Source organism: Juglans regia, chromosome 2 (assembly GCF_001411555.2).
Source record: "Juglans regia cultivar Chandler chromosome 2, Walnut 2.0, whole genome shotgun sequence".
NCBI classification, from domain to species: domain Eukaryota; kingdom Viridiplantae; phylum Streptophyta; class Magnoliopsida; order Fagales; family Juglandaceae; genus Juglans; species Juglans regia.
Genome location: NC_049902.1, coordinates 25,631,352 through 25,703,440, shown reverse-complemented (window position 1 = coordinate 25,703,440; position 72,089 = coordinate 25,631,352). Strand labels below are relative to the sequence as shown.

The window sequence follows — 72,089 nt, the reverse complement described above, 5'->3', positions numbered from 1 at the left end:
TTCATGGAAGGAAAAAACAAAAGAGAGAGAAGAAAAAACACCAACAGGGGATGACCGAAATAGATGTTTCACCATTCAGTGAACCCAACAAAATTTTTCTGTGTCTGAGTTGACGTTTTGAAAAAAATAGAAGGACCCGTAGGCTCTTTGGTTCCTTGGCCACTCATGCATGTACATTTATTTCTAAGATTTGGCATCTTGAATACGTAAACACTGATTGGTCATCTCATTCTCTAGCATGTATATACAATGGATTAGTGTCAACTAGTTCTAATTTTTGTGTATATTAAAATCCGCAGCCTGACTGCCTATATATAAATAAACTAAAATTTACTTTCGAATAACCCAAGAATTTTTCTAAAATTTTGATTTCATGATTCCTTGCACAAAGAAGTGAAAGATGAGAAGAAAGTAAATTTAAATATCATTAAATATATTTAAGATTATGAAACATTTTTTTTTTACTTCTTCAATTCTACTACATAATTCCATCTAATTCCTATCTTATTAGAATATCTTATATCATGAAGACAGATTAATTCCTATAATTTTAAATTTTTTATTCTGTGTAGGTTCAACTTTAATCGAATCAATCCTTATGTTAACCTTTCGTTGGTGAATAGCGAAATATGCTGACATGGTGCGCCACTTGTCATTTCATATGAAGAAAATATAAAAATTGAAAAGATAAAGAGTCGGGCTACTCTGCCGCCTAGTGTAGACTGCTCGGTTTGACTGCACAACACTTTTTCGGTTTTTTTTATTTTATTTTTATTTTTACATTTTTTAATATTTTTTAATATTTTTAAAAAATAAAAAAATACATCAATACAATTAAAATCAATTCCTTAATCATTAAATAAAAAAATATAAAAAAAAATTCCCGAGTGGTGCACTTGAGCAATAACATGAAGGCGGTAGAGTAGGCTTTTCTAACGATAGAATTGAAAATGGTACAACAAAAGTTATTTAAAACCAATAAAATCTAAAAATACAAATATTAAATCCGGACAATATCTCAAACATATGAAAAAGAATAAAACATCTAAATATAAGAAAAATAACTCCAAATTGCAATGTGTGTGTGAATAGAATAGGATGGTTTTAAACCATATAGCCTCCCAATGTAGGGCTAAGTGAAAATCTGAAAATCCGACTCTGCTCCAACTTCGCTCCAACTCTAATAAGTCGGAGTCGGAATTCTTTTCACCAAAAAAGTCGAGTTGGAGTCGGAGTCGGAGGTAGATATACTGAATCTGACTCCGCTCTGATTCTGACTCCAATATTGTACATATTTTATAAAAACATATGTATTTTTTATATACTGATCATATATATTTTATATAACTATAACTAACTTATATAGTTAGTTAAATTCAATAATATATTAGTATGAATAAATTATTATAAATTATATATACTTATACTATAATATAAATTGACTAATAATAATTTAGTATATGTAAACACTATACTATTAACTATTACTATCAAGTAACACTAATGTATAATAACATTTAATACTAATGTATTATGTATAAACACAAATATATAATTTTATAATAATATGTAATACTAATTTATAATAACTAAAGTATAATAACATGTACTAGTAATGTATAATAATCAATGTATAATAACATATAATAATAATGTATAATAATATTAATTTGTACAATGATTTATTTTTTCAATTTTAGTTATGTTTTAATAAAATTGAAATTTGAAAAAATATTTTTTTAAAAAAAAAAACTAAAATCTGGAAGCTCAATTCCATTAGTCAGAGTCCAAAATTGTCAAATTGAAATTTCAAATGGGTTAGGAAAAAAAAGTCCAAATCTGACTCCGCTCTGACAAGTTGGAGTTGAAGTCCGAATCGGAGGCCATACGACCCCTGATCCGACCTCTAACCTCAAACATGGCACAACCACTCCCTAGTGGAGGTGGGAACCAAGCACCTCGCAAATTTATTTATTTAATTTTAATTTCTAATATTTAATTTTTACAATCTCGAAAGGTTCATTTTATTTTCTTATATGTTCTTTATTCTTAATTTATGTTTTTATTATTTCTAAAGGCATTTTTCATTTTTTAACTAGTTATATTTATCTTTAGTTCTCATACTTTAAATAGAATTTTTCAATTTGTGCACTTTCTAGATTTTTTGGTTTTAAAGAGAGATTTTTTATTATTTATTATATGCCACATAGTATGCCACGTCAAGATATTTTGAAATTAACAGAATGACTAGTTTATTCAAGGTTAAAATTATGAGAAGCAAAAAATGTAAAATAAGATGAAGATAGGAAGTTTGTTAGACTTTAGATGAGTCTGGAAAGCCTTGCACTTCCGAGTACAAACTTGGTTAAAACTATGATAACTTGAGACAATGAAGCTCGATCAGACAATAAAGACTGAGAAAGGTGAAGGGAACCCCCGCTTAAATGTGTTCCAAAAGGTGCCATCAATGGAGAGATATGCCCCTGCTATTCTATCCCAGTGGTTATCTTGAATTACTGAATCACTTATCTTTCACGTGGAAATGATGGGTGTTGCTTTGGGAAATGCCGGAGTGCAGACCTTGGGAAGGTGACGGCCATGTCACGTGTGTCTCCCGCAGCCCTTCAAACTTGGTGATGCAACACATTTTTTATAGGTCTAACAGAGCATCCATCTAATTCTAATGCAACACACACAGGTGAGTGAGGTGAGAGACTTGAGAAGGTCAGTAGGTAGCCTCGAGACCACTGTTTTAAATACCATAGCGTACCGGCTACTGTTTTCATTTTTTTATATTACAAACTCATTTTTTCACCCTCAATTCAGACTAAACTATTTATAATTTAAATATATATATGTATTTATATATAATTTATTCATATATAGACTATTATTTTATAATATAATTTATATATATATATATTTATATATAATGTATTCATATATCGACTATTCTGAAACAGTACCGGTATCTAAATATTTCGTTTCAGTGCCTTGACCGGTACGACGTCCGGTATGGTATTCAAAACATTACTCAAGACCACATAACCGAAAATCACCTTTCCAAACCAGAATCTGCCTATCCAACCCAAAATCTTGATTTGATATTTTTACCTAAGAGACATTTGATTCAGATTATTATTTCATTCAAACTTCAGCCATGCAAATTAGTACCCTATACACATTGTTCCAAGACCCCCTGATTTAAAAAATAAATAAATAATAAATAAATAAATAAATAATTTGCAAAGAAGATCTTAGAATTGAGATGAAAATGATACGTACCTGTTCAATGTGGCCAAATAATTTGAAAAGCTGGGGTATGAAATTGCATATCTGGGAAAGTAAGAAATAAGGAATGCAGTGAGGAGATGTACCTGATGACTGTTGCCTGACAAGTTCATTGTTTAGGATGGCAAATTACGCGATTAGTGTTTCCTGAAAGGTATATGATTATTGTTGCCTGACCTGAAGATCAAATGGTTAAGGAAGCTCTCCTATGCTTCCTTTTCGTGAAACCAAAGTATGAGATTATTGTTTTCTGACATCACGTTCTTCTAAGGAAGCTCCCTGAAACCAAATTATCTGAATTCTGGAGCAAGCTTGATTGGTGCAAGAAAACTTCCCACTAATTAGGAAAGAAAATATTTCAACCGGATAGTGGCTTACCTCAAGTTGCCTCGTCATCTCCAAGCCAATGGTAAAATGATATCTTCTTGTTTTGGTACTTCTCATTGGCACTCTCATCCTCAAAATACGTATGGTATGGAAAGAAAGCAAAAAATTACAATAAGATAAAAAGGAAATTATAAATGGTTAATATTTGAAAGGAAAAATAAGATTTGAATCAACATATGGGACTCAGTCCAAAAGAGAAGACAAATTAGGCAACTAACCGCTCTTGTCAACCTCTCAGTTGACAAGATTGGCTTTCATCAACTCCCTTTCAATGCAATGACCTTCACCAAATCATTCTGACAGACATGAACAGCTGACCATGAAGTCCAGATCTGATGCTGCCTACTGCAAATTTGCTCTATGCCCTTCAATTGTAGATACTGTGAAAGACGATATATCTACCTCTCATTTCAAAGAACCCTCGGCAACCTTCTAGCTTTCTTGGGTCTCGTTTGATTATATAAATAAGATGAGATAAGATGAAAGTTGAATAAAATATTATTAGAATATAATTTTTTAATATAATTTTTATTTTAGAATTTAAAAAAGTTGAATTGTTTATTGTATTTTGTGTGGGAGTTTGAGAAAATTATAATGATTAGATAAGATGAGATGAGAAGAGATGATTTGTATAATCAAAGAGGCCCTACAGCCAATGTAGTTAAGCTTTAACTCTTAACTCACATGTGAACTATGCACATTCTATGTACCACCAAACCAAGATCTTCTGAAATTTCCTTCTAAAAATAATATGAAAATGGAAGAAACAGAATTATACCTTGCAAAAGTAACACCTCTCACTAAAATCAAGCAAATGTATTTTTTCCAAAAAGTAGAATCCATATTTCCTTGAGAGAGCAGAATGGACTTGAGAACATATTTGTTTTTCCAAATTCGTAGCACATGAATTCAACATGCACTCTAATATGCTAATTCTGTGCATCCAACATGCATGATGGTGCTACCAATTCTTTCCACAACATGCCATCAAATCACTACGATTAACGTCGAGTCAAGTCCATCAACCATCGTGTGAGTTCCTTAATACCACAGAATCTACTACCCATTTTTTTTTTTTTATATCAGAAAGAAATCTACTACTTACAGACACCTCTGGAATGTTTTGTTCCTCACCTATAGTTTCCCAAAGAAACATCCCACAGAAATACAGTATCTCCATTAAAAGTTATGGTACTTAGGGCTGACCAAAAATCCGAAAATCCGATTCTGCACTAACTCCGCTCCGGCTCCACTCTGACTCCAATAAGTTAGAGTCGGAGTCGTAGTTTTTTTATCCAAAAAAGTCGGAGTCGGAGGTGGTGATGTACCGACTCCGACTCCAATTCCGATATTGTACATATTTTATAAAATATGTATTTTTTATCTATTAATCATATATATTTTATATAACTATAACTTATATAGTTAATTAAATTCAATAATATAATAGTATAAGTAAATTATTATAAAATAATATGCTTATACTAAAATATAAATAGACTAAATTTACTAATAATAGTTTAGTATATGTAAACAACATACTATTAACTATTACTACCATGTAACACTAATGTATAATAACACGTAATACTAATGTATAAACATTAACATATAATAACATATAATACTAATATATAATAACAATAATTTGTACAATGATTTATTTTTTCAATTTTGGTTATGTTTTAATAAAATCGAAATTGAAAAAATATTTAAAAAAAAAAAACTGAAATCTGGAAGCCCAAAGCTGATTAGTGAGAGCCTAAGATTGTCAAATTGAAATTTCAAAATGGGCTAAAAAAAACCCAATAAAAAAGCTAAAATCCGACTCCGCTCTGGCAAGTCAAAGTCGGAGTCGGATAGGAGGTTATGCGAATCGGAGTTGGAGATAGGGAACTCCGACTCCGACATTGTCAGTGCTCAGCCCTAATGGTACTTATACCATCCACTTTTTCCTACACAAGGCCATAGTATTTAGTTCCTTGGCTATTAACGAGCACCTAATCTGAATCTATAAAGTTTTAAGTAATTCCCCAGGAAAATCCCATTCCTTCCTAACATTCCCAATAGAGGCAGCACAAAGGCCTAAGAAGACTTTGAGAACACCTACAGCATTCACTCTCATTATATTTCCAACACCACTTCAAGGAAACACATATATAGCTAACATAGTTTAAAAATCTCTTGGTTATATTCATTTTTAAAGTTTAACTAGGGAGACTGACTGATGCACCAATGAAAAGAAGTGACTAATTCAAGTTGAGGGAATGAAAAGTGATGATCGGACACCTAAAATAACATGGCTAGAAATAGTGAAGAAGGATATGTTAAATAGGAATGTGACAGAGTATGATTCTTAATTGAGTTGTATATTCATCTTCAAACATTAACCAAGCAAAAAAAATATTCAACTTGGATAACGAGCAAGAGCAAGGAAACCCAAAACCCCATTTTTGAACCATTTTCCTCCTTCTTAGTATAGAAGTGTTCGGCTTGATTTCTCCTACTTTCTTCATGGTATATGTCATACTTGTCAGGGTACCTAAGGAAGTCTGAGGACAAAAAAAAATAACTTCACTTCATTTTAAACCAGACCTCAATCCCCTTTCCAAAACCACATCTTGCGGACATTAACATTTGATTTAAAGGATCACATATTTTTGTGTATACTGGAAGCCAACAACAATAGGAATTTTCATCTTTGATCTCTACAGAATAAATATTGCTCATCCAACAACGATGCTGGGATCATTGAATCAGATAACATGCTGAAAATTAATTTTAGCCTATATCTCATATAGAAGATATACCTTACAGTAAGAATGATCCACAAAAGCTAGCAGAGATGATTGGATCAGATACCAAAGAGCATGGCGAATCTGATTCCAGTGCAGGGTGTTAGATGTTTGACACCATTATAGTGACATTGGATCCAACACCAGTACAAGGAGTAGAAATCACAGAGTTGAACATAGGTTGTAGCCTGTAGGACACAACAAAGCTCATTGTATACAAATACGACTCATACATAGGTTAGCGACAACATCCACAAATATAATGCTGCAAGTCAACTCTCTCCATTTGTGTTGATAGTAAGAACTCAAATCCTTTTCCATGTTGATAAACACAGTTTGGGTCATGTACATATTGGCACTTTTCTAACCCCTAGTCCACATTGGTCACCAGTACCAAGAGCAATGCTACTCATCATCCCAACTTCTATCATCCTCTCATCATCATATGATGTGTCATTAGATGACTGGAGATTATTTATTATATTTCACTTATAAACCTATCATCTAATGCCACATCATGGGATGATGGGAGAATAATGGAAGTTAAGATGATGAATAGATTTTTTCCCAGTACCAATTGGTCATATGCATTACTTCAAAACCCAATTAACGAGAAATTGACCCCAACAAATTTCTTGTAAAAGAAAGAAGTCAACTCTTGTATATTTTTTTATTAAAAGAACTCGAAACATCAGATTGCATGTGCTATCCATGAGGTAACTCTCAAAAGACCTCCTCAAATACACTGAAAACATACTTCTGTGCAGAACAGTCGGTACATGTGGAATGGAAATCATATCATTAACCGATAAAAAAATCATATCATTAGATTTTCATCATAACATAACACATACATATACCAGAAACCAACAACTAAGCCCAAACTAGTCTGAGCACACCAAAAATAAGTTCATGAAAGCTGCTAGCTATGTCATCTCAAGCAAAATAAGGTAAATTACATTTTGATAATGTGAACAACTCAGAGATAAAAGTTTCTTGTATCCAAACTTCCAACAAAAGTACAAAACCCTCATGACCAGTAAAAGGACTATAGACCAGAACAATCTATCAGATAGCCTATATTAATTCAAGAAAAGCATTAAAAGACGACAAGATACCATCAATCAAATATATGTAATTTGAATATTGAGTTTTTTCACTTTCCATCTTCATATATGTTTTCTCTTCCATACTTATCAAAAAAAAAATGTTTATACAAATTTCCTGGGGACAAATTTCCAACCAAAAAGGAAAAAAAAAAAAAAAAAAAACAGCTCCTGCGTTTTCCTTTCACGTCTTTTCTGGCAGTATTTTATTGACAATGTATGAAGTTAGCAGCCTTAATTGTCCAAGCTAGTAAACCCACAAAAATTGACAAATTAACAAATTCAATAATACAGAGTGTGCAAAAGAATTAAAACGGGAACTCTTAATTCACAAAATGGCGAATCTCATTCAATAAATGTGCCAAAGTCACAAACTAAGATTAGTTTTTCACGCAAGAAAGACTCAAAAGCCTAAAAGTACAACTTTCGACATCCCTAAGGCCTTGAAGAGTATATGAGAAAGTACCTATCTCCAGAGTAAAACTGCGGGTGGAATATACATCATCAACATTGACACAACACGTAATTGCTGTCAAGAGGCTAAAACTCTAATACCCGTCATCGAAACCTACTCAATTCCAAACTGTACCAAAACCATCTCCTACCTAAACCCCAATACACCCAAATCACACCCTTCACCCGATTTACCGGGTAATTTGCTGACATTGATGACAGGATTGAATCGATTTCTCCATCTCGTCCGGACCAATTTCATTCCCATCACTGCAAAAATTATCGCTCACAATCTTTCTTATATCTTTGTCAGAACTAACAAACTTCGCCACCTCCTTCTCTTCCTTATTCACTACATCCAAGAAGAAATCCGTCAATAAAGCCTCGTAACCCGGCACTTTGGCATACCCGGGAAAGTAATTGATGTCAATTATAAGGTAGCGACTCCCAGACCTCGCGTCCCGAATGACATCGAAGTTAAAGAGATTCAGTTTCAGGGCATGCCGCAGTCCGTTGGCGATATCAGCGAGGAAACTCTGCGGCGGCATCTCAGTATCGTCCAAATGCATCATCTTGTAGTATTTGTCGTCAACCTTTTCGTTGCTAGCGACATTCGATACCTGCGAAAACGACAATACGCTTTCAGAGACACCCAATTTCTCTTCCGAGACGTCCGGCAACGACTTGCGTTTCACGCACCTGACGTACTGGCCGACAACGTAGACCTTGAAGATGACCCCGCCGTGGTTCACGAATTCTTGGAGGACAATCGGGGGCCTGAGCTTGTTTAGTCCGTCGTGGTTGAACACCAAGTTCATTCTGTGCGATCTGGCACTGCCGTCGGCGACCAAGGGCTTTGCGATCACCGGGAACTTGAGGCTCTCCCATGCCTGCCCATCGAAGAGGGTTTCATTGTCGTAGATGACGATTTGCTTGGGGATCCCGAACGTTTCGTTCCGGGACTCTATCCTGAGATCCGAAACGGCCTGTAGCATGGAGATTCGGTTGTGGAGGCGCTCGATCGCATCGGGGGGGTCCACGATGGCCGCATTAGGGTTCCTGAGACGGAACTCTTCCAGTTGCTGCTTCCACTCCTCTCCGTACAATTTGTGTAGTACGCAGTCGAATAGGCCCTGATCCACCAGCGGCAGGGTCGGGTCAATCTTGACGAGATCCACGCCACGAGACCCTGCAAGATTCAGCAGAGAGTCTCGGATGAAGCTGTTCTGTTTCTTCGGCGCCAAGGCGTATCCTATTCTGAATCTGCACTCGTCAGCCATTGGGGGCAATTCACGTAGAGAGAACACAAGAAAATCAGCAAATGTGAAAACGCAAACATAAAAGAGAGCAATTCGAGGAGTCTTGCTAGGTTAGCAAATCGAAGCAGAGAACTTCAACGTCCTTTTCAAGGGTTCTTTAAAGAAAGAGAGCTTTGGAGAGAACGAGTCGAACGACAATGGCAGAAAGAAATAGAGATAGAGAGCGCGAGAGAAGGGTAACGGAGATAGGAGGTGATATATATAGTTTCGAGGCTTCGACTAGGGTTAGGAGGGAGGGGATTTGATAAAGTAACCAGGGTTACTAGGAGACGTGGCACATTCTTGGGTACAATATGCGGATTCGCGCCGCACGGGCAAAGTGACCGCGTGTGAAGGTAAGGAGGTGGGCTAAAGTAACAAGAGGGGAATGGAAGGGTCAACGTTTCCGCTCGGCTCCGGGTGGACCATTTTTGACCGTGGTCTCAGCCAGGGGCTGGGGTCGGGAAAGCCGGAAGGTCATGGCCTTGTAGACTTTATACAAGTCATTTGTCTGTGCGCGTGGTGTGTATTGTGGGAAAGTAAAGCTAGCGTGACGTCGGTGATATAATTTATAATTGCAGAACTCCAACCGTGCATACGGATACTTAGTGATGCGACTTGTCATCAACAGAATTTCTGACACGTGGATTATAATTGATAAATTGGCACATTTCCTTAGGAATAATACTCTTAATCATAAAATTATAATCAAACGTACGATTAACCAACATTTATCAAATGCAAAGTATTGTTTAGGTAAATTTAAATATACACCCCTCATACTATCCTGATTTCGAATTAGCTCCTTGTATTATTTTTAAAATAACACAATATGGTTTCAGTCATATAGATATAGGTCACTCCATCAACTTTCCCATCTATCAACATTAATGAGAAATACGTGGTCCAATTACCAATTGTCATTTGCTATTTATTAATGTTTCCTGTTAATATTGATAGATGAAAAAGTTGACAGAAGAACCTATTTCTAAATAATTAAAACCATAAGGTGTTATTTCTATAAAAAAAAACATGGAGAGCTAATCCAAAGTCGGATGTAGTACCAAGGATGTGTGATCAAATTTACCTATTTTACTAGCAACAACATAACGGAAGCGGTTAATAAATATAGGCAAATCCAAAATCTTATCCAGATCTAATACAATATTTGTGAGTACATAATAAATGTTGATCAATTATATTTAATGAATAGATTTCATCCTAACTTCGAATATGGAATCCAATTACGCTAAATAAGAAATGATATTCTTAATCATAAAATTATAATGAAACGTATGATCAACTAACATTTATCTAATTTGAATAAGGGCAAGAAGAAATGGGATGATTAAAGCTAAATAGGAAACATTTATCAAATTATAATGAAATTATATCCTAAATAGGAAATGATACTCTTAATCATAATTACACCACACATTATCCACGTGGCCCGTGACACTACTCTATTTTTTACTCAATTTCATATTCTTTGGAAACACTTAAAAAAATTGAGTATTGTTTTTGAAATTAAAACCGAAAATAACATTATTTTAATATGAACCGTAGACTTGCAAGTAGTGAAATACCAAACCAATTAATTTTCTTGGGCGTGGATTAGGACATTCCATCAATATAACCAACCACACCAAGATTATTGTATGCAAGTTTGATTTTCGAATCAAGATATTCCTCCAAACAAGCATATTCTTCACATTAATTTCGAGCCTGATGTTTATGCAACCAAAAAAAGTGTTTGCCTGTTGCAAAAGGGAATTTCCTTTTTGGCTTTTTCACTTTTTAATTCAACCATTTGAGACTGTCTCATCAGACTTTGGAATACTTTCCTCTTGTCCACGTCAATTAAAACAGAAATAAGCTTGTTTTTATCATTTTTCTCTTCTTTCTTTTCCTTTTCTATCAAAGGATTTTCTTTTTCTTTTTTTTTTAGTTAAATGGTCAAAACGCAAAAGATAATTGCCATGATTAAAGCTTCCTACAACCATTAATGATTAATACAAAGATTCATTCGATAAACACATTTTGAAAACACCATGTAATTACATGGCATATCGAAATAGGATAGTGCTACAAGGACTGATAATCAATCAATGAATTCAAACTGATGAGTGTAAATGTATTTTTATATTTTTATTCTTTTTTTAATGTTTTTTTTATATATCTTTTAATATTTTTAAAAATAAAAAAAATCAATCCATCAATTTTATCTATCACTCTTATAAGTTCAACTAGTATTTTAAGGTTTGACTAATATTTTTCATCGAAATATAATATCAAAGTGATAATTATGCTTGACCGAATCATAGTAAATATATTTATATATATATATATATATATTTTTTTTAATAAGAATCATGGTAAATATGATAAGACATACATAATATCTTTGTTTTCTTGGCTAATCAGACAAGTAAGCTCTTCTTTTTAACATAAAGTTAAAGTTGTTATCATTATTTTCACGCAGCCTTTCCCTTTATCAACATTCTCTTCGTACTTTATTATATTTTTCTTTCTCAGTGTTCTCTCCATTTTGCTTAACAAAACCACGTGGAGTGCTGTTTACTCTTTAAAAAAGTCTTATTAGAACAAGAATTTCTCTTCTTCAGATACAATAGTCGTGTAGTATAAGTATTGCATAGTTTTTTTTTTTATAAAGAATAGTGAGATTTATTATTAAAAATTAATTTTTTTTATATAGATTTATTGTGAAGGAGGAAAATTTCTTACACTGGACCAAGAGTAGGGCTCAGATTACAACCTAGATATAAAGTCTATGTAGAACTGGGTCGGATTAGGGCCCAGGTGCACAGTAGCACTTGGGTCAGGGCTTGGGTATGATGCCTGGGTCCGATTTTGTTCATAACAGGAAGTAAGACAGGATATGCAGGTGAAGTCTGAGAGGGAATGAACCTAGCACTCAGTATATGATTAAGTTAAATTATTGCATATTTTATACATTTAAAACCAATATATTTTATTTATTTCATTACATTATTATTGAATTTAGATGAAAAAATTATTAAGATGAATAAATCTGAGTTGTGATTTAAATTGGTTATAGCATGATTTATGCTTAATTTTATAACTTGTGATTTAATTGGACAATGTTCATTCACATGCACAACATATTTTTTATATTCTATTATTCTTATTTTATTTTATTTCTAATTTCTATTATTTTATTTCTAATTTCAAATTCAATAGACTTTCAAGTGGGCAAGACGTTGGAAGAACGTAAGAACTTTCAAGAAGTGTATGACTCTTCAAGTAAGAATAATGATGAGGTTTGAGAGTAATTCGGATCAAAGTCCAAAATGCGTTAGAAGACAGAATGGACACACTTTAGTATTTTAATCATAACTTTCCGCTCAAATATCGGATTGATACGATTCTTGATGCGTTGGGAAACTATCTTAAATGGATACAAAGTTGTCACTAATAAGAATTTTCAAATTCGAACTCCTAAAGCACATACATGGCTGCCAAGTTGAGTCCTAAAATTTAAGCGATTTTGTGTGCGAGAATATGAAAACATTAGGGTTTCTTTCCTACCCTATTTAAGCATATCATTAGCACGAAATTTGGGACTTTTACAAAGCAATGCCGCACATTTGAAGAACTCTTCCAGGGTCCAATTGCCGCTCCAGCCGTCTCCACCATTGCCTACCACCTCCATCTCCATTTATTTGGCTTGCTCTTTTCACTCTGTACTATTTATTTAATTTTAGTTTAAAGTTTGTGATGTATTTTTGATATATTTGGCTTAGATTTTTGGGCATTTTATTTGCTGTTTATTTATTTCGTGTTATTTATTTTTCTCGTTTCTTTAAACTTTCATTTAACAGTGATTACAATTGCTATAGATTGATTTTGAGAATTTTTTATTTGAGTACAAGGATGAAACCTAGAATCTTGATTTTGGGGCTTTTGAATTCTCAATTTGTATTTTGTCAATTACTTTCTAATCTAGTTTAATTCTTAGATTAGTTTTATTAATTTCTTAATTCCATTGCATATTAGATTGATTAAAGTTTAATTAGGACTTAAATAATTGTAGTTTTATTGTTAATTTTTAGATTAATTAAGATTGTTCAGTTTAGTTGATTCTTTGATTGTTAATTTCAATTTATTAGTCTTTTACATTTCATTTCGACACTAAAAAATATAAAAATATGAATCTAGTCCATGACTAGTGCTATTTTCATTCTTGTTGCACTCTTCCATCCATTGCATATACCATCATTTTTATTTTCTCTTTGTGAATATTTTCACCATTTTAAACAAGTTTAATTTTAAGTACTTTCTCTGAGGAGACGATCTAGGAATATTAGAAATATTAGACTTAGCTTCTGATCTTCTAACATGGTGAACTGACCAATATTGAAATCTTTGGATTTTATTTCTGATGTTACTAACAAGCATTCCATTACAAATCCACGACTCTTCAGCTTTTGTAATGGCCTGAATAACTTGAAGAGAGTCACTCTCGAGTTTGATGCTTGTTAAGCCCAACTCATACCCAAAAATGGTTGCTTGGAGAGCACCAAAAGTTTCTGCAAGTAATGGATAAGGAAAGAGACTTCTATTCATTCTCATTGTGCCTATGACTCTTCCTTCCCAATATTCTATAGCTATAACCCCAATACCAATCCTACATGTAGCTTTGTTGATTGCAACGTTTCAGTTGAATTTAATGATATTCTGTGGGGTAGGTTTCCAACACTCTGGTTTCCCAGTACATTAGATGTGTTCGTTCTCAAAAAATAGTCATGAAAAATATTAATTGGGATTTTAATGAATCTAGTGTTACTAAAAACTTGATTTTTTTTTTTTTTATAAAGAGCCGGTAGCCACACACATAGCAGCACCGTCCCAAATTTATTAATCAGCCCTTACTTATAGCGCATGAATACTGTGGTAACATCATTACACTTGGGGACTTACATGATAAACGCTATAAACTAACCCAAAACCAAGTGACAAAAAAAAAAAACCAAAACAAAAACTAACAAGCCTAAGCCAAACAACCAACAAAACTAAATAATAATAATAATTAAAAAAAAAAAAACCTAAACAATCCTGAAGAAAGCAAGAACAAAAGAAAGAAAAAGATTAGTGACAGTGTAAAGAGGGAATACCCAGCTTGTCCAAGCAGATTAGACCTCTTAGCAACCTTGGCACTTCCCCAATCACTTGCTGCTCCATGTGATGACCAAGCGAACCATACTTAGCAAGCTAATCAGCAGCTTTATTACCTTCTCTGACTACATGATAAACAGAGCAGACCATCGAATCCAAAAGACTAAGAATCTCCTCCCAAAAATCCTCAAGATACCAAACCCCATATCGTCGTTGTTTCCACCACGAAACCACCACTAGTGAGTCAAGCTCAATTTCCACGTAGCCAATTCTCAAAGCTTTGCAAGATTTAAGACCATACAGCAGAGCTAATAATTCTGCTTTATTATTCGAACCATCCCCAAGAGAAAAGGCAAAAGCATGAAGTAAATTACCATGATCATCTCTTATAATACCACTCGCCCCAGACGGCCCAGGATTCCCAAAGCTACTACCGTCAGTGTTTAACTCAAAACGACCCTGAGAGGGTTTGCGCTAGGCCACCAACCTCGAGCAACGCCTTGGCAGAACAAGAGGCTAGATAAGCAGGGATTGTAAAATCTGAGAATCATGCCTAGAGCATTTTGAAACTTTGTGAATGCCCTGGCAGATTACGTGAATCTCATGAACAATCGAGTGCCAAACCAAAGTAAAAGGCTCAAGTCGACCTTCCATGCGAGCAACACATCTACGACGCCAAAGATGCCAAGAAAAAAGAGAAGGAACTAGGCCCACAATAGTACCGACCTGAGAAGAGGAAGATGCTCGACGAAACCAAAGGGACACTGTCTCTTTCCAATTACCACGAAGCGGTAACCCAAAGATAGCTCCATAATAGCGCCAGATCCGCGCAGCAAAATCCACTCCAAACAACACATGATTTTGATCTTCATAATTACCAGCATCACAACAATCACACTTGGAAACAATCGGCATCCCTACACGACGGAGACGGTCATCCACACTGAAAGCATTATGCCAAGCCTTCCACATAAAAACCGAAATCTTCAAATGGAGCAGATTATGCCACATCCAAGGATGCCCGTTGATAGTAGAAACTCTAATACGGATACAATCCCACGCTGCTTTTGTAGAGAAATAACCATTATCTTGCTTTATCCATACCAAACATCCGATCCTCCCTTGCAAACTGCTAAAGATTCAAGAATATCATTCACGTCATCATGGCCCACCAAACTAACCAAGAAGTCCACATCCCATGAGTTAGACAATTGACAGTCCTTAACTTTAAGTAAAGAATTACCTATCATTGGAAGATAAGAAAATAAGGGACCCCGATCCTGCCACTTATCATACTAGAAGAAAATGTTGCCTTCCCTGAGCCGCCACTTAGAACTTTTGAGAACCAAAGAAATACTTTTAGCAATCATTTTCCAAAATCTCGTGCCTTTATTCGCATCAACAAGAACCCAAGGTTTAGAGCCCACATATTTATCCTTGAAAAACTGAGCCCATAACGAATTACCTTGGATTAAATTCCAAGCGAACCTCATATGCAAAGCCTTCTGCATATCATCTAGGTGATGCAAACCCAACCCACCTTCATTCACTGGAAGGCACATGTTCTTCTAAGCTACCCATTTTTTCTTCCCTTTCCCACTAACCTCTCCCTAAAACAAAGTGCTCATTAAGCGATGCAGCTCCTTGATAATAGATTTAGGGACTTGAAGGATAGCAAACAAATGTAGAGCCATGTTAGAGAGCACATGCCTCAGAAGGATAAGACGACCTCCCGATGAAAGAAGCTTCATCTTCCAGCCACTGATTTTATTGCTAACTTTTATGACCATTTCCTCCAAGTGAACTTGCTTGAGTCTCTCCGAAATAATAGGTACTCCTAGATATTTGAAAGGGAAAGAGCCCTCCGAATACCCAGTCATATGCTTAATAGCTCTTTTACGACCCGAAGGAATTTTTTAAGAAAAAAGAATAGCAATCTTATCTCTATTAATGTTCTGGCCAGACCAAGTCTCACACTTATGAAAAATAGACAGGAGTTCCTAAATAGATCTCGTGCTACCATTTGTGAAGATCACCACTTTATCGGCATACATAAGATGTGAAATTTGAACTGTGCCTCTGGCTTGCGAAAATTGTCCAAATCTTTTTTCCACGACACTATTCTTAAGGAGTCTAGAAAGGACTTCTTGAAGAATAATGAACAGATAGGGAGAAAAATGATTCCCCTGGCCCAAACCACGACCTTCCTAAAAAAATCCCTAGGGGTTCCATTCATCATAACAGAATACCAAGGAGAGCAGATACAAGCCCGAATTAAATCACAAACCTGAGTAGAAAAACCGTAAGTGCGAAGGACCTCTAAAAGAAAAAACCAATCAACCTGATCATATGCTTTAGCCATATCCACTTTGAGAATAATATTACCACCATGAGCTTTCTTGTTAATAGAATGCACTGTTTCCTACGTCAGGGAAATATTTTCAAAGATGCTGCGTCCTGGAATGAAAGCACCTTGCTCTAGAAAGATTATGCTTGGAAGAAGACTTGTCAAACGATTCACCAGAATTTTTGAACAAGTTTTATAGAACACCGAACATATGCTAATCGGTCTAAACTTATCAAACCCAGTAGGCACATCAACCTTCGGGAGTACAAAAATGAAAGAGGCCGAATAGAACCGAGACAACTACTTAGAAAGGAAAAAATCCGAAATAGCTTCAAAGATGTCCACTTTAACAATTTTCCAACAGCTCTTAAAGAAACATGCACCAAAACCATCTAGACCCGGATAACTGTTAGACAAAATAGAAGACAAAGCCTCAAAGATTTCATCCATAGACGCAATACAAACAATACGACCATTATCATCATTTGAAACAATAGGCGAGATAAGATAAGACAAGTTCGGCAAAACACAGGGAGGATCCGCTTGAAGAAAACCAGAGAAGTACTCAACTGTTCCCTGATGGATGGCTTCTGGCGACTCGAACACGATCCCATCCACAGCTCTCATGCCAGATATGCGCTTGCGCCTCTTATTAGCCAAACAAGCATGAACAAATTTAGAGATTCTATCACCTTCCACCTTATATTTTAACTTTGCCATCTCAGTCAAACGAATATCCTCCCTACGTTCCACGAAGACAATTCCTGAAAGGTCAAGACTAACTCCCTATCATTGTTGGCATTCCATTCATGCTGAAGCTGACTTTCAAGCCTTTCCACCTGCCCTTCAAGATGGGCAATATGAGAGGCAGTCTGACCAAAAACCCTCTTATTCCAATCTTGAAGTACGACCCGAACCCGTTTAAGTTTACTAGCAAGCTTCCATAAACCCCCACCAGCCACAGGAACCATCCAAGCCCTCTAAACACATTCAAAAAAATCTGGATGATCAACCCACATTTGCTGAAAATGAAATGAAGAAGGACCATAAGAGAAAGGATCAGCAAATCTTGTGAATAGTAGGAAGATGGTTTGTGAATAGTAGTAAGATAGTAATTTGAGTTTAATCTTTTATGGAGTTTTAGAGAATGAGAAAGAAAAAGTTCTATAAAAAATATTATAAAGTTAAAATCTTGTTATAATATAATTCTTTAATATTATTTTTATTTGGAGATTTGAAATAGTTGAATTATTTTTTATTTTTTATTTAAAAAATTGGAAAATTGTAATAAATGGATGACCTAAGGGGGCTGGCGAGGGCCAGTACTACTACCTCCCCCCAAAAAGAAATCTTTTATATCTTTTAGAAATTCATTAAAAAATTTATTTCTATCTTTGCAATTAAAACAAATCCTCAATTATAAAAAAAAAAAAAATTATAACAATCTTATTATTTATTAGAAAAACTAAAAAATACATAGAATTTGGTTTTATTAGAATTCACAATATATATCCCCAAATCTTTTGAAAACTTGGATTTTTCTTAAAACTTCAAATTTTAACTCTAAAGTTTTTAAAACATGAAACTTACATATTAAAAAACTTGTGAAGTTTTTTCTATTCTTCTTTGGGTATCCTTCAAGCTTTTTTTTATTTTTTTTATGCTTTATCTTTTTTACACATAATTTTTCTTTTTACTATCTTTCTTACATTTGTTCCTTCTAATTAATGATAAATATATTAAATTTTCTTGTTAAAAAAGAGAAACTCTTGTCTACTTATGGTACATCATAAATCTCTAATTGATAGATATATTGGAAATCTTTTTTCTACTTCAAATTATGTTTATAATATTTTTGTCTTATATATGTTACAATCAGCTACATCATGAAAATATATGCATGTACTTTAATTTTCTAACAATAACTAGCCCCCTCAAAATTTAATTTCTAGATCCGACACTACTTAGGAGGGAAAAAAATAAAAGAAAGGTTTTACTTATCATCTCCTACGCCACATATCAACATGTGTAAATATGTGTGTTTAAATAAAAAGATAAAAATGACAAATCACATACTAGTGCGTGGTGTGAGGATGATAAGTAGCATTTCTTATAAATCAATTGCCCCAATTTATTTAGAGTACTGCTACATCTACACAAAAATTATACAAAATAATCACACAAACTGACATAACTATATCCGAGTTAGATCTATTTTATAAGAAAAATAATTTTACAATCTAACGAACCATATCAAGTTACATCAATTTGTAGGATTGCTTTTGTGTAATCCTTTTGTGACTAAAGTATTTCCTATTTATTTTAGAAACTAAGCCATTGCCATTTTCCGAATTGACAACTATTAAAGTTGAGATTGTGAGATGTTACTATTTATGAATCATCCCATCAATAATTATTTAAATTTAGACAATGGATTACTAAATTCAGGTCTTACACAAACCCAATATACCTATTGGAATTAAATGGAAAATGGACTGCAAAAATCGAGTAAATGAAGGCGATTGGGATTGCAACTTGTCATGGAAACTCATCCTAATTTGTTTCCCATAAAGATAAGAGAGAATTCATAAGAAAATTGGTACCCAAAATGCAAGAAAAAAAAGTCAAACATTTTAGGTAGTAGGGCGTAGCTATCAATCATAGATCACTTAGAATTAAATAAAATCTTACTTTCACAAGAGTCACACATTCCCCCTAAATCACTTGACTCCACAAATTGAGTCGGCATTGAGGCCTCTGTGTCCCTTTTTTGACAATGATACCTTTGTATTGTTGTAGTGGAGATCTTAACCTTTGATTGTTGGGTCCCCTACTACTGAAAAGGATGGGTTAGCATTTTCACAAGTAACACATGCTTCTATTCCCTACACATTGACATCTTTATGACATCATCATTGAAGGAGATAGTCAAGTGATTACCAATGCAATTCTAAATCCCATTACATCTCCAAACTGAACCATCTCTAATATATTCACAGACATCTCAGTGCTACTCAAGTTCTTCCAGAGTTAGAGTTTATATAACAAATAATATGAAGAATGCCAACCCTAGATTAGAAGATAGTATAGATATAACACTGCAAATGTCATCTTCAAAAGGTAAAGGATAAAGTTGATCAAGTAAAGTATGTTCTTTAACATATACGTGTCACTTGTCACGCACTTTTTCTTCCTCGTGACAATTCATTCATTGGATACAAACAATATTAATCAAACTATGATAAAATTTTCTTATTCGCCTTTCTATATAACGGTTTTTAAAAAAAGAGTCAAAAGACCAAAATTAAATAATTCTAAAATAAAATGAGAACGATAATTATATAGAAAAAAAAATTAAAAGAATAATAAAAGACCCTATTTATGAATGTTGCTAGGAAGATAAAATCAGAAATGTTGCTTGTTAGGTCCTCCGTGGCTAGTCATATGCTTTAATAATGATAAATATGTGATGTGCCCTCTCTGCAATACAACTCTTTAAGACAATTGAGCACCTGTTTCTAACATACCATTTTTCTAGAGTACTTTATACAAAGGGTGGCAGCCACCGCTTTCAGTCTCGTTGGGAGTCACCGTTAATATAAAATATTATATATTTTTTATTTTATTTTTTTATACATATATTCTTTTAACAATGTAAAATATTTCTTAAAAAAATAAAAAAATTATAATATCATTAAAAAATACTTACTTAATCACTAAGTAAAAAAAAAAATAAAAAACAATATAACGGGACCGGGAGCGGTGAGAGTAGCTTTACTCTTATACAAAAGTGCTCACATAATGCGGCTAGCATCTCAAAGTTTTTGTGACTTGGTTGTACATAAGAAATTGAAGGCCCTAGCTAGGGCTGTAATCAAGCCGAGCCGAGCTGAGTTGGTTTTTGGCTTGTCGAGTTCGGCTCGACTCAAAATACTCGAGCTCGAGATTTTTTTTTTATTATTCCTTGTTCGAGCTCGACTCGATAAGCTAAACACTTAACTTGAGCTCGAGTTCGAGTTCGTCCCACAAACGAGTTCGAGTCGAGCCGAGCTCGAACTCGAATTGTGGATTTTTTTTTTTATTTTTTGAATAAGATTTAATAATTAATAAAAAATAAATAAATAATCTAATATTAAATTTATACAACTAACAAGTAGAATCTCTATTGAATTATAAAATTTATAAATAATTAATATCTAACCAGTTGATATTTATCCAAAATAACAATATATTATATGCCTACATATATTATTAGTACATACACTTAATATGATAACATATATCTATTTTATATATGGTTACCACATATTAGTATATTAAATTATTAAGTTTTATTGACTAATTATTATACAAATTATAAAATATACTTATGAAATATATTCACTATATAGACATAAATAATTAGATTACATATTATATATTTAATTATAAAAGTGGTTTGCTTATATTATTAGTTACTACATATATATATGTGTGTGTGTGTGTGTGTGTGTATATATATAGGTGTATGTATATATTTATCAATATATGACTGAGTTTTAATCGAATCGAGCTAACGAGTCGACTCGAGCATAAACGAGCGAATCTTAGCCGAGTCGAGTCGAATTTTGTCGGGTATGTGTCATTTACAATTCAAACGGGTATCTGCTTTCACGAGCGAGTTTTTTTTTTTCACGAATCGAGTTCAATTCGAGTTTAACCGAGTGAGTATCGAGCGGGCTATCAAACAGATTGGTTCATTTACAGCCCTAGCCGCGGCTGACTATCGGCCAATCCAAGTGTTGCGAAAGAAAATATTATTTTTTTTTATAAGGGGGTGGGGGATCAAACCCTGATTTTTCATTTGGAGAACCAGGCTATATGCCGGCTATATACCAAGTCCAAATTTTGATTAAAACTAGAGCTTTTAGCTAAAGTCCAAACCAATAGAGATAGTGACCCACATTGGATTAGTCATCTTAAAGTCAAAATAATAATATAATATTATATAATTAAATAATATTTTTTTAAGTTTTTTAAATATTTTGCAAATACACTCTATATATTAATTAATAATTTAATTAATAAAGAAAATTATTGTTTCCCAACAATTTTTTTCTCAACCTAATTATTCAAAACACATTTTGCCAACTCTTCTCACACCCAACAATCATATGTTTTTAAAAAGTTGCAGATTTTGATATTCAATATCGAAATCCACAAATGGTCAAACCAGTAACACAAACAAACACACATAAATGACTACTCTGCAGGTTATTGGTACTAATCAATCAAGTCTCTTTAAGTTTTCAGTAGGCTACGAGTAACTTTCAAGAAGAGCAAGTGGGTCTCAAATGGGTAATTCATGACCAGAGTATGAATGAGTAATGAATTATTCAAAATGACCCACCAGCTGAATCTACACAAAATTGCATTGCATTTTATTAAAGAAACTTCGAGGTTTGATTATAGAATATTATCACAATGTCTACCAAGTAAAATGAAACTTAAAATTTTTTAAGTCATGTTTGATGGTAGAAAGATGAAGGATTTTGCACAAATACCAAAATCACTTGATAAACTCAATGTGTCAATATTATGCAAGATGCAATTTTATACTAGCAACGAATTCTGGTCACTAACTATATAAAGTTATAAGTTATAACAGACTAAACCATGACATTCAGATGACAGAGACTTAGATTTTTTGTTTTTTTGGTTCAAAAGTAGGAATTGAATGTTCTCCACGAGAAAACATGTATTCCAACTAAATATACTTACCCAAGGCATATAAAACTAAAACTAGTAGCCACGAAAAATCCATCAGAGACAAATTAGTAGCTATGAACATATAAAATTAGCAGCCATGAAAAATCCATCAGAGACAAAATTAGCAATGACAAAATTGGCAGTCATGAACATATAAAATTAGCAGCAAGGAAAAATCCATCAGAGACAAAATTAGCAACCATGAACATATAAAATTGGCAGACATGAAAAATCTATCAGAGACAAATTCATAACTTAGAGGGAGGTTCTGAAGCCCTATAAAAATATTGCAAACAAAAAGTCACAGAGCCATGAACATGCTTTCCCAACTACTACAACATTCAAACCAGTTCAAGCAAAAAGAAGCAGATGAAAAACCATTATTTGAAGGAAAAAATAACATTAAATTTACCCTTGTGAAGCACAATAGTCGTCGAGGGAAGATAGAATGTTGATCTAGGCGGTCTATGTAAAATTCTATAATGTGTAAAACATGAAAACATAGGATTGAATGAATGAAAACTTTCTCATTACTTTCGTGATCTTAAAGGACTGTACAAAGGGTCTATTTATACACTTTATTTACCCAAGCATAACTATAACAAACTACACCAACTTAACTAACCAACTTAACTGCTTATTTACAACTTTCAGATAAAACTTTCTGTTTGGCTTCTGGAGATTTTAATTCTAATTTCTCTATGTGATTTTTTATATTCCAACACCCCCCCTCAAGATGAGAATGTATATTAATCATTCCCATCTTGCAAATAAGGTGATGAAAATTGAGAGAACCGAGAGGTTTAGTTAATATATCTGCTATTTGAAATCTGGAAAGAATGTGGATGATTTTTATAAGACCTTCCTGCAGCTTTTCTCGAACTAAATGGCATTCCAATTGGATATGTTTTGTCCTCTCGTGGTGTACTGGGTTTGATGCAATCTTAGAGGCAGGTTTGCTATCTGTGTATAGCAGTGCAACTTGAGTATGTTCAATGTTTAAATCAGACAGCAGGTAATTTAACCATTGAAGCTCACAAGTAGTTGATGCCAATGCTCGATACTCAAACTCTGCAGAGGACCTACTGATTGTAGGTTGTTTCTTTGATTTCCAAGAGATGAGAGAATCTCCTAGAAATATTGCAAAACCAGTGACACTCCTTCTGGCATCAATGCAGCCGCCCCAATCACTGTCTGAGTAAGCCTTTAGATGCAATGGGGACTTAGCAGATAAGAAAATTCCTTGGCTTGGTGTTGCCTTGATGTATCTAAGAACTCTTTCTGCTGCCTTGAGATGTGAGGTGCTAGGATTAGCCATAAATTGACTCAATGCCTTTACTAAATAAGCAAGATCAGGTCTAGTAATTGTTAGATAGAACAACCGACCCACTAGTCTTCTATAAGAATCTGGATCAGATAAAGGGTCTGATGAGTCATTTGCAGTCAGTTTCAAGGTTGATTCCATAGGAAAAGCAGCTAGTTTGCATCCAGAAAACCACTATCTTGTAGAATATCAAGGGCATACTTTCTTTGACATAAAACAATGCCTTTGGCTGACCTAGCTACCTCAATCCCCAAAATATACTTCAATTCACCCAAGTCTCTTATTGTAAAAGATTTATGCAGAAAATTCCTCACAACAGATATAAGCTCTACGTTGGTGGAAGCAACAATGACATCATCAACATATATCAATAGAGCAATGAAACTATTTTCAGTTTTCTTGATAAAAAGAAATGAATCTGACTTTCCTTGAGTGAATCCAAATTGAAGTAGTGAAGTGGACAGTTTTGAAAACCACTGTCTTGAGGCCTGCTTTAGGCCATATAAACTCTTTTTGAGTTTGCATACTCGAGGGTCATTAGGTGTAGAAAAACTAGGTGGTAGCTGCATATATACTTCTTCATTTAAGTCTTCGTGTAAAAAAGCATTATTTACATCAAGTTGATGTAAATACCAATTGTTTGATGCGGCTATAGCTAGTAAAATTCTCACTGTTGTCATTCTAGCAATAGGTGAAAAAGTGTCAAAGAAATCAAGTCACTCTTGTTGAGTGTAGCCATTTGCTACCAATCTAGCTTTATGTCTATCTAATGTGCCATCAGCCTTAAATTTTATGCGATGAATCCATTTGCAACCTATTGCTTTTTTGTTATGAGGCAAAATTGCAAGTTCCCAAGTTTTATTGGTTTCAAGAGCTTTAATCTCATCTGCCATGGCTTGTTGCCATTGAGGTTGTGAGATGGCTTGTTTAAAAGTTCTTGGTTCAGATGTAGAGGAGAAAACATGAACAAAGGCTTTGTGATTGTTGGAAAGTTTAGAATCAGAAATGAAAGATAGAATTGAATAAGGTTTACCTGAAGAAGGACAACCAGAAGGTTCATGAACTGCTGAAGAACTTTTAGTCAAATTACCACAATAATAGTTCTGCAAGTATTGAGGAGAATGCCTAATTCTTTCAGATCTTCTCAGATTTGTAGGTAATGGATTTGTAATATTATAAGATGGTAATGAAGCAGAACTTTCTGTAGAAGGTGAAGGAGAATTTTATGTGGAAGATGAAGGAGAATGTTCTGTAGAAGATGTAGTAGGACAATCATATATTTGAGGAGAATTAGGAAAGACAAATGGGATATGGATAGAATTAGGAATAGATGGAAAAATGGATTTATGAAATATGACATTTCTGGATATGGAGATTTTGAGAGTAAGTATATCAAGCACTTTGTATCCTTTCATATTTGGTGGATAACCAAGAAAGATGCATTTGGAAGCTTTAGGTGAAAACTTCCCTCGATTATTTTTAAGTGTGCTTGCAAAACACAAATATCCAAATACTTTGAGGTATTTGTAAGTTGGTTGTTTTTGGAATAAGAGGTAATATGGTAATTGATTATTTAAGATTGAAGAAGGGGTACGATTAATAAGATGGGTAGCTGTCAGAACACAATCTTTCCAATAAGGTAAAGGTAATTTGCTTTGAAATAGAAGAGCTCTAACAACATTTAGTAGGTGTTGATGCTTTCTTTCAACCCTACCATTTTGCTGTGGAGATTCAACACATGGTAATTGATGTATTATTCCATGCTCTTGATAGAAAAGAGGCATGTTAAACTCCTGACCATTATCTGTTCGAAGAGTTTGAATACTTGTCTTGAAGTGAGTTAGAGAATATTTGATGAAGCTGGTAAGTATAGGTCTTGTATCAGATTTTACTTTCATGAGATATAACCAAGTAAAACGACTATGGTCATCTATGATTGTAAGAAAATAGCTATATCCAGAATAAGAAACTGTAGAAAAGGGACCCCAGATGCCAACATGAACCAATTGGAAATTTTTATTTGATTGACTGTCTGATACAAGATAGGGAAGCTTCTTTTGTCTATCTAAGAGACAAATTTCACATACATGATTTTGTGAAATTTTTGCAAAAGGCTCAAGATTACTAATTATTTTTAATCTTGCAGATGGAACATGCCCTAATCTAAGATGCTATATGTGAGGATTTCTATTACATGATTGAACTAAAGCAGTAGATGTAGAACCAATCAGATCAGGCATTTCACTCTTATTTAAAACAGGAAAAGATAAGTAGTATAGACTAGATTTGACTTCAGCAAGCCCAATCATCCTTCATTTGCTCAAGTCCTGCAAAATGCATTTGGATTGAATGAAGAACAATCCAATAGAATTATCTTTAGTCAATCTTGAAGCAGAAATCAGATTGATATTGAAAGAAGGAACAAACAGTGCATTTTGGAGGGATATGTCAGGAGAAATTTTGACATTTCTAGAGAAAATGATAGGAACAGATTGTCCATTTGGTAAATGGACTTTAGAAGGTTTGCTAAGTATGCCTTTGGAATCAAAAAGATGGGGAGAACATATCATATGATCTGTTGCTCCTGTATCAAGAATCCAAGTATATGAATTCTTTGAAAGAGATGCAGTATTGGCTAAAGAAGAAGATATACCTGAGGTGGAGACAACATTAGCTGTGGAATCAGTATTAATATTGGAGTTGGATAGGCTATTTGCTAGGGTAAGCAGATTTTTGATTTGCTCTTGAGAAAATATCATATTGGGAATACTTGAATTTTGTTCCAATGATGATACATTGTTTGCAATGAGTTGTGCATATGATGAATTTCCAGATTGCACATTGAGAAATCTTTTCCCTTTAGGACATTTCCATCCAGGAAGATATCCAATAAGTTGAAAACATTTGTCAACAAGATGCCTAGAATAGCCACAATGAGAACAGACCAAATCTGTTTTCCCTTTTTGCTTTATGTATCTAGCACCAGTAAATGATTGTCTTTGTGGTTGAGCAGCAACCATGGCATGAGAATCCAGGAAAATTCCAAAACTGTTAGATAGAGATCTTTGACTTTCTTCTTGTAGTAACAAAGAAAATACTTTGCTCATTGATGGTAGAGGGGATTGAAGGAGTAATTGACTTCTAATAGCTGAGTATGAATCATGTAAGCCAACCAAGAATTTGATCACATAATCAGACTGCTATCGATCTGTGAGATTCTTGGGAATACTACATGTGCACCTACCAAGATTTCCACATTTACAACTTGGAATAGGTCGATGGCTAATATATTCATCCCACAAGGCTTTAAACTCACTGAAATACTCAATAACAATTTTAGAACCTAGAGAAATAGAACTGAGGGATTTTTCCAAAGAGAAAACTCTTGGACCATCACTTCTAAGATATCTTGTCTTTAGTTCTTCTCAAATATCCAGAGCAGTTGTAAAATAAAGAAGGCTGCCACGAATTTCTTTGGAAATTGAGTTCATTAACCATGATAGTTCCAGATTATTTGCTCTTAGCCAAGCAATTCGAAGCCTAGAATCAGTATCAATTCTTGGTTGAAGTAGAGTTCCATCAATAAAGGAGATTTTATTCTTGACAGTGAATGCAATTGAAATCGATCGACTCCATACAATATAGTTCCCACCTATAAAGATTTTAGACACAAGAAGTGCTCCTGGATTGTAAGAAGGATGAAGATGGTACTGGCTCGAGGAATCATCACAAGGATTCGGCTTAGAGGGATTAGTCATAGAAGCTTTTTCAGAAGAATTTTCAGAAGGTATTTCAGAGGTTGCCATAGAAGCAAGAAACGAGAGAAAAAGAAATCAAGAAGCAAGAAGAATGAAAGATTTCAGCGGAAGACTTTTCTTTACTCTTCTGATACCATGTAAAATTCTATAATGTGTAAAACATGAAAGCAGAGGATTGAATGAATGAAAAATTTCTCATTACTTTCATGATCTTAAAGGACTGTACAAAGGGTCTATTTATACACTTCATTTACCCAAGCATAACTATAACAGACTTAACCAACTTAACTAACCAACTTAACTGTTTATTTACAACTTTCAGATAAAACTTTCTGTTTGGCTTCTAGAGATTTTAATTCTAATTTATCTATATGATTTTCTATATTCCAACAGTCTAGGGCAAGAATCGTGACTGTAAAGAAGTCCAGATACTCTGTGTTGCTGATGCCTTTGATGGATTCTCTGCAAATGGAAAGGAAAGAAAATGGGAGGGAGAGAGAAAAAAAGGTGGGTTCTCTGTAAATGGAAGCCGATGATTGGAAGGAAAGAAAGTGTTGCAGTAGATGGAAAGGAACAAACACAGAGGCTCAGGAGGGAGATGGTGTTCGGCGAGGGTGTAAAGAGAAGACGAAAATGGGAGGGAGAAAGGAGATGGTGCGGCTCGTTATGAGAGAAAATTAAAAGAAAAAGAAAGAAACAGAAATGGGGGGGAGTTGAAAACGAGAGAAGAAAGAGACGTTGAGAGCCAATTTTAGTCAATAAAATAATGTTTACAAGAGTAATAGTGACTGGCCAAATTTGAAAAAATAGATAGAAATATTGCTCAAGCCATTGAGCTTTGGCTAGTTTAATGTAGACCAATTTTGACATAATTGGCTATAATTTGATGAGTCACTAGTATTTGACTAGGCCAATGCCAATACTCTTAGCCTCCTCAATGTTATTGCTCAAAGTTATTGCTGGAATATTTTAATTTTTTTTTACTTAATGATTAAGGAATTGATTATTAGTGAAATTACATATTTTTTAATGGTTAAAAAAATATTTACAAAAAAATGGTAAAAAAAAAACAAGCTACATATTTGTGCTAGCGGTACGCCCAGCGGTAAGTGTTGGACGGCTCGCGAGCACCACCCGTGTTGGGAAAGCTAAAGCTATAATTGTTATTAAGAATACCAGAAGTCTCTATATAGATAAACTCATTCAAAAAGGTCCCTCACTAGAAAAATGTTAGAAACAGTCATAAAGTGTGTAAGTACCGCACGTTCTCATTGAAAAAAGTGGATAAATTAAAATCTACATAAAAAAATAATTTTTTTAATAGTAGACCACTCTTTTTCAAATTGAGTGTGCGACGTTTGCACATCTTATGATTGTATCTAGTATTATTCCTCTCACTAGACGTTATCACGACTATTCAAAATTCACATATCACATCATATTAAAAATCTCTTTAATTCATAGTAAAGAATATAGTTTGGCCTCTTAAACTTATCGAATCATGACAACTTGTCTAGATTTACAGAATTTACATTTTCATTGCGTACAACCTTCAAAATGGGAAATATGCAACAATATCTGTGGAAGCATTCTCCGGCCAACTATGCCATGCTTTATTCCCAACCCAAAGTCGAATTTCTAATCTCCTTGAAACAAAGGCTGACCACTTATGTCTTTAGTTTGCTCATAAAAATAATGCAAGTACTATAGGAAGCACGCGAGATTTTATGCAACTCTAGATAAGCTTGTAGTAACCTCAGACTCGTAGTCGCTTTCCCCTTTGAGTTCCAATTATTAATGCATGACATAGCAAAATTCCCTATACATTTGTCTTCTGAAATGGATATTCCCATTCCTAATATTCCTATTCTTAAGACATTCGATCCTATTTTTTGGTGACAACATAGAATGTCTTGATTGTAAATAGATTAAAATTCCTAAAATACCCAAAGTCCATTTTTAATAGAAAAATCAATTTAATTATTATTATGTTTTACAACCTAAAAAGTGAAAACAAAAACAAATCACATGGTGGCCAACCACTCTCAAGTCTCATGGCTTTTATTTTTTTATTTTTTACCACAAAGTCAAGAAAGAAGTTGTCGTGAGGCTAAATAGTAGCTCAAGAAATCTATATATTATAAGAGTTACCCCTCGTTTGTTTTTATAGATGAAATAAGATGAGATGAATTGAGTTGAAATTAAAATTAAAAAATTGAATAAAATATTATTAGAATATACATATTTTTATATTATTTTTATTTTAAGATTTAAAAAAGTTAAATTGTTTATTTTATTATGAGAGAATTTAAAAAAATTATAATGATTAGATAAAATAAAATGAGATGTATTAAGATGAATTGTGAAAACAAACGAGACAGTCTACATATAGTCTCCACTCAAGACTATAAATAGAATATCTTAATATTATATATATATATATATATATAAATATATATATATTATGCAGGCGGATAGAAGAAACTTTAAAAGGATTCCTCGCCAGACTAGCGAGAATTATGCCTATATGTATGTATTCCTTGTACTTTTTAGGTTTTTCCTTTGTTCTATGAGATATGTAATTTTAATAAAAAGGATTTTTCAAATGAGGTTCCGTGCGAATTCAGATTAGACTGTATTGATTGATTGGTGACTGATTTAAGAATTTGTGGTCATGTTAGATCTGCTCTACTAATATGGGTTTCTTTCTATTCTCAAGTGGGAGACTTGGGATTTTTTTCCTTTTTCTCTGGGCAATGAAGCAAAAGAAATTTTAAAACACAATTGAGAGAGAGAGAGAGCCCAAAAATTGATTACAAATGGAGATCAAAAGATGGTTTTGATATTGGTAGAACAAACATAAAATTGAAAAAAGAATACTATTTATAAATTTGTTTATTAGCATACTATATACACTGTTGATATGGAAGTTCAGTACATTTATTTACGTAAAAGAATATTATTTTATATTTTGATATTTTAATTAAGTACAATAGATTTTATAATAAATTATGTATTATTACACATCAAAATTACATATTACAGAACTGAAATTATGTTACAGATGAGATGAGTTGAGATTAAAATTAAAAGTAAAATAAAATATTATTAAAATATTTTTTTAGTTTTAAAATTTGAAAAAAATTGAATTGTTTATTTTATTTTATCTAAAAAATTAAAAAAATTATAATAATTAAATAAGATAAAATAAATCGAGAGAAATTATGAAAACAAACTATGGCTTAAACTTTAGAGTCGGAACTCATTTATTGGTCTCTAAGCTTAGGTTGGCTAGCTTTTGCAATCTTTTAAGCCCATTAAGTTTTGGTTTGCTAGTTCGAAATTGGAGGAGCCTTAAAATGCAAATTGGGCTGTTTTGCACTGTAGTTCTCTCTCTTTTCTCTTACTATCCAAATTGCCCAAGAAGTACCGATCGAATCCCATTACCGTCAAGGAGTTTCCAGGGAGGAAGAGGAACCCATCATCTAGAATAATTATACTTATCAAAAATAAAATAAAAAATAAATAAAATAATTTTTTTTTAAATATATAAAATATATGATGTGAGATGATGAGTAGTATCCTCAACATTTTTCTTTTAACCAAACTAATATCTAATAGTTCTAAGACCGTTGAATAATAGTTGAACCTTTAACCTTTAGAAAGAATTTTATATGAGTAGAAAAATTCTATTCTTAAGTCTCATACACCACACACCAATCTTTTTATGATTTCTTTAATTTTATTCTCTTATTAAATGTGTGGTATATAGATTATGAGTAGAATAATTTAATTATTTTAAAAATAATAAAACCAAAAAAACTTTAAAAAAATTTTAAAAAAATAAAAAAATTTTAATATGTAATGTATAGACTTATGAATAGTAATGCTGATATGAGTAACATCACTCTTGGGACGGAGAAGTTAAGATTAGGAGCACACCGCACACCAAACAAACCGGGTTCATTTATGCCACCTCACAGTTTTTACTCCCTCCCTCCGTCTCCCTCCCCGTTACACTCATTCCCTCTCTCAACTTCTTTCCCTTTTAGAGAAGAAAGGATACTCGAGGAGCTACTCTCTCCCTCTACTAGTGGGAAAACTCTCACTGAATGGGAAAATTCCTCCATTCGATTACCGAGAAAATCATGCAAAATGAAAGAAACCAGAACTCCAAAACCTATATTCTTCAACTTTCGTTGAACAAAAATAAAGATCTCAAATAAAATAAGTTGGATGGTCCTGTTAGGAGTTGAGAATTAGTCGGCGTGATTTTGTATGCATTTTCTTGGGAACCAAACAGAAGCGAAGAGAGAAAGAGCTAGAGAATTACAATGAAGAGGACGAGATTGGGGGCTTGGCCCTAACAGTGGCATTGACGGCATTTTCAATTTCCGAGACAACATATGCTTTTTCCAAGTATTGTTGTACCGACATTTCTTACTTTCATGAAGAGAAGATCAAAGTGATATTTGAAATGGGAGATCCATGCAGGAAGCAATATTGGTTTGGAATTATGCTTCTAGATCAGGGACGTCAATCTCAGTTGTTTCCTAAGTTTTTAGTCTAGGGATTCTTCCACCTCTTTGATGGACTTTTTGAAGAAACTTCACAGCATTAAAGATAACGAGAATCAATTCAGATCAATATTTTTTTTTAACTTTGTCGATCAATCTTGAGTCTGAAAACTTTGAACAACTAGTCAAGTTGAGGAGGGGAGAGCGCAGGAGAAGGGAGCTGCGGGGGTTGGGGCAAAAATTGCAAATGCAAAATGGGAGAGGCACGATTGAAACGCGCGTAAAAAAAAACATGTTAGCAGGGGTGCAGTGTGCCGTGAACTGTAGGCACCTGTGTAGCAAAATCATACTACTGGGAGCATCAATTTTGCACACATGATATAGCATCATGTAAACCACACATCTTTCAAAATGAGTGTTAGAAACAATCAACTAGAAGCAATCACTCAGTGAGTACAAAGTGTGCACTGTTATAGTGACTTCTCTCTAGCATTACTCTTTAAATTTTATTCCGTTCAAGTCATTTCGATCAGAATTTTTTGTCCTGGTGTAATATTTGGTACATTATACCTCTTTGGTCCGTTTTGCTCCAAATTTAGGCCCGTTCCAGTTTGTTTCAACAATTCCGGTCAAATTCCGACCATTTTACTTTTTAGCTTGAATTGGCATTTCAAGTGCTATTTCGTTTCGGATTGTTTTTATAATTTTTTTTTATGCTTGGATGATATATTTGTAAATTTTAAATCTAAATAGTATTTAATTAATTATAGAATATAAAATTTATTTATATAATTTTAATTTTCTTTTGTAAATTTAAATATGTCCAATCATTCTTTTTTTTTTAATATCATTATTTTTAATAATTTCTTTATTTTTTCTTCTTTGTTTTTTGTGTCTCAACTCAAGTTTGTTGTATATTCATTTTATAAATTTTTAATTCTTTCATATATATATATATACATATACATGATACAAACTTACATATACATGTATTTATTCTATTAGTTATTAGTTTATATATACATATAAATATTTATATATAATATAGTTAATCCCAAAACATACCGGAATGCATCTGTCTAAAATATTTCGTTTCAGTATTTAAATCGAAATGATTAGCAAAACATAATTTAAAACATTGAGCAAAATTCTTAATAACAAAAGACTTTCTTCAAAGCACCATAGTGGGATATAGTAGATGCTGTGAAAAAAACAAAAAACAAAAAAAACAAGTTGAGGTCAGAGATGGATACCCAACAAAGCCCATCCAATTGCACAAAATGACGAAAAGGCGCAGGCAAAACAAAATGTTCCACATCTAGCGCCATGATAATGGGTACACGCTCACATGTCGACGACAATGATTAATATTTCCCTGTCGTCGAGCCGTTGACACTTCCACGTGCTAATCGTGGCCTACTTGCCGTATATTAATTTAATTTATAAATTCATAAAATAATATGAATATTTCAGATTTATTTTACTATAAAGAGAATGTTATAATTAAACTTATTATGTCAAATCACTTTAATTTTTACTTTTGTGAAATAAAAATTTTTTCTTTCTTTTTTATTTATTTAAATAAGAAATCTATTTGTTCATAAATTCATACTTTCATATATAGCCATTATTGAACTTATTAAATGAACAAAACTGCTACGTACAACCGGCAAGTGCAACCGAGATACAATCGGCTGTACGGGCAAAACTTACGTGGAAGAGAAAGAAAAAGCAAGGAAAAAGAATAAAGCAAAGAGAAGGCCAAAGTCAAGCCTTCTTCCGTCGAGTTCCAGACCAGATGCTTCTTTGAAGCAAACAACACTTCAAATTTCAAGAAGCATTCCTTTACAATTGATATATTAAAAAAAATGGAAAATGGATGTGCTCGAAATTTCAAGAAGAGAAGTCTGCCTGCAAACTGGGCCTCTCAAAGATGCTTGGAAGTTGACAACTGCGTGATTTTGAGGTTGAAGACTAAGGGAGATTCGAGTCTTGTGCATGACCAAATAACAGAGCCTCTTTTACTTATAAATGAAACAAGATCATGGATAAAGAAGAGAAAATAGTGAAGGTTAAACAAAAAATATACAACGTATGCGACTTTGAACTTTGAATCCAACAAAATTTTTGCCTTTCACTTCTGTGCTGCTATGGAACCCAACAAAATAGTCTCAATTTCCAGAGTTTTTTGGCCATTTGTGTTTGAATTCGACCTCCTAACAAAGTGTCCCTACAAAATCCCAAATAACATAGATCAGAAAAAGGGAGAGAGTAGTATTATTCAACAGCTCATTCCTTTCCTTATTGGTCTAAATAATAGCTGGTACGAACTGGTTTGTTTTGGGATGGAGACTGGGTGGTCAAAATTCAAAGAAACTGACTGCCCATGAGTTCCCAAGTGTTGATTAGAGAGTCTGGGGATAACGAATGATGGAAATGGGAAATGGGTTTGAGGAAGAAGATATAAGAACCAGAGCAGGTTAAGGGAGGCTTAGGGCATACGAAGAAGAAGATGAGAAGAAGAACCTACAAACGAGGAAGCTGCATCGTCATCATCATCGTCTGTTCTTCGGGATGGACTTTCATCTTCTTACAAGTTGAAGATGCTGGGAGCAACTCTTCGAGAAGCAGGGAATTCAATTCTTCAAGGAGGAAACGCTCCGTTTTATTTTCACGTGGATGCCGGTTACGTGGGGGTTCCTCAAGGCGATTGCAACAAGAGTTTTTCTTAAACGAATCAATTATTCTCATACAGTTGTTTAGCAGCTTACGAATTTTTATAAAAACTAAATTAATGCTTAATAATTACTGTATATACTCTTGAAATGAGCTGTAAATTAAGATACCGTGGATTTAAATGATTTAATTCCGTCTTAAAATTCTTCTTAATTTACCTAATGGCAAATTCTGATAAATGAGGTTATTCTTTAAATTTTACTTTTAAAAATAAATTCTAAAGACCTTATTATAATTTATGGAAGAAAGAGAAATATTTCTCTATAAAAAAAAAAAAATTGCATAAGGATATAATTTAATATAGTAAATTAGAGTATAAATTTTTTTATTATAAAATAGATCTGATATATCATATTAAGTATTTTAATTTATAAATTTATTTTTATTAATTTTTTTTATGAAGCTAGGCATTCCTGTTAGAAAAAAAAAACTATAACAGTAATATTTTTCTCTATAATTTACCTTATCTTTTATTTTGTTCCTCTCTTCTAAGATACAAAATAGATTTTACCCATGAGCTTTTAATGAGTAGTACTACATATAATTGTAAAGTATGTAAATACTATATAATCACTTTAAAAAAAATCATTTCTTTATTTATTTTAAAATAACTTTATTATACTTTACACACGATTATAACAATCATTTCTCTCTCCTATATATTGGTTGGATGTGAATTTATGCGAATCTTGTGAAGAGGAATTGAACGAAGGTTATGGTTCTGTCGATTTTTCAACTAAAATGAATAGAAGAAATTGACAAGAAGAAGAAGAAAGGAAGGAAAATAAGGTACAAAATGTAGGGGCCCGTAGTATAGCGTGTTTTGTTCTGGTGTTTTTTGAGATATACGAATGTGCCTTCTCCCTTGCTTTCGTTTTCTCTCTACATAAGGAGAGAAAGAGAGAGGAAGGAGGGGGACGAAGTGGAGCAGCAACACCAACCACAAGAAGAAGCAATTGCCCCACAAGCAAACGAAGCCAGTCAAGGTTACCCTTTTCCTCCCTCTTTCTCCCTCTCTCCTCTTTTAAACGGAAAGGATTGGAAAAAAAAGGAAAGGAAGGAGTTTGGGAGATGGGGAAGGGAGAGAGGAGCAATGGGGAGGTGGGACTCGCGGGACCTAAGTTTCCATTGAGCTTTTGGGAGGTTGCGGCGGCTTCCACCGTCATCTTGGGCTTCGTCTTGGGCCTTCTTTGTGTCTACCTCACCATGCCCGCATCGGATTATAGCTTCCTTAAGCTCCCCCGTACCCTCCAAGAACTTCAAACTCTCCGGTACTTTTGTTATTATGTTCCATTTCCATTTCTTTACATATTGGGAAACGCAGAGAGAGAGAGGAAAAAAAAAAGAGTTTTGCGGGAAAATTCCCTTGGAGTCATGGTTTTTCCGATAAAAAAAAAAAAAAGACTTTCACGGAGATTTTATTGCTGGAGCTCATTTTCTCTAGAAATCTTCTTTTATCATGGAATCCATTCAATTATCTGATTTTCTGCGTTCATTTCGATCTTTGCATCCTCGTCTTGGAGGACTAATTATGGATATTGATAATATTAGCATGTCCGCATGTTTGCCTTATCTGGGTTCTTTCTTTTTTCTTTTCGTTTCACAATTGACATTGATAATGTTAGCACATCGGTTTGTGATTCTGATTTTTTTTCTTTTCTTTTTCTGTTATAGAGTGCTGATCTTTCGCTGCTCTCTTTGCTTTTAATGTATTTTCAGCAGAAAGAAAATATGGAAGCATGAACTTTAGATGCAAAACAGTTTTTTTTTTTTTTTTTAATTCTGGAGCCTAATCATTTAAAAAGTGGTTTTTCCTCTGGATCTCCAACGGATTATTGTTTAAGTTTTTCTTGATTTGTAAATAGTAGTATAGCAGAGATGGGTCAATATGAAGATAAGGGGCTTGGTTTCTCATTTGGATTTGTGGAGGATATCACATGGTTGGCTGATTCAGATTATTATTGAGTTGTTAACGCCTGTTTGATGATTCTTGTTTGTGGCTTACCAGGGACTCATATAGAATCATAGTGAGTCTTCTAGTATGATCTGCAGCAGTTTGGTTGGTGGGTTGGCATGTTTTTTATTAGTGCTCTGGTTGTAAGCTTGATGACCTCCATAAACATTTTAAAGACAAAAGGATTTTTTATTGTTCCTCGATTTTTATTCTTTTTCAATTCTACCTGCTCAGATGAGAATTTCAATACTTGATTCTGAAAATGTTAGAGCTTGTACCTGCTAGGCTGGGTGGACAGATAGGTTTCTTTTGCCTCTGCTTGGTTATTTTTCTGGATGTTGAATTGGATCTCTGGTAACTTGGATAGTCGTAGGTGCGAGGTACTGAATGTTCTGGCTAGGTGGGGCACTTGAGCAACTTACTGAGTTCAGGATACCACTGAACTGAAAGTGGGTCATGGCAACTACGATATGCTTGTGTGATGTTGCTGCTTAAGGTGAAAAGAATGAGCATTTGTTGCTTAAGGTTAAGAGAATGAGCATTTGACTGAAAAAGGGTCATTACCAACTATTGGGAGGCTTTCATTTGATCCTATTCTTTAAATTTTGTTTTTTAATGTTCTATGACTTCAAATTAGCATTTGACTTAAATGTTCTTTAACTTATCAAAAAAAAAAAATTTGTTTTTTAATTCAGTGGCCACTCTAACATTCAAAGCCATGAACTTGCAGTTAATAGCCTGAAACATTACCATTTTACCAGAAAATGGCCCCTAGGATTTTACTGAAAGTTGTAGAAAAAAGTATGGAATTCAACATGCCTTTGGCACTTTGCTGGACTCACATGTATCATGTACTTACTGCCTAATGAGGTCTGATACGTGTTGCCATATATTTTATTTATGTTTTCCTTTTGTTGATTTGGCTTGTTCATATTAAAGTTTTCCCCTTGTTTAACAAATATGTTGGTCCTTGCTACAAGTGTTTTTTTTTTGGAACATCTCAATGATAGCGTTTTTGTTTCCTCTTCTTGTTCCATAGAGATCACCTTGAGAGCTACACAAGTGACTACACTGCGCAAGTTCTGGTTGGGTACTGCATGGTTTACATTTTCATGCAGACATTTATGATTCCAGGTACTGTTTTCATGTCATTGCTGGCTGGAGCCCTTTTTGGAGTCTTCAAAGGTGTAGCTCTGGTTGTATTTGCTGCCACTGCTGGTGCTTCTTCTTGCTATTTTTTCTCAAAGCTGATTGGCCGCCCCCTTCTCTTCTCTCTGTGGCCAGACAAGCTAGAATTCTTTCAAGCCCAGGTGAATCTAACTCTCCTAGTAACTGTCTTTAGCTCTAGTAGTCATCAAATTGGAATTAATTACTCTAAATTCTAACTTCCAGGTGGCTAAAAGAAGAGAGGGGCTGTTGAACTACATGCTTTTTCTAAGACTAACTCCAGCATTGCCAAATACATTTATCAATTTCGCATCACCAATTGTCAATGTGCCATATCATACTTTCTTCTTGGCAACCCTTCTTGGTCTTATTCCTGCAGCTTTTGTCACCGTCAAGGTATTGTATTTGCTGAATGCTACATAACCCTTGAACATTTGATATTGATACGAAACTGGACATTTTTTTTGCAAGTAACCAAAGACTAGTTCAACAATTCTGGATATAATCCATGTTAGATAGTTTGTTGTAATAAATCTATATAGTATAATGGTGTTTGGGGGAGAGGGGTAACCCCGGTGACTTCAATGCAAGGAAGTCTGGGAGCCCAAGCCATCTAGTGATATTTTCTGGGAGTGCGGTAGGATTAGCTCAAAAAGTCAATACAAATATTTAACATGAGTTATTGTTTATTTTTTCTTGGTAGTGGCGTGGTGCCTACCTATTACTGAAAGTGATGCTATGCATGTAGGCTGGACTAACTCTGGGAGAGCTGCAATCCATAGGGGATCTCTATGACTTCAAATCAATTGCCACTCTGTTCTTCATTGGAGTTGTCTCTGTCACCCCCACGTTGGTGAGCAAGAGTAAATCTTAGCAGTCCTCTGGCTAGACTGGCTTTGTACACGTGAGGCCGTTGTTCTCCTGGCAGCCATTTGGGTTTGTGCTTCATTTCTGCACAGATTAGCATCAAATAAAAGCAGTACATGGCTGTCTGTCTGCTTCTGGACTTCACTAACAAGGCGCCACTGGAGATGATTATGTCGGGAAGTCTCAGGCCGTGAATGAGATTTCAACGTTCTGTTATGTTTGATGTTGGGTTCTTGAGGATTGGCGGGTGTTGGGGATAAAATGTTCAAATTGAATTTCAATTTAAGCATTTAATCTACAGTTTCTATAGTTATGTATATATTGTTGTTAGGGGAACAGTATTTAATTTAGAGACAAGTCTCTGATGACGTAGATATATCAGTGTGTGTGTGTGTCTTTTTTTCCTTTTTGGATGAGAAAAGTTTGTGTTAGTATCAAAGCCATTCTGGGAAAATCATAACACGATGGCTTTCAGCTTAAAAATTGGCATTTGAATTACACATCCATGGATGATGAGTTGTCGTGGTATCTTGTTGATGTCTGATCATTAAGGAATATACAGTTTGTGTGATCCAAAGAGAAAAAGAAAAAGAAAATACACGCGAATATTGCATCCAAAATATTCTCTTTCAAAATAGTTGTTCTCGCTAGGGACTGATTGCAACATTTTCAGCTATACTTTACGTATTGTTGTACTCAATCTCATGCTTTGAGCTCAATTCCATAAGATTTTGGCTCTCTACTTTTTCAGACAAACGAGAGAGATCATTTAAAATAAAACAAGGGAGAGAGAGAACTACAAGCAATTGACTGCCCAACCCAATGAAAGGATCATCAATAGCGAACAAAGACACTGCACCTGCGGGCATGGGATTAGATCTTTTTTTTTTTTTTTTAAATAAAGAAATTCCTTTATCGTTTTAGAAAATCGTCATTATACTGAAAATATTTTAGCTGTTATACGAATAATTTTATGTATTTACATTTCTTTCCATGTGAAGGAAGAAACTTACAAGACCTGTGAGCAGACAAATCCATGATATCCCTATTAAGAGGAAAGACTCTGGTTGCGTTATGCTGAGTGTGTGTGTATATATATATATATTTGAATTCGTTTCTAGATATTATTAGATAAAATGATCTTGTTGTATTTGTTAAAAAAATTAAATTGTTCCAAACCAAGATTAGATTCCTTAATTATGATATCGCTGAAAGCAAAATTCAACCTCTTCTGACAATAATCAAATTTGTTTGATCTATCATACTATTCGTCTGAAGTGTTTTCTAAAGTTATTATTATTGTTTGTTGAATTTACTGTGATTGCTATGATTGATTCCGAATCAGATATGAATTGTATCTAGGAAGGAATAATACCTAGTAAATATTATGAAAAATCTACTGAAAGATTATTCTTGGCTAATGAATCTCAGATGAATATCAAGTATGAATTTAACACTGCTCATGTTTGCCAGAATAATGTTCGTTTTAAAATTCCTTCTGTGCTTGTTAAAAATATGATTGATAAAGTCATATTAGGGATTCTTTTTATTCCTTCTTTATATACATTCCCTTCGGAAAAAAAGATGGTATTACTACTGACCATTTTGGTTAGAAAGTAAAGTTTAAATTTGCTTCAAAATTTGATATTGATTATTCTGCTTTCATTTTCACTACTTCCAGTCATCTGGTGCTCCAGTCATTTGGTCCTCACTTTACTACTCTCCTACTCTACTTCCGCTCCTCTTGTTGGTATTAGAGCCATTTCTGGTCTCTAGTAGGTGATTTATGTCTGTTCATCTTGTCTATTGTATTGTCTCCCTTCCTTTATTTCGTACTTTCCTAATCTTGTTTAATTTCTGTTTCTGTTGGCGCTACCTCAATTGTAAAGAATTCCAAGGACCGTGTCTGTAAGATTTGTTTTGAAAAGAGTTCAGGACATGAGTGGGTAGATGGTTGATCCCAGGATATGTGTTACGAAATGCAACAGGTACATGAGTGAAGATAGGATTAGTGAGTATTAAGTTTAGTTTTGATTGATTTCATGATAAATAAAATGTTTAGATCTAATTCGTCTATTAGTTATAAATCTAGTATACCCCCTAATATCATTAATGAGGATGACTTTTCTATTGAAAAAACTGATAATGTTGATTTTAATAAATGGAGTATTTCAAAAATTGATGCTAAATCTATTTACAAAACCAGTTGGGTTCAATCTGTTTTCAAGATTGAGTTCAATATTAAAACTCTTAAACAAACCTATTCTATTTCTAAAACCCATGAGAAATGTTGTTTGTTTAATAGAAAATCGATTCAAGATTTTTTGGTAAAATGTTACAAATTTCTACATATTGGTTCTGTTCAAGTTGTTGTTAAACCTCTCACGAGGAAAAACATCAATGCTTTGGTACTTCTTTGTTTGCACGATGATAGGTTCAAGAAATTTGAAACTAGCATACTTGGTATGATTCAATCTTCTCTGTTTAGTGGTCTTGTCCACTTTGATTGTTTCCTTGATTTAACTTTTACTTTGGATGATCCTAACATTCTTAAAACCATGACTTTAGATATTTTGACATCTGGGTATGATATGGAAGAATGTAGCAAATCTCTTGCCATAGTTTATCGTATTTATTATCGGATATTAAAAACATTTAAATCCTGAAGCTATTTTAAAATTTTCATTAAATAAAACTTTGTTAATTCAGAGTTCTACTTCTGATGCTAACATTAAAGTTCAAAAAATGATTCATGAGAAATATATTACTCTTCTTGATAATGGATTTCAGAACATGAAGTTCCTCCTATTAAGGTTATTTCTGATTAACTTAACCTTGATTATATTCAACAATATTTGAACGGTACTGTTAAAATTAGTTTTGATCAACCTCTAATAAACAACGAAAGGAGAAATTCTTTTGCTAGAACTAGATGTTCTTTTGTTGGATTTGTGACTGATAACACGGAAAGAAGAGACCAAAACTTTAAAAACTTTCTAGAAGATTCAGTAAAAACTGCTAAACCTGATTTAAAATTGAAAAGTGTTTCTACCTCCTCTCAGATTACTTCTGTTTATTACACTACCAAAGATACCGACATATCTAAAGGTAAAGTCATAAAGGATAAAGCTGATAAAGAAGAAGAAGAAGATGATGCTTTATCTTTATCTCCAACATCTTCAAATATGGTTGCTCATATTCATCACAGCCAGTTTATTGTGATTAATAATGCTTTTGAAATTGATTTAATTGTTTTATATAATGAATATAGTTATATTAAAAATAGTGATAAGAGAAAATCTTATCATGCTACTTTTTCTGATTTTAAAAAATTACGTGTTAAAAGGAAATGGAAAGAAAAAAATGAATGAAAGCATATATTTTTCTTTGATTTCCTTGAAGATTATTATGTTTCTAAGCATAGTTTAAATGTTGTTAAAATCAATTTTGTCAAGAAAGAAAGAAAGACAGTGGTTAAATCTAGTCATCCTCCTTTAGAGACAATTATTATTTCTCATAAGGAAGCATAAATAAATGATTCTCCCTTTAAAGTACCTAATGCTAATCTTAAAGCTACCACTTTTACTGAAACAAAAAAATATTATTGAACAAAACAATTTTGTCAATCAAACTCTTCATGTTATGGGCAAGCAATTGGACCGTATTGAAGAAAAGGTCAAAAATCCTGTTTTTACTTTGGTTTCTAGAATTGAAAAACCTTTGATTATTTTATCAGAAAATAGGCAAGGTCCCAAGACCAAACATGCTAACACTTTTGATAAAATTAATCAACTGTTTGTTAATTTAAAGAAAGAACAACCATCTGCCAGTGCTTTAATAAAGATCTTGTTTTAGTTGAAAAGAATTTTCAAGATATTAATTTGGGAAAACTGGAGATTCTATCGAAGAATTGGTATTCCAGACTTACTCTACCTGATTTACAGTTTGAAGAAAGATTTTTTCAAACACAGTTCTCTGTTTTTTTTTTGTAAACTTTATGAATGAAATATTAATAGATTATCTGAATAAGAAATTCTCAATACCATGAATAAAATGTCCATGGTTCCAAATACTTATGTTATTAACAATAATCTTAGTCAAGCTGAGACAGTTAATTTATTAACTACATGATTTTCCGGTATGCTTCGATATTGATGGGATAAACATCTACCAAATGAAGCAAAGGAAACCATTCAAAATGCAGTTAAACATTATGATGAAGGTTTACCTATTTTTGACGCAACCATAGGAAGGGGCATCTCTGATAGTGTTAATATTTTGATTTATATTATTCTTAAACATTTTGTTGGAACTTTCTCTAGCATTACTACTCGTATCATTGATTATTTAGATAATTTGAGATGTCGTCAAAGTGTGATTATAGATGGTATCAAGATGTTTTTATTTCTAGAGTTATGCTTAGGGATGATAGTTATAAGGCTTATTGGAAAGAAAAATTTGTTGAAGGATTACTTCATTTATTTGCTCATAAAGTTAAGAATGAACTTGCTGATATCTCGGAACTCATTAATTATGATAATTACACTTATGTTGATATTATTAGTACAAATAAGAAGCTTGCTATTAGTATATATAATGATAAAAAATTGTTTCGTCAACAAATGAAGAATAGGAAGAAAGTTAAATATGAAATAAGAAATTTCTGTGAACAAGTTAGCCTTTTTCCTATTATTCCTTCTAGACATAAGCACAAATACTCATAAATTTGCTAAACCTCACACCAAGAAAAGAAGTAGTAATTGTGATGATTTTTATAAAAAACCTTATAATTTTTACAAGAAAAAATATTTTGATAAGAAAAAGAGTTTTCAAAATCCAGAAAATATTTTAATTATGACAACAAGAATAATTACAACTAAGTTTAATATTAAAAGAATCAGATGATTTAGTTTCTAAGCAATATTTAAAATTACTTGAATTGAATTTATTAATATTGGATAATGCAGAAGATTTTGTTTATAAAAGTTGAAAGCATCTTAGAAATGCAGAGTGAATCGGCACCCCACCTCTCTCTCGTCACACGTTCGTGCCCTTCTTCCCAAACTACTGTAAGCTCCTTCCCACAGTGACTTCTCTGTTCTTCAACAGCAGCACACAGCTATAAGGGATTCCTGTTCCGTCATCCTCTCCTCATCGATGCAAGCACCATTGTTCATCACAGAGTGGCCACCATCGACCGTTACGCAAAGTGGTGAATCTCTCACATTTATTGAACGCCACTGTGAACCCGTGGGAAGTTTTTCTGGCTCCTCTGCCATCTGCAAGTGCCGTGGGCTATCGAGGGAGATTCTCCCATACATTGGGAATCTCCTCTTTCTATTTCTAAGAAAATTATCAAATTATTCTTTCTCAGAAAATAAAAGACTAGTTTATCTTTATACTTTTGAAAAATCTTCATTTAATCTCTTTTAATTTAGAGGAAAATGAAATCGACGTAGATTTACTTGCCCAAAATATAGAAACCAACATGCACTCCAGTTTCTATCTCAATTATCCATTGAACGATGAAGTTTACCCTTAGAAAGGACAAAAACAAAGAAGCTATTTTTATTTATTTATTTTTCAAAAAATCCATGAAACAGCGTTGTTCTTACATTTCTTCTTAAAGATTCGAGGCTTTTTATAGTTCATAAACTTTCCATTTCGAAACAAATTGAAATATTTAAGATTCCCTATCAGGGAGTTGTGACAACCATAAATTCATGATACAAGCTACCGATATCATAATCCCCTCAACATACAGCCATTCCCATCTAACCGGAGTCATGTCTACAATATGAAGAGCCTTTCTTTCCTCTTGTACCTACTTGGATTTCTTGAATTTCTTGTTCTTCCTCTTGAAGCTCTCTGGTGTCTGGCTATCTGGCTTACGTTTTACCCCTCCTTGTGCTGCTGAACCACCAACCTTGAACGCTTGTGCTAGTGCTTGTACCTTCCTTGCCGCAACAGCCGGTCTTTTCCCCTTCTGTTCTTTCAATTTCTCTCCTTTCTGATTATTAGAGTTCATATTGAATGACCTAATACTTTTAGGATGAGCTTTCTTTTGGACACCAGATTTGCTTGCACGCAAGCCCTGGTAGGACAGGGGAGCTTTTGTATTTGCCCTGTTATTGCCCTCTGAAGTCCTTCGATCCAAAGCCAACCTCTTAGCAGGAGAATTAGCAGGCTGAGAAAGTGATGAATATGGCCTCTTTGTTGGGGTGGAAGATGGGGTGGAATCTCTTCTTGCATGAGAGATTCTCAGCTCTCGATCTTGAAGTTTCAAGTTCCGTTTCTTAACAACCAAATTTGCAGCTTCCTGAAAATTCACAGCCGTGTAATAAATGATTAATTTAATGTCTGGACAAAATCTTAAAACTCTATAAGGACATTTGATGATCAAACAGACTACTGAAGGACAGATTTATCAGCTTATTTTCAGATTCTCAATCTACATTTGTCACTAAATTGACCAGAGCTTCTGCAATTGTTATCCTTATAAAAAGATCTTCTCAAAAACTTTTATCCAAAGCGTTTCAACCATCCTTAACAACATAAAGCAAGCTCCACTAGAACCCTATTAGCAAAATCTGTATGGCAATACAATTTAAAAGAAAATCAATAGGTGACGAATATGGCCTCTGAAGTCCTTCGATCAATATGATAAGGAAAAATATTATATATATCAATAGGAGGTAGCCAAGTACATTGTATGTATACAAGAAAACACTTAGCCCATACTAGAGAGCTTCTAATGACCCAAAAAGTCGGTGAAAAACTACCCAAAATACATCAAGCCTGATTTGGAATAAAACACACCTCCCCATTCCCTAGACTAATACTCCACCCAAAACACCCTCTATGAGAACGTCTTCGTAATGCCCCCCCTTTAGCCTTCCCTCTATTGACAAAAACAACAAATTTAAAATATTATCTCCTTGCAATACCCCGGGATTCATCTCTAAATATGTTATGAGAGACAAATTAATCCTGCTTTGTCCAGAGACTCTAAATAACAGCATATTGAAAGACTCTTAAAGCTTTTCTGATGGATGTTCACCTTCGAAGATGTGCACCAACAGCTAATGATACAACACACTGTTAATACTAAATAGCCAGCAGAAATTACTTCAACAACTTTGGTGGTAAGGAAAATGTTGCAAAAGAGAGAAATGGAGAGTTGCCCCCAAGTTCACTATTAACAAACCTCACGTACAGTTTTGCACTTTCTTCAATCCACATACAGATTTTTTGGATGATGTGAAACCTCACCAAGGCAGGGCCTTTTGAACTCACTCTTAGGGAGTGAAGCTCGAATACACAGCCCCACCCTCCAAAATCATGTATCAAGCAATCTACAGGAATTAAACCCAGGATGCCTGTCTACAACTCATCTCAAACCCAACTTTTGACCATTAGACTGCACCCTGTAAACATTAATTTAAGAGTAGCTCAATTTGAATCAAAGTAGAAGGTGCAAATTCCATCTAAGTGCTCACTACCCTGGTTTTAGACGTTTAATGGCTCAATAAGCATTCATCAATAGATCACATTAATTTCTTCTAATTAACCAATAAGTTTTGAGATTAAAAGATCATACCCTTGTTTTAAACAAGACGTAAGCAATACCCTTCCCCAAACTTATATGAGAATGTCTAATGACCCTAACTGCTTCAATGCTGGATCCCAGATTGTCAATGCCAGAAAACAACTGATAAAGTTGTTCATCCTGCAAAATGAAAAAAAGGGGAAATAAACCCAGATTCAGTGACAGTACATTTAGAATTTGGAGTGCACGCACACAAAAATCAATGCAAAGAAGTTACCTTTACATCATATGGAAGGTTGCCCACAAAAACAGTTCTTTTGATATCATAAAATGAACCATTCTCCCCTTTTAGCTTCTTACGAGGTGGGCACGCCCTGTCAACACGGATGTGATTTCCTCCAAACTAGAAACAGTTCAAGAAAACAGTGACATAGTAGCTTAGTAATTCAGATCGCAGAAAAACTGAACTTGAGACAGAAACACACAGAGACCAAGAGTAGAGATAAGAATATACCACAGCCATGTTATGGGTCAAAGAAGCCTGAGCGGATTCCTCACTTTTAAACACAATGTAAGCATGGACACTGCAATGAAACTTTTTCATCAGAAAAAAATGAAACTGATTGAAGAAGCGACACAATAAAAAAGAAGTTTACAGTAGCATAAACAACACAACATAGCAAGCATAGACCAATGATCAATTAAACAATAGAACGTTAAAAGACTTCCACCAAACAGGAAAGATGAAAAATTCATTATAGCAAAGCGAAGTCCCAAAAAAAAAAACTATACAACCGACAGACCAAGCCAAAATAAATAGACGACACATATGAATACCAAAGCAGTAAAAAAGCTTATGGATCAATATAATCAAATAAGCAAAATAATCAATTTTGTACAAATCCAAACAACAGTTATCACCTGTCAACAGCTTCATTGAATTGCTTTGTAATTATCGCCCCCTTTCTCGGCTTTTTGGTCTGAAAAAAAATAATCATTGGAATAAATTACAACTAAGTTAAATTTAACAAATAAACATATCTATTTCTTGCATACGTTCAAAGTAGAAAAGGATACAGGATTATTATGGAACGCTCACATCCACAATAGGCACAGAACGGATCCTGACAGACTCCACCTCCCCGAATTGTTTGAATTCCTTAGTTAGAGCCTTCTTCTTCACCTTCAGGGGCAAGTTCCCAACAAACACAGTCCTCAAAAGCTTGCTCTCATCGTCAAAACCATCCGGTGAAACCACCATGTCCTCCACATTATCCACTGTTTTTCTTTTCTCCCCCACAATTTTCTTCTTCTCTTTCGAACCTCCCTCTGCCTCTTCTCTCTCCTCCACCTCTGCCGCACCGTATTTCCTCGCCTCGTACTCTCTCTCAAGCTCATCCCGTTTCCTCTTCTTCTTATTCATATTATTAAGAGAACCGCTTGCTTTTGAACCCATATTAGGGTCTTCTTCGTTTGTATTGGGACCTAATTCAGAGGGTTTCCCTCTGTCTTTCTCCGATGCCCCATTGGACTCAGAACCCAACTTAGGGTTTCCAACTTTGCCGTCTTCTAATGCACCATCTGATCCATTTCCAATATTAAGGTTTTGGGGTTTCTCCTTTTTCGACTTCTTCGTCCCCAATGCAGTCTCCGAAGCTCCAGCGACAGGATCCGACTCGAGTATAGGATTTTCAGGCGTCTTCTCCTTGTCCCTCTTCCTCTTGTCCTTCTTCTTCTTCTTATTCAGTTCATCAGAAAGATTAGGGCTTTCAGACCTGCCAACATCGTCAGTTCTTCTGAGAGATTCAGCTTGAGGAAAACCTAGCCCGGGCGTCGATGATTCAAGGGGCTTTCTCCTATATGGATTGTCGTCAGAGAAAATGGAAGAGACGGAGGCGGTGTTTTGTTTCGGGACGTCGCCGAAGAGGGTTGTGAAAACGCCCGAGGAGGGCGGAACGGCGTCGTGTCGGGGAGTTTCGACTGGTTCTTTGGGCTTGTGTTTCAGCTTCCTCATTGCCCTTTCAAATTTTGTTTAGAAAGCAATGCGACTGCGAAAGAAACGCTGCGATGGAAAGCTAGGGTTAAATACACGCTCCGGACCAAATCAGATTTCGGCTCCGGTTTTATTTTTCAATTTTGGAAAACAGAATGCTAGTCTAGGTATAATTTTTTTAAGAAAATTGAAATGGATATATCTACCTGTTTTTATTTATATGTAATATTAATTATTAGGACTTATGGACCAGAAAAAATAAAAACAGTATTGTTGGATATAAAATAAATTGGTCCATCCCATTGTCAAGAGTAAAAGGAAGAGGTTAAAAAATAAAAAAAAAAGATAATACAAAAGATTGATGGACATACATAATGATGGTAAAATAAATAATATTATTTTATAAAAATATTTTTATTTTATATTATATATTATAAAAAAATATTATAAAAAATATTGTGTGTATCATTGAAAATGATAAAAGACAAATACAACTCAATTATTTTAAATAAGAAATGAGACCAAAGGTGGAAGGACATAATACAAAAAAAGACTTCTCTACACTCTCCGATACTCTCTCTCCAAATTTTTACATGGTTGGCTTCTTTTTCAACGTTTTGTTATTCGTATTTTTTTTATTGTATTGAGAATTATATAAGGAAGAAGTTGTATAATTAAAAAATATAGTAGATTTCATCTTCAAATACGACTCTTGGCCATAGACATAATGCTGAATTATGTAAATTTCTATATTTTTATTTTATTTATTTATTTATAGAATGAGCAGCCAAAGACATTATCAATTATCAAGTCATTATCATAGACTATTCTACCGTATTGTTGGACTCTGCCAAAAAATAAAATTGCATAAAGAAGTATAATTAGTCATAGCATATCATATATAAGTTTGGTAATTGTTTTACTTAACCCGATGAGGATAAATATGACTATGTCATTGAAATGCTCACAGGTGTAGCGAAGAACAAAAGAAAACGATGTCCCGTCTGGATTAAATGAAAACGAAGCGTTTTACTCCAAGACAACTGAAGAAGTGCAGCCGATGTATGTAAAAACGGTGTGTTTTGATCTGCTCTTACTGTATCTTGGCAAGAACAAAAGAAAAAATAGGTCACTATACTGGAGTTTTGTGTTGTTAACTAGAATGTCTCTTCTTTGGGGTTCAGTCCCCCACTTTTGACTTGGGTTTTGCTATTGTTTACGTAGTATTTTGATCACTGTCATGTGGTTTTACTTACATTTCTTGACCTTTTTGGTTGAAAAATCTAAAATTATTGCCATATACTTCCTTGCTGCCACTTTATCTATGAGCTTCATGGTTTCTAGTTTCTACTGACCTTGAGATGTTTTCTTCAACTAGCACCTTGTTCATGACGCCTATGTCATTATTTCTTTAGTGTGCTGTCTTTAGGGTGTATGCTTTTGGTTTGGACTATTATCACTTTGGATGTTCTAAGTAAGAGATATGTTTCGGTAATTGATTTTTATTGTGTATGTAAAAGTCATGGGGAATCTGTAAACCATCCCTTTGCTTCTTTGTCAATTTGCTAGTTTGTAGATTACTTAGAGTATGCTGCAAATGTCAGGGGTTGTGTTCCATCATTAATGTAGAATGTTGAATCTACAATTGTTTCATGTTTTAAGAACTATAAGTAAGATCAATTTTCTTGTAATTGGTATCATATATTTTGGTATTTGCTTCTTTACTGCTTAGTGCTTCCTTTACACGTGATGGCTGGGTTTCCTTAACTTGAAATGTCATCATCGGTTGCTTCATCATCGATTGTTAATCGTATTTTGATGGACTACCCAATTTGTACCTGTGGGAAACAAGCTTAACTTAGAATATTAAATACTCCAAGAAATCTATGGCGACCATTATTTGGGTGTTACAATAAAGAGGTACGTGCAGTTAACAGTACTTGCTCAAAGCATAATATTTTATTCAAATTTTTGACATCAAACATACTTTCTGATTTGTGTATAATTAGGAAATATCATATTACAAATATTTCAAGTAGGCAAATAGTAGTGATGTCAAAGAGAAAACCCTTATAAACAGAGAAGCATAATTGTTAAGGAAAGATGAAGCGCTTAAAAGCAGAGAAGAAGAGATTGGGAAGAGGGAGCTTGCACTCCACAAGGACCACAACGATGAAGCCTAGCTTCGAAAGCGCTTAGCTGACATGCGACATGCACGCACATTATTTCATGTGTATTGGTTTTTCACCATATTTATTTCATTATATTTGATACGACCAAATACACGGGGACTTTTGTAATGATGAAGAACTGGTGTTAGGGTCTTAGCATTTGTAACTTGAGTAAGACACCGCATATGTACTTAAGACTTTATTTAACTTTAGTGATCTTCAAACTCATCATTGGGAATTGTTGTGTATTTGAGATTTTATTTAGCTTTGAAGTGCCACTTTTGCTTACCAAAGTTGCAATCTTTTCTGAAATGAACATGTCAAAAACCCAGCTTACATGGATTGAATTGTCGATTCATGAATAAATAATTAGTATGCTTAAAGTTTTTTTTTTTTCCTTGGACATGGCAAACAGTATCAAACTCAGCTCAATCTTCAAAGGATTCATTGCAACTACGGATCTATAGAATCTTGATTTAAATTATACTAATCACATTCAAACAAATTACATAATTTGAGAACTTGAATACAAAACGGCAGCTCAAATACATGTTTACTCCATACATGAAGTTCCCAAGTTTCGGGTATTTTAATACAGAAACAACAACAATCTTTATACTAAGTATTTACAAATAAATCTTCTCATCACCAGTCCTATGCCTCCATGACATCCAAAGCAGGTTTTTCTTGTACTTGATACGAGAAAACAACTTAAATTACATGTTTGCATAACAGTAATAAGAAAGCACATTCACGAGTAAATTAGGGAAGTAATCTCAAGCCACCATCTACAAACAAAATCTAAAATCACCAATACACAATTTTTGCAAATCACAACCAATACACAACATCTCACCACTACCAACACATAATATACAAGATAACAACCAATACACACCAACTCACCGCTACCAACACACAACATCTAAAATCACCATCAATACACAACATCTCACCACTACCAACACAATTTTTGAAATCACCACCAATACACAACATCAAACCATGGTCAACACATAACATACTCCACTAGTGGCATTCAAACTATTTTCTGGTCATGTTTCATCCGTTGTCGAAGGTTGTGTTCATCCATTCCTAGTTGCATATGTGCATGAAATAGCAGAGAAAGTAAGACACATGAAAACATAAAAATACATTAAATAATAAAATGTGGTAATTATACACTATCTTGTGTCCCCATCACTCGGATTTGTACATTGTCTTTTGTCCCCATCACTGGTTATTGTACATTTTCTTGGTTGGCCATCACGAAGGTTTGTATAGTTTCTTGTGTGCCCATCATCAATGGGTTGAATTGGTTCCTATTACTTTCCAATAGTTCAGTGTCCAATCTACGTTGCCGCTGACAATCCAAAAATAAGTATATTATCAAGTACTATGTAAGAAAAAATATAGCATATTTTTTAGTACTATATATCTATTATTAGGTAACCACTAACATAACTTGCATTCTATGCGCTCCCCAGTCTGATTTTTCCCTTGTCGTTACGGTTTTTAGCAGCCTTAGTTTTTATTTTCTTTACATTTTCCTCCATCATCGATATCCTCCTCTTATACAGGCTCGTGTTTTATGACTCTCTAAATTGAGTTTTATGGTTGCTAGTTTACTGAACCAAGAAAAAAAAGTAAAGAATCATTCATTTCACAATTATGCTTGCTTATAATTTGATCTGGTCTTCTAATCTTCAAACCCAGTTGAAAACAAAAACTCATTTCTTCAAATCTTTAAAACAAAGCCAGAACCAAGAATAATATATAGCTTAGATCAGCTTGAACCAATTCCGTGAGGCTTGTGTTGGTCCATAGAGTGAATAACTGTTTGGTCAACCCTTGAGAGCCGAATTTATATAGAATTTGACAAGGAATAAGTAAAGTCTGAACCCACACTAACCCATTAGTTAACCCGTATATATTTGCTTGATTCAGAACTTCATAGGGAGTAATCAACCCATATAGATTTTTCCACATTCTTCTTATCATAGATTTTACAAATCCCCATCCCTTTGCTTGACAAGTTTTTCCAAGTCACACAGTCACAAACTCAAGCACAAATGAACAAAAGAAAAAGCTTTGATCTTGGATCTTACCTGATTCGACATCGAGGAGTGGGTAGCAGTTGATTCACCAATTTGAGAGAGAAAAGGGTGGGAGAGATTTGAAGGAGATTTGCTGAAAATGTGCAGCTGACAGAGACCTCTTTCGTTTTTTGGGTTTTATTTTATTTTAAAATATAAATGTTGACGTGACATTTTTGCCACGTCAGTGGTGTGCACATATAGGCATAAATTTCGCCTGTATGTAGCAGCTCTGAAAAAGAAAATGCTTGCAGGTGTAGGGTTGAGTCTATTATATAGGATATAGGTGTAATCGATCTTTGTTATTGACACTTCTACTAGGAAACGTGGCTACTAAAAGTAATGTTATTATAAAAAAAATAAGTGTTATTTATCATTCCACACTACATATTAATATGTAATTTATTATTTTTATCATTATATATATATTTAACATTAAAATATGTGTATTTAAATAAAATAAAATGACAAATTATATGGTGTAGGTGATGATAAGTAGAATTTTTCATTTGTTTTAAAGGCAAATCATATAGATTATTTAGTATTTAACCCATATTTAATCAAACAATCCCACAAGTGCATTGGCATAAGTGCATGCATCAATTGAAAGTTGCCAAAGACCTAAATTTTCTAATTCTATCTATTTTGTTATATTTCTAGTTTTCCCAAACAAAGATATGGAGTTGGTGAAACAAAATATCCAATGAAGGCATAAAAACAATCGCTTGTAGACTTGTAGTGCTATTTTATCAATCTTGTTGTCTAACCATAAAAATTGCTTCTTGCAATGACATCCTTTGTAGGGGGTTTTCCCTCCTATTGACCCATATAGCAAACCCATGAGGGATCTCTGGGGGTGTGAGTCAGAGAGCTGATTAAGCCCAACGACCCTCCTCTAAAAGGAGTTAGTGGGCTTCTACAGAGTACTCGACCCATGAGGAAAATCCGCCAATGAAGCAACCTAAGCGTGGGAAAAGCGGACATATGGGATATATGAGACTTGCCGCCCTGACACCCCCGATGACACCTAACCCTTTGGGAACTTGGCAGGCAGGTGGTTGAGAGATACGGTGAACCCTCGATCTACTGACAACAGGTATTTGGGAGCTTAACAAGGAACATCTGCAATGTAAAGTGAGTCAGGGAGCCATGTTGCATTAATGACACCACTTCTTAGAATTTACGCCGCATTAATGGCACCGCCCCAGAAGTCACGCCGCATTAAATGATTCTGACTAAGTGAACAATTGAAGTGACATGAACTCCCTGAGGCCTGGTATGAGTTGTCCCCACCTGGAAACCTAGTATAAAAACCGACACTAGGTACAAAGAACTCTCTCTGATTCCTCTAAATTCATGTACAAACTATTAAAGAGATATATTGACTTAAGCATCGAAGACCTCTCGACCTCCACCAAGGCCCCACACTCTTTGTGTGTTTCTTAAGTGTGTAGGTGAAAGACCCAAAATTTGAATTGTTGGATCCGACCATATGTATATGAAATACGACGTTAATAACATCCTTAACAAAGTGAAAGAATATGAGTTCGAATGTTTTTTTTTTTTTTCTATTCGTTATTTTTGAAAGGGAAAAAAGGGGAAAAAATATTAAACACATATGATCCACAATATAGAAATAGGGAATGATATTCTCACGTAGGAATAACACTGATAAAAACTACTTATTGTTATCTTTTTTACTTAATAGTTAAGAAAGTGTTTTTTAATGAGTTTAGGATTTTTTTTTTTGAAAATGTTTAAGGGGGTTTAAAAAAAATTTGAAAAAAAAATTGCATGTTCAATAGGAACTTTTGGTGTCTTTCCTTAGTAGGTGTAGCAGTATCCATAAAAATATGAAAAATAATATTTACAGTTATAGAGTATACAAGAGCCGCGCGCTCTTTTTAAAAATAGTGAATAAATATGAGACTTATATAAAAAAACTAATTATTTAATAACGAATCTCACTATTTTTTAAAAAAGAATGCAATGTTACTTCTTTAAATCATTGGTCATGATCATGTTGATCATTGGCATGATATTGTCTATCTTTCGTTGAATAGTTTATTGTCAATAGATAATATTGTATGAGGTACTGAGATAAGATGAAATGAGATGAAAACTATTTTGATATGAGATGAGAATTTTGAACTGGAATTATATGACATGATAGGCAATCATGTCATATAATTCCCACTTCATCCAATATATTTATGTCATGTCTTAATTCCCAGAATAACTCCATTTCAAAGGCAAAACTTACACTGATCTGGTTTCCTAGCATAGGAGCTTTTGGGAGAACTTCTAAAATTATGGTCTGATCCAACTTTGAGTTGAAAACTTAATAATCTTCCAACATTTTCTTTAAGGGCTGGTTAATTGGTTACACAAAACCAAATTATCTCATCTAGTCATATAATCATTATAACGTTTCCAAACTTCCATACAAAAGATAATAAACAATTCAACTTTTTTAAATCCTAAAATAAAAATAATGTTATAATAATATTTTATTCAACTTTTAACAAAACATCTCATCTCATATTATCTGAACTGTGTAACCAAATGAGGCCTAAATAAATCCTTTCCCCGGTATTAAATTCTACCACACAAAAAAAAAAAATCTTTGTTTGTTTTTCGATAAATGCTTTAGTGACAAAAATATATTCTAAAGTAAACCAATAAATTGACACTACAAGAAATAAAGCTTTTTGGGGCGATTTTATGTCTGTTGGAAATAAAATCGCTGCAAAAAGGCTTTAATTGCGACGATTTCTATATCGCCGCAATCTTTTTTCATCAAGTTTATAAAATGGTCTTTTCCAGCTATTTTTAATTTTTTGCGACGTAAAAGTTTGCCGCAAATACTAAATTGATATTTTGTAGCGATTTTTACTTTTTGCAACGGAAGTATTCGCTACAAAAAGTTAAAATTTATTTGCAGCAAATTATTATTCTATGGAATTGTGATATATTTAGATATATACTTTATAACAAAAATTAATAATTTTATAATCTAACATATCACATCAAACTAAGTTTATTTATGAATTTACTTTTATAAAATCTTTTTATAATTATAATACTTTTCTCATCCTTCTCCCTTCATGCACGTTGTTGTAACTCTAACGACCAAGGAACGCAACGAGATTAAAGAAAAAAAAAGAAAAGCTAGCAAATATGTACAAAGAATCTCGATCAAAAGAACAAATATTCTTTCATATTCTGATTTTGAGAAAAAGGAGCTAGGGTACCAATTATTACCAAAAGGTCGAAAAGGTGTTAAACCCATACGCCTTCGTCAGCAGAAAAATAAAAACAAAACAGAAAGAAAAAAGAGAAGAAAACCTATCTACAAATCAATCACTCTCACAGAAAATAACAACATAATTAGTAAGAGGCGGCGAGATGATTTCATCTTCTTCTAAAGAAGTAAGACAAAGGGGGCAAGTATAATTTGGACCATTAATCAGCAATGAATCAACGCAGGTTACATGAAAGCAGTGGTTGCACTTAGGAAACACTCGGCACCATTCTCCATACCCGATCTCTTCCAAGCAAATCAAGCAGCGGCTAGAGCTTCCACCATCGACGGTATATTGATCTGATGGTGCTTCATTCTCTTTGTTGCAGTAATTCGTTGGTGCCAAAACAGGTGGCCGCATGAATTGTTGTATTTCGTGGCTCTTGATTCTTGGCATGATAATATGATCAGTATGGCCTAGTAATAATAATAGGGTTATGCACTTCTCAAGAAGCCAGCCGAATAACGCTACTAGAATAATCAGAAGAATGACTGCACCGTAAAGAAGATCCATTGTCACGATTCTTGAATTGAGAGTTTGGAAGACAAATAATATAATTCTTTCGTGGAAGACTAGGGATAATTAATAAGAATTTATAACCAGAAATTAAGTTAGATTTCCTTGTCAATGTAGATTACTATAAGAGTTGGGACAGTTGGGTAACGTAAGTACGTCCAATTTGCCTTCTTAGCTGATCCCAAGAGACCAAGCCCTAACAGTACTCTACAGCTCCTAGGATGATTGCATGGGCGCTACGTACGTACGTACATTATTACTATTGCACTTTTTTTAATTCTTTATATATATAATCATATTTTAAATGAATGAAATTTTTATAAAATAACCTATAAAATTAATATCGTTTTATAGATTACACTCAATTTAAAATTACATGGTTGTACATAAAGAGTTCATATATCATTAGTACTGTTGTGAATATCCGAGGGTTCCGAATATATAATATTAACCCCATGCGAATTTGTAATTTCATCTTTATCTATTCAATTTGAATTTTCTTTTTCAACCCAAGAATTGAAGTTTCCAATTCTCCTAAAATAATACATTTAGACTTTGTTAATAAACTGAACTTACCCAAAAAAATTGTTGACATTCTTTGTCCCTAACGAGTGAAATCTCCTTGTAACGTAGTGAAATCTGATAATTAATTTGGAATGGCAAAGAAATTAATCAACATATACTATTTATCTATGTCACAACCACATGCAGGCAAAAGAATCTTGGGATATGACACAATATTTATACATCACAAATAAAAAAACACGTCAAACTTATATTTAGTAATATGACACTAATCACATGAACTAAAAATTAATTTTGCACGAGTCTTGCATCAAACTCACTATAAGAAGAATATGTATTTGTGACTATTTTTTTTACGAAGAAAAAGATTTTTTTAATAAAAACAGATTTATTTTAATTGAAAATAATCATTTCGTTAAAAATAACTGGTCAAATAAGCAATTTTCTTATAGTGACTTAACACTTTTCTAAAACAAAATAACTTAGTGTATGTCTAGCCAAGCTTAACTAATCAATATTGGAGATGACTCTGTTAAGCAAGAAGATAACTCTTGGGATATCCAAGATCAATGCTCATTTGATAACTCAGAACAACTACATGATAATCACAAGCTTCATAAAGATAAGAAGATGCCAAAGATCAGATTGTAGTACTCGTTTATCTTATCATTATGATTTGGTTTAGGTGTTATCTTATCATTATCACATGGCTATCGTGTCAAATATAATTTACTGTTTCGTAGCGTTGTATAGACTGAGATTGTTATCTATATCTATATAAACACATCAATATACTCTGTTTTGTTGCGTTGACTAAAACAATTTTCGGAAATTCTTTCAGACTCTGCTGACTATTGGACACTTAATTTGAAATAAGAAAAATGACAAATATTTTTGGTATTCTCTATTATTATAACGTATTTGTTGGGAGTTATAAAATTTCTTGTTAAAAATATTTTTTGAAATTCCAATTTTTTAATGGTCAAAATTCTATTTGACTCTGAATTTAGGTCCCAAATTCGAGCTTTAAGTTTTTTTGTAATACAAATTCTCGAATGAGAAAGTAAGAATCAGAAATACCCATTTAATTGAATTTAAAAAGAACCCAAAAAAAGAAGCCGTTGCTCTTTGCCGAATGCCACCCCCTTTGATTTTTGAAAAATATATACAAAAATGTTGTCCCCTGCCGCAACGGTAAAGAACCAAAAACCCCACCCATTTATATACAGAGAGAACCATTTGCAAGAGAGATTTGAGCGAACGAGAGGGAGAGAGAGAGGGAGAGTTGGGGGATTTCTTTAGTGGAAACCTTCGTCAGCTCCCTGAATCAATTATTTTCCAACATTATCTTTCGCTTTCTATAATCTAAATATTGTAACTATCTTTTATGTGTTTTCCTTACAGATTGAAAAGAATTTGAGGGAAGTAGTTACTAAAGCACATAGATGGCGATCAAATGCATTCGATGAAGGTACATTCGATAAAGGTAATTGACTTGAAAATCGCAAATATACTGTTTGCTTGTCGAGAACTTTTTGTGGAAGAAAAATAGAGTTGTTCCTTTCTTTGTTTGCTTAATTGAAATAATTTACTCAAATCCTGATTATTGAACTAATATTTGTTGTTCTTTCAAATTCTTTGGGAATTAAAGCATCTTTGTTCGAACTACTTGAGCTGAAGGCCGAACAGGTTGAAGATTTTAAAAGCAACATTTCTCAAATTCTTTAAAATTTCTGACGTACGCGTTTTATTCCTTCTAAATGACCTTTTCTTTTATTGTTCAGTTGTTCCCCATTTTCTTTTATCTGAAGCTCTTGGCTGTGATGATAGACGTACCAAGTTCTGTAAAAAACAATATAGTGTAGTTGCAACAAGGCCTTGGTTAAGAAAGTGGTCATCTACCAGGCAGTGAGTGATGCCTTTTGTCTAGGTAGATCAAATTGTTAAATGGTGCCTATTTTGTTGTGATGACCTGAAGATTTCGGGATTGGGCTTAAAACATTAGGGATTGAGTCAGTGAATGAGAGAAACAGAGAGAAAATAATATATATTTATTTATTGTTGATATATGGTAAGAAATAATCTCTTTCACGTAGTTTTCATTTTTATGTGAAAGAGACTTATTTGGTGTGTAGAAATGTTAGTATTTGAAGGAAAGGACCAGCTCTTTAAAATTCCCGAATTGTCTTTGGCTTTGGGAGTATGTTGCCGCTAGCTTGAGCATTTTTTGTATGATTCTTTTGATTAGAATTCTATTTTGGGAAATAAGATAAAATGTTAGTGATTAAGGAATTAGAGGGTATGCTGAATGAATGTAAATGAAAAAAATAAACATCGAAAATAAGTAAGATTTCTAATGTGTGGGATTTAATACATTTTGGAGCCTTAACAATATGATTTTTGTAACATTCAATATTTCTTTTCATCAGTGCATGCTGTTTCTTTGTAGATGTTGAAACGCTCACAGATGTTCTTAAGCTTAGAAGTTCAAAAGAGACTATTTGATTAAGAAGGTATGGATTATAAAAGACTCTTGTCAGCTCTATTCCTTTGATAACTTTATATTTCGTTATCTACAGTGTAAAAATGTCTGATCGAACTCTTTATTAGAACTAATTACTATCTACATGTTTATGCTATCCGAATAAATTAGATAGATATATATATATATATATATATATGTGGACTAAATACACAAACTTAGGTTAGTCATGTGACGAAATGGGTAAAACTCTCCTGTATGAACATGAGGATGTGGACTGCATAGTGCCCGGATTATCGATATATATATATATATATATATATATATATATATATATATATATATATATATATATTTATATATATATATTTACTGCGCCGCGCACAATAAATGTGTGTATTGTAACTTGCAGTATTCTAGTTCTTCATAAAATCCTGTTCATTACTATATATGTTCATAAGGTTTGACCCTTTTCCAAACTACTCCAAAGGTTGAAAAAGTTTCGAAAGGATCTTTGAGGTAATGCTCATATATTAAATTGATCACTCAGTCGAAATTCCATTAATTCATCCACAAAAACTGAAGAACTAGATGATCGAATTGAGCAAATTTGACATCGAATACCTCCCTTGCATGACAATCAAGGGGCAAATGTTGACATATTTCATAGCATGCCCATTGCACCCCAAGGCAAGCCCTGATAGGTCTATGTCAACGGGCTGAGGGGTGTAGTGTTGAGGAATAATCTCATATTAGCTGTGAACAAGGTTTTGAGCATGTTTATAAGCAATGAACAATCCTCTCTTGTATAACCGATTTTATGAGATGAGTTAGGCCCATGAAGCATGAATTTTTTCATGGTATCAGAGCCTGCCACAGGACGAATGGGGGCCCACACTACTTACCCCGTGACAAGGACTAGAAAAAATACTGGCTTGCACGTGAGGGAGGGTGTTGAGGAATAATCTCACATTGGCTGTGGACAAGATCTTGAGAATGTTTATAAGCAATGAGCAATCCTCTCTTGTAGAACCGATTTTATGAGATGAGTTAGGCCCATAAATTTCTTCATGTAGGGGGTGCACATCGTCACAGAGTTTAGGGAGGAGCATAACTACGTAATCAAACTTGATTTCAAAACTACCAACAATGAGGTAGAGTACGAGGCATCGAGGTTGAGGTGAGGGCCAACTCGCAGGTGGTGGTTGGGCAAGTAATGGGGCAGTTTGCCACGAAAGGGGAAAAACTGAAGAAGTACCTCCAGCAGGTGGGGGAGGCGCGCGACCTTTTCAAATACTTCCATATCCAGCAAAGCCTGAGGGGGAGAACTATAAAGCAAACTGTTTGGCAAAGGCCGCCTTAGGCTAGGAAGAGGCCCCTCTTCAGGATCATGCGGTAGCCCGAACGGTTGACACACAGGCTATCGGGATCACCATATCTGTTATCTAGCCAACGTCGCTGGAGTGGCCAATTGATATCATAAAATACATTGACAGAGGTCTGGCCCCGAACGATCAAGAGGAAGCATGAAAGACCAGAAATAGGGTGGCACATTTCACGTTGTTGGAAGGAGTCCTGTATAGGAGAGGTTTCTCCAAGCCCCTCCTGAGATGCATTTAGCCCGAGGAAGCCCAATACATCCTAGCCGAAATACAAGAAGGAATCTGCGGAAATCACTCAGGCGGAAGACCACTGGCCGCCTAGGTCACGCATACGGGGTGCTACTGGCCCCACTCCCTCCGGGATGCAGTGGACTTTGTGAAGAAATGCCCCAAGTGCCAAGAGCATGTGCCCTTTCCCCACTAACTGTCAGAAGAGCTGATGTCCATCATGTCCCTAGGCCTTTCGCACAATGAGGGCTCGACCTCATCGGCCTATTTCTCGGGGGCAAGGGAGTGAAGTTTGTAGTAGTAGCAGTCGACTACTTCACAAAGTGGGTGGAAGTAGAAGCACTTGCAACAGACAATGGAGATCCATAGTCTGTCGATTCGGCGTTCCTCAGAGCCTCATATCGGACAATGGCAGGCAGTTCGACTGCTTGCACTACCGGGGAGTGGTGTGCTGAGCTCGGAATCAAAGTCAAGTATGCATCTCTGGGGCACCCTCAAGCCAACGGACAGGTAAAAGCAACCAACAAGACCTTGCTAAACATCCTGAAGAAGCTGGGAGACCAGAAGATGGGCCGAAGAACTCTTCGGTGTGTTATGGCCTACCAAACGTCCAGAAACACCATTTGTGCTTGTCTACGAGACCGAAGCAGTGATTCCAATAAAGGTGGAGATAAACACGTACTGAATTCAACACTTCAACCCAGACTGCAACGACAAAGCGTTAAAAGAAAACCTAGATCTCCTAGAAGAAAGGCGAGAGGAAGCAGCAAGTCGGACGACGAACAACAAGAGGAAAGTCAAACAGTACTTTAACAAGCAAGTGCGACCTCGAGCCTTCAAGGTAGGAGACTTGGTTTTGAAGTAGACACGAGTAACCACCTAAGAAGAAGGGAAGGTAGGTCCCCAATAGGAAGTGCCCTATATGGTGATAGCTAGAGGAAGGCCCGAATTTTACCACTTGAAGGACTAGGAAGGTTGGAACTGCCCCATCCATGGAATGCCGAGCACTTGAGAAAGTATTTTGTTTAAAGACCATAGGTTCGCTCGACTATGTAACCAGTAACTTATGAATGAGAAAATATGATTTCATCTCCATTTGCCTCTACCTAAAAGCTCCGACCACACAAGCCAAGTCTCTAGACTTGCCAAGATCTATTGGTCAGGCTAAAGCCCTAAGACTCGCCCACACGACTAGTCAGACACAAGTTCCATGACTTGCCGACCTTTGTGCTACAAGCCAAGTCTATTGACTTGCCACGATGCATTGGCTAGGGCCAGAGTCTCCCGAGCTCTGCCCCATCAACAGCCAGCCGGACACAAGTCGCTTAACTTGCCGATCTTCATGCTACGTCAGACTTGTCTCGATGCATTGGTTGGGCTAGAGCCCTAACACTCGCCCACACGAGCAGTTGGACACAAGTCCCTTGACTTGCCGACCTTCATGCTACAAGCCAAGTCTCTTGACTTGCCATGATGCATTGGCTGCTAAAGCCTCCCAAGCTCTGTCCCATCAACAGCTAGTCGGACACAAGTCCCTTACTTGCCAACCCTCGTGCTAGAAGCACTTGCCACGATGCATTGGCTAGGCGTCTCAAGCTTTGCCCTATTGACAGCCAGTCGGACACAAGTCCTTTGACTTGACAACCTTCGTGCTCTAAGCCAAGTCTTTGGATTAGCCACGATGCATTGGCTAAGGGCCAGAGCCTCTGCTACAAGACAAGTCTCTAGACTTGCCACAATGCATTGGCTAGGGCTAGAGCCAATCGAGCTCTGCCCCATTAACAGCCAGTCGGACACAAGTCCTTTGACTTACTAACCTTCGTGCTACAAGCTAAGTCTCTGGACTTGTCACGATACATTGGCTAAGGGCAAGAGCCTCTCGAGCTTTGCTCCATCCACAGCCAGTCGAACACAAGTCCCTTGACTTGCCGACTTTCGTGCCATAAGCCAAGTTTCTGGACATGCCACAATGCATTGGCTAGGGCCAGAGCCTCCCGAGCTCTGCCCATCGATAGCCGGTCTACTAGGTCGGACACAAGTTCCTTGACTAGCCAACCTTCGTGCTACAAGCCAAGTCTCTGGACTTGCCACGATGCATTGGCTAAGGGTCAGAGCCTCCCAATCTCTGCCCCATCCACAGCCAGTCAGACACAAGTCTTTTGACTTGCCGACCTTCGTGCTACAAGCAAAGTCTCTGGGCTCGTTGCAATGCATTGGCTAAGGGCCAGAGCCTCCTAAGCTCTTCCCTTCCCACAACCAATTGGACACAAGTCCCTTGATTTGCTGACCATTGTGCTAAAAGTCGAGTCCACAAACTCGCCATAGGGTGAGGCCAGGTTAGAACACACCGAGCTTTTCCCACACAGTCCCTAGAAAAACAAAAGGAAAAGAAGTAAAACGCAAGATGAAAAACAAGCACAAGTACACCAAAAGCAATGAGGAAAGCTTGATACATATATTTATACATCAAATTTACATGAGAGCCCGATTACAAAAGGAAGGAAAGCAAAACAGAAGGGCTTGGGACCCGTACAAAAACCACTAAGAGGATGAAGGGGGGGGAGGGGGGGAGCTCCCGGAGGGAATGGGGGCATTCCTGGCTTCCCGAGGTTCATGGCGAACTCATAAGCCTAAGGGTTCAGCTCCAAGGTTTCCAGCCTCAGGGTATTGAGGTTCGTCTCGGGATGTTCCCATAGTTGGTCCCACAACCGTTCAAGACCCTCCTTGTAACCTTACCCCCAACCAACATTTCGTATTGCTCGAGGGCGCTGAATTTGGGACCTGATCTCCTCAATGTACCGGGCGTTGGTCTCCAGGCCGGACTCCATGATCGAGATATGTGTATCCTGAGCCAAAATAGTATTCATCATGTGCAGCAACTTGACTTTGAGACCATGAATTTGAGCCTTCTTTTGCTGCACCTCAGCCTTTTGACGTCGGACCTCCCAAATGAGTGAGAAATGCTTGAACAAAAGCTGGGAATGTTGCCTCACGGCTAAAGGTTAAAGCCTCCCGAGCTCTGCCCCATCCATAGCCAGTCGGATACAAGTCTCTTGACTTGCCGACCTTCGTGCTACAAGCAGAGTCTCTGGGCTCGCTACGATGCATTGGCTAAGGGCTAGAGCCTCCTAAGTTTTGCCCCTTCCACAACCAGATGGACACAAGTCCCTTGACTTGCCGACCATCGTGCTATAAGTTGAGTCCACAAACTCGCCACAGGGTGAACCCGGGTTAGAGCACACCAATCTCTTCCCACACGGTCCCTCGAAAAACAAAAGGAAAAGAAGTAAAACGCAAGATGAAAAATAAGCACAAGTACACCAAAAGCAATGAGGAAAGCCTGATCCATATATTTATACATCAAATTTACATGAGAGCCCGATTACAAAAGGAAGGAAAGCAAAACAGAAGGGCTTGAGACCCGTACAAAAACCACTAAGAGGATGAAGGGGGGGGAGCTCCCGGAGGGAATGGGGGCACTCCTGGCTTCCCGAGGTTCATGGCGAACTCATAAGCCTAAGGGTTCAGCTCCAAGGATTCCAGCCTCAGGGTATTGAGGTTCGTCTAGGGATGTTCCCATAGATGGTCCCACAACCGTTCAAAACCCTCCTTGTAACCTTACCCCCAACCAACATTTCGTATTGCTCGAGGGCGCTGAATTTGGGACCTAATCTCCTCAATGTACCTAGCGTTGGTCTCCAGGCCAGACTCCATGATTGAGATATATGTATCCTGAGCCAAAATAGTATTCATCATGTGCAGCAACTTGACTTTGAGACCATGAATTTGAGCCTTCTTTTGCTGCACCTCAGCCCTCTGACGTCGGACCTCCCAAACAAGTGAGAAATGCTTGAATAAAAGCTAGGAATGTCGCCTCACGGCTAAGGGTTAGAGCCTCCCGAGCTCTGCCCCATCCATAGCCAGTCGGATACAAGTCTCTTGACTTGCCGACCTTCGTGCTACAAGCAGAGTCTTTGGGCTCGCTACGATGCATTGGCTAAGGGCCAGAGCCTCCTAAGCTCTGCCCCTCCCATAGCCAGTTGGACACAAGTCCTTGACTTGCCGACCATCGTGCTATAAGTCGAGTCCACAAACTCGCCACAGGGTGAACCCGGGTTAGAGCACACCAAGCTCTTCCCACACGGTCCCTCGAAAAACAAAAGGAAAAAAAGTAAAACGCAAGATGAAAAACAAGCACAAGTACACCAAAAGCAATGAGGAAAGCCTGATCCATATATTTATACATCGAATTTACACGAGAGCCCAATTATAAAAGGAAGGAAAGCAAAACATAAGGGTTTGGGACCTGTACAAAAACCACTAAGAGGATGAAGGGGGGAGCTCCCAGAGGGAATGGGGGCATTCCTGGCTTCCCGAGGTTCATGGCGAACCTGTAAGCATGAGGGTTCAACTCCAAGGATTCCAGCCTCATGGTATTGAGGTTCGTCTCAGGATGTTCCCATAGATGGTCTCGCAATCGTTCAAGACCCTCCTTGTAACCTTACCCTCAACCATCATTTCGTATTGCCCAAGGGCGCTGAATTTGGGACCTGATCTCCTCAATGTACCAGGCGTTGGTCTCCAGGCCGGACTCCATGATCGAGATATGCGTATCCTGAGCCAAAATAGTATTCGTCATGTGCAGCAACTTGACTTCGAGACCATGGATTTGAGCCTTCTTTCGCTGCACCTCAGCCCTCTGACGTCGGACCTCCCAAATGAGTGAGAAATGCTTTAACAAAAGCTAGGAATGTCGCCTCACGACTAAGGCCTGTGCCCTGGCCAGCTAGTCCTTCTCCTCCCGAAGTGCCATGACCCCCTTTCAGAGCGACCGCAGCTCCTCTCCTCTTTCTTCTCTAAGTCTTTCTGCATGTCCCGGAGAGGTCGGATCTCCAGAGAAGCTCGGGTGAAGTCCACTTTGACCTGGCCAGGTCCACCTTTAACCCGGACTTCTTCCTCTTCAGCGTCTGGACCTTCCCCCATAGCACATGGCATTCATTCAAAGACTCAAAGTCCTCTATTAGCTTGTCACGCTTTAACGAGAGGGCCTCGCCGTCCTGTTGTGCCTTGCGGACCTCCAAGCGGGCAAGAAGAGATAGGGATCAAGGTGCCCGGGTCTCCTCCTCGCTCCCTGCTCTCCTCGATGATGATTCTCACCAATTGATCCATGGCCTGCAAAAGAAGGTGTGAGAAGAAGAAAGGGAAATTTCCCACGAAATGAGCTATGTAAAAGGCAAGATGTACCTAGGCAAAAAAAGGCCTTAGTTTCTGAGCCTCTCGCTCGATCGCCTCAACCCAAGCCTGCTCAAAGCTCGGGCTAGTGGTCTGGCTCACTCCTGGACAGGCACGAGAAGAAGAAGCTAAACCTACCAGTTGATGCAAAGGCCACGGTATGTCCTCGAAGGACTCCAAGGAAGGGTTCGCTTAGGAGGCTTATGGAATGTCAGCCTCAACCCGCTCGGGAACCTTAGCCTCCAAGGAGGGTTCTTCAGTTTTCAAGGGCCCCCCTGTCAGTTGTTGGCCAAACCCCCTCCTTGGTTGAGTGTGGTCCGTCTGTTGGAGGGCTTGGCCAGGACGCCTCCTCAGGAAGCAAAAAAGGAGTCCACCTCGGATTGACACCTGATGATCGTTGGGGAGACGATGGGATTGACACCCGATCATCATCGCTTAGCTCCACGCTGAAGGGGAGCTCGGGCTTGCCTCCTCCTTATCATCGAGCATCAGGGCTATAGAAGGGATGGACCCCCGACACCATCTTCCAGAATGAAAACCTCCGGGAGAGAATGGGAGATAGGGGACTCTGTCGTGGCCACGGGCAGAATGAACTCCTGAGCAAGTGTCTCCTCGAAGGAGAAGGAAGACTCCACGACCACGACCCTATGAGGGATTCGTTGAGTAAAGGCGTCGAAGAAGGCAGCCTGGAAGACTTCGTCATCTTCCTCCTTTTCGACAAGGAACGTTGGCCGAATGGACAACGAGGCAAATGTCGAACACAACGCCTCGAGAATAGAAGTGGACCCCCAAGTAGAAGGAATAGGGCCCTAAAGGGAAGGAGTCAGGACTTCTGGGCACTTGAGACGCACAGGCTGAGAACCCCTGGCCTCACTCCTCGAGGCCTTATGGGGAGAGGGGGGCCTAGTTCCTCTGACTTTGCTCCGAGATGAGCCTTTGCTGCTTTGGGACCCCCCGGCGTGACCTCGAGGAGCCTTACCCTCTTCATCATGCGCCACCTTCCGCCGTTTTCCCTTGCTGGCTATAGGAGAACTAGAGGGATGCTTCTGACCCATGGGTAGGTCTGAGCTCTGAATCTGATAGAGTCGAGTAGCCGTTTCCGAGTTCCGTATCCGAGTTGGAGCTAATTTTTTGCTCCGATTCTGACTCCGAATGAAATCGGAGTCCGACTCCGATTAGAGGCAGGGATCGGATCTCCGAACTAAGCCAGAGTCCGACTTTGATAGACGGTCGAAGCTCCGACCATCTATTGGACTAAAAAAAAAAAATAGTACTTAAATAAATAATGTGGTCAATTTATTTTGTTAAATAAATTATATGCAAAAATAAATTTTATCCATTAAGACTAATATGATCACCAAAACCCAAGTCCAAACCTGTAACTACGACTTAATATAACTACATAAATTATTAATTATGATCACCAAAGCCCAAATCCAAATCTGTAAAAAAAAAAAAAAAATACTGAAAAGAAAAAAAAAGCTTAAATACAATAATTTAAAAACTAAATAATATGTATGATGTAGCCATATGTTATAATAGTCTTATTTATAACGTAATAACAACATTGACATAAATATTAAATGCTCATGTCACTCAAATCTTAATGGTCCATTGATCTGTGATTATGCCTGAAATGAAGATAGAAAGTTGCAATCAATAAATGAAAAAAAATTGATAAAAAAAAAAACTGAAAACGGTAAAAGTAGAATTTCATTCTTACCAAGAAATGAGGTTCTCTCAACTCCATCCCAACTCTCAAGGGGCGTCCGTCTTAGACTCTCAGTTATCAGCAATTATGTTAGGGTTCACAATTAGATCTATAAAATCATAAAAAGTAGAAGTTAGAAACATTAAAAATAATTAAATAATCATTTAAAATCATATAAACTTATCCGATTCAAACCTATAACTCTCGGCATCAATGCCAACGATATCTAGTCCAATGGGCGTTTCATTTATCCAATTCTATGTGCAAATGAGGGCCTCCACGGTTGACGGTGACAATGAACTCCGATAAGTATCCAACACGCCACTTCCAGTACTAAATGCCGACTCTGAGACAACGTAGTGACAGGAATGGCTAGCACATCTCGGGCTACATGGGAAATGACTGGATACTTGATGGAATTAACTTTCCACTAAGTTAATAGCTGAAATACATCATCAGGTGCCTCGACAGCTTCCATAAAATATTGTTCAATCTTAGATGTACAATGCATAATATTCCTTATTGACATGAGTTGATGATACTGCTAGATAATACGATGGCCTTTAACCCCTACAGATGGGTCAGTTTCACTTGAGGAAGTTGTCAACCCTGTCGGCCTTGAATGTGAGGAGCTACCAGCTGTGGATGAAGGCTGAAAACTATTGCTGTAGTGATTATATAGGTCATCAATATCACTTTTTAGTACTCTAATAAACTTTGTAGCCTTCACTGCCCCGAGGATGGAATTTACCCAAAATTCTAGAACAACCAGCTTATATCGGGGGTTAAGGATCACAGCCACAAATAGCAATCTATTTATCTTCTCAATATTCCCTCAATATTTATCATATTTACTCTTCATCCTCGTAGCCATATCAGATAACAATCCACCAGAGTCAGTACAACTATTTTCCAAGTGGAAGTGAAGTTCCAAGAGCTTGCTGAAGAATGAGTTCACAGTCGTATATTTGAACCCAGATAGCCGCATGGTTATGTCATAAAAATTCAATAAAGTAGCTCACACTGGTCCAATCATGTGCATCCGGCGCACCGAGCCCTTGTCCTGCTGGCTCCAACAAAGCATACCTCAGGCCCCCATCCTCGACCTCCATCCGCTCGAATGCTTTTTAGTACTTCTGTGCCACATCCAACATCATGAATGTAGAATTCCATCGAGTCGGAACGTCCAAGCACAACATACTAGAACATTCAATCTTAAGATCTTTTGCTATTACCTTAAACTTGGCAAGCCATTGAGGGGAACCCCTCACATATCGTACAATGCTGCGGACTCGGGTAATGGAATCATCAACCTTTTTTAATCCCTCAACAACTATGAGGTTGATGATATGAGCACAACATTGAACGTGAATAAACTCGTGGACCCGAATGACATCATCTCTCACCGTCGTGTTTCGCTTAAACCAATCAATTGATGTTTCATTGGTACTGGCATTGTCAACTGCAATACATAGCACTTTTCGAATTCTTCTGTCCTTTAAACAATCATCCATTTTCGCCTCAATGGATACACCTTTATGATCCACAATATCTTTAAAACCAATAATTTTTTTTTATGTAAAATCCACTCACTGTCAATGTAATATGCTGTGATACACATGTAGTAGACGTTCTGTATGGATGCCCATGTGTCAGTGGTAATAAACATCTTCCTCATGTCCGCCTTGTCTTTCGCATGCCTTTTCATACAACCTCGCATCACCGTATACAGTGATGAAATGGAAAATCGTGGTTCAACAAAGTTTAGAAACTTTCGAAAGTCTCTTTTCTCGACTGTGATAAAGGGCATCTCATCAATAGAGAATTTTATTTTCGATGATTACAAAAATGAGTGTGGCATCTATACAATAATATAACACAATATATAAATAAATATAATCAGTAGGTCAGATCAAAGAGCCCAAATGGATCTCAATGGTATAATACAATATTTAAGTACACATTGACCCAAGCCTCCGTTCATGGCCCAAATGCATGCATGGTAGACGTACAACTTAAATATTTGTTCACTACATATATAAGAGATGCATGCATGGTAGACGTACCCAATTAGCTAATTAAAGGAAAAAAAAGCTCCAATTAGCAGTTTTTTTTTTCCTTGGGGGATGGGAAATACTGGGAAGCATTGGGAAAATGGGAGGCTGCACTTACTTTGATGCCTGAACTTGCAATTTTACATGAACAAAAACTCAGATTTTGCTTGAAATCGGAGACTCTTGGAACAGTTTGAAGGCAGCCACTCGTGAGAACAAGTCATTTCTTAATTTTTTATTATTCATAATGTATGATAGCTCGATTATAAATGACAGCAATTTTTTTTTTTCTTATGCAATCTTAAAACTGAATTTTGTTTTCCTTATAAGTCGAAATTTTGTTTTTCTTTTCTACAACTTTAGTATGCAGTTATCATGATTATTTAAAAAATTTATCTTGTAGGTGCTACCGAATTTATCTTGCAGGTGCTACCGAATTGGAGCCATCATGGGCTGAGGTATGGCATATATCTTAGGAAAGCCTCTTCTAATGGTAGTTATTGTGCATAGCAGAATCAGCAACTTAATGATAGTTATTCAACCTACTTTCACATTTTATCATATGATATATAACAATATATAACAATATGATACTTTCAGTTGTTCTTGATATATAACAATAGAAACATCTCTTACACATTTTATCAAACACATTTCTTTACTACAAATTTGCAAAACAAATTCATTTCAATCACAACAAAATGCCCAGATGTGCATGCTATGAGAGTATGAGTAACGGAATACATAAAATCAAATCAAGCAATTTAATTTTATTGCTTAGAATCGAGTTCTCACCGTAGGCTGAACCTCAGATTGAAGTCGCGCACAACGGAGGAGCAAAGACTCATGGCGACAACAGAGAGGGAACGAGGCGGCGAGGTGGAGGTTCATTGGTTCAGCCTGCTAGACGTGAGACTTGAGAGAGGAGGAGGAACGAGGAAGAAGGGAGAAGGGAAAGGAAGGGGGTCCTGCGTTTTGCACCCCCCATATGATGAAACGTCGTTTGATCTTTTTAAAAAACAATCGAAGTCTGAGTCGGAGCTCCCATTCCGGCTCCGACTCCGACTACCTATTTGGAGCCACTCCGCACTCTGACTCCGTTTTCTGACTACTCCGACTCCGACAGAGTCAGAATCAGAGTGGATGTCAGGTGGAGTCGAAAATTTCAGAATTTTGCACAGCCCTACCCAGGGGCGACGAAGGGTCCTTCAAGAAGTCCTGGTCGGGTAGCTTATGAGATTTATGTCGGATAGCACCTCATCAGTCTCCACATCATAAGGGTGGGCCGCAACCCAGGAGAGCAGTGTCGCTAACCTGGCCTCCTCCATCCTGGACAAGTCAATGATCAGGCTCTTGGATAGGGGGACGTAGTACCAGATGGCGTGGACGGGGAACTCCTCATGATCCTTCTTTCCCTCAAGGTACTCCCATCCTGAGTCTAAAACAAAGAAAAACCTCCGGGACCAGTCCTTGATATGCGAGTGACGCGACTCAAGGCTGGTGATGCGCCTCTCGGGCGAACGCACCCGAAAGCTGCACAGGCTCCCGTCAAGGTGAAACACGCGATATACCGATAGAAACTTTTGAGCTGTTAAGTTGGGATACTCCTTCGAGCTAGTGCTAAGCACGATCCGGTAAATGATGCAACTTGCCACTAGGAGTGGCCAGGCATTCGTGAACATCACAAAGGAGACGACAGACTAGGAGCCATAGCCCATTCGCGAACATAAGCGGATAGAGCACCAAACAGCCCACCATCCCACCAATGTCTACGGTAGGCACGCAGCATCCTAGGACCTCCAGAATAACTAACGTCCGGATATTGTACTTCGCTATGAATGCCCGAAGGTTGTCGGTGGAAACCAACGAGTCCCAGCTCTTCCCGGCAAAGTACAAAGGCTTGAAACTCGAGGAACTCTTTGCAGCCAATAGAGGGAGGC

The 72,089-nt window shown here is 35.8% G+C and overlaps 3 protein-coding genes and 1 long non-coding RNA gene across 5 annotated transcripts; 1 reads left to right on the top strand and 3 right to left on the bottom strand.

The window, feature by feature from the left end:
- Positions 1–2,256: 2,256 nt before the first annotated feature.
- LOC109004670 lies at positions 2,257–4,118 on the bottom strand. Of its 2 annotated transcripts, XR_004800896.1 has the most exons (5): positions 3,897–4,118; positions 3,670–3,748; positions 3,469–3,570; positions 3,286–3,336; positions 2,257–2,680 (listed from the first exon to the last, which is right to left on the bottom strand). It is a non-coding gene; the product is annotated as an uncharacterized LOC109004670 (long non-coding RNA). The 2 variants fall into 2 exon arrangements; XR_004800895.1 differs by having other exon boundaries at positions 3,670–4,118.
- Positions 4,119–7,906: 3,788 nt separating this feature from the next.
- LOC109004669 (inositol-tetrakisphosphate 1-kinase 1-like) lies at positions 7,907–9,532 on the bottom strand. Its single transcript, XM_018983303.2, has one exon. The coding sequence runs from the start codon at positions 9,310–9,312 to the stop codon at positions 8,224–8,226; it is 1,089 nt and encodes a 362-aa protein (XP_018838848.1). The 5' UTR covers positions 9,313–9,532; the 3' UTR covers positions 7,907–8,223.
- Positions 9,533–35,735: 26,203 nt separating this feature from the next.
- Positions 35,736–39,418, top strand: LOC109004671 (uncharacterized membrane protein At4g09580-like). Its single transcript, XM_018983304.2, has 4 exons — positions 35,736–36,188; positions 37,911–38,181; positions 38,264–38,434; positions 38,787–39,418. Exons 1-4 carry the CDS (start codon positions 35,989–35,991, stop codon positions 38,910–38,912), a joined length of 768 nt encoding a protein of 255 aa, XP_018838849.1. The 5' UTR covers positions 35,736–35,988; the 3' UTR covers positions 38,913–39,418.
- A 5,042-nt stretch (positions 39,419–44,460) lies between these two features.
- LOC108979058 (RNA-binding protein 34) lies at positions 44,461–48,576 on the bottom strand. The gene is made up of 6 exons (XM_018949633.2): positions 47,554–48,576; positions 47,376–47,434; positions 46,969–47,038; positions 46,732–46,857; positions 46,506–46,634; positions 44,461–45,224 (listed from the first exon to the last, which is right to left on the bottom strand). Exons 1-6 carry the CDS (start codon positions 48,466–48,468, stop codon positions 44,730–44,732), a joined length of 1,794 nt encoding a protein of 597 aa, XP_018805178.2. The 5' UTR covers positions 48,469–48,576; the 3' UTR covers positions 44,461–44,729.
- Between the last annotated feature and the right edge of the window lie 23,513 nt (positions 48,577–72,089).

Coding starts and splice junctions, on each gene's coding strand:
- LOC109004669 (XM_018983303.2), bottom strand. CDS start 9,312: ATGGCTGACGAGTGCAGATTCAGAATAGGATACGCCTTGGCGCCGAAG.
- LOC109004671 (XM_018983304.2), top strand. CDS start 35,989: ATGGGGAAGGGAGAGAGGAGCAATGGGGAGGTGGGACTCGCGGGACCT. Junction 38,182..38,263: donor TAGAATTCTTTCAAGCCCAG/GTGAATCTAACT, acceptor TCTAACTTCCAG/GTGGCTAAAAGAAGAGAGGG. Junction 38,435..38,786: donor CAGCTTTTGTCACCGTCAAG/GTATTGTATTTG, acceptor CTATGCATGTAG/GCTGGACTAACTCTGGGAGA.
- LOC108979058 (XM_018949633.2), bottom strand. CDS start 48,468: ATGAGGAAGCTGAAACACAAGCCCAAAGAACCAGTCGAAACTCCCCGA. Junction 47,435..47,553: donor GTTCTGTGCCTATTGTGGAT/GTGAGCGTTCCA, acceptor ATTTTTTTTCAG/ACCAAAAAGCCGAGAAAGGG. Junction 47,039..47,375: donor TTCAATGAAGCTGTTGACAG/GTGATAACTGTT, acceptor GTTTCATTGCAG/TGTCCATGCTTACATTGTGT.